The 60948-nt window shown below is 43.2% G+C and overlaps 1 protein-coding gene and 1 pseudogene across 2 annotated transcripts; one reads left to right on the forward strand and one right to left on the reverse strand.

The window, feature by feature from the left end:
• Nucleotides 1-7390: 7390 nt before the first annotated feature.
• LOC311168795 (class I histocompatibility antigen, Gogo-OKO alpha chain-like) lies at nt 7391-39984 on the reverse strand (annotated as a pseudogene). The gene is made up of 3 exons: nt 39873-39984; nt 34854-35946; nt 7391-7552 (listed from the first exon to the last, which is right to left on the reverse strand). The product of its transcript is annotated as a class I histocompatibility antigen, Gogo-OKO alpha chain-like (transcript).
• Nucleotides 39985-44123: 4139 nt separating this feature from the next.
• NCALD (neurocalcin delta) lies at nt 44124-60270 on the forward strand (the record flags this gene model as incomplete). The annotated part of the gene is made up of 3 exons (XM_084229463.1): nt 44124-44501; nt 57174-57279; nt 60173-60270. 3 exons carry the CDS (start codon nt 44124-44126, stop codon nt 60268-60270), a joined length of 582 nt encoding a protein of 193 aa, XP_084085589.1.
• Between the last annotated feature and the right edge of the window lie 678 nt (nt 60271-60948).

The raw sequence follows: 60948 nt of genomic DNA on the forward strand, positions 1-60948 counted from the left end.
CCCCCAGGGTTACAACTGCAAGAGTGCCATGCTCCTGGGCAGTGGTGTGACAGGAGAATTGGTAGGCCCTGATATTAGGGAGAAAAATCCAGGGAGGCTTATTGGTTCAGTTGCATGCACTCTGAAATCAAACTGCTGGATTCAGATCTATCACTTCAACTCCCTCAAATAATCAATTTCCTAATTTGGATGACAGGTAAAAATTGTAACACTTCATCATTTGTTGGGACAATAAAATGAGATAATACATGATATAATACATCAGTCCCTCTTCTACCCCCTTTATAGGATCCTCTGGATCATTATTAAGTTTTCTTGATTAACATGGGGATGGCTCATGACTCTCTCCTTCAAGATAACTAATTCTTACAAGGAAATACAAGGTTAGATTTAAGGAATGGAGCCAAATGTTGACTCCAGAGTAAGACTGGACAGACAGACCTCAAGAGGAAGCCCGGAACCTTAGAGTTGTAGGATAAAGCTGTGGGACCCAGAGTCGGGCTATGTCCTTGGACCAAGGAACGAGGACAGCACCAGGAAATCAATGGGGTGGTGACAAGACTTGGGTCAAAGAGCATGGAGAGCTACCCACATCAGAGGCTGTGGAGACCAGTCTCTCCAGAAGATCCAGAACCCAGAGAAGGTACCCCAGGCTGAAGAAAGTGGTTTCTAGATTTTACCTTCTAGAGCTTATTGGAGGACTGCAGGGCTTTCTTGTTCTCTGCCTCCTTTGAGAGTTGCTTAAACATAAGAGATCCTAGAAGTGAGAATCTCAGCAGGCCATCCAAAAAATGTAGGTGCTGCTAGGATGATGCAGTTTCTCAATCAGAGTCCTTGGATTCTGCTGTGAGACTAAGGTGCTCTCAGCATTTCCCACAGAGGGTCTTGCACAGGCTGTTTCTATGGCATGTCCCATGGTGAACACATTTGCCCGGGGGACTGAAATTTAGCATGTTTCCTGATTGAGGATTTTTTGGTGCTTTTAACTTGCTGGTAAATCTCTAAGAGGGGGGCATGATAAAATGTGTCCCACAAATGAATTTGACCAATGAGCCCTTTCTTCTTGGCAGGAATCCCCCCTCTTGTGGCTTGTTTGCCATCTTAACTTCTGGAACTTCTGCCTTAAGGCATCTGCCTCATTTCTCAGGGACCCTGGGTGGAATATGGCCTCATTCTCAGGTCTCTGCCCCTTAAGTAGAACTACAAAATGGAACTGAGCTGTGTGAGGGCAGGGCCAGGCCTGTCCTGTTCATCTTCTCTCTGGCATATAGTTGGGACTCAAATCGTGCCTCTGTGGAAGGACTGACTAAATGAAATAATTTAGTTCGTACAAAATTCCAATTACTGCCAGAGATAGTGCTTTGGAGATTTAGAGTTAAATACTCAATTAACCTGCTCTTGTTGGGGGGAAGTGTTTTCTGAGGCTATTGTGTATAAGATTAAGAATCACGAGATGTGAGTAACAGTCCTTTCTTTTAAAAAATTATTTTTTCCTGGGCTTCCCCTGGTGGCGCAGTGGTTGAGCGCTGAGCTGTGATGCTGCCCTTAGCCTCTGCAGCGCCGGTTCCATCCCTGGTCGCCGGCGAGGGTCCCACATGGTGCGCAGGCCTCTCCTGCCGCCCGCTGCTCCCCTCAGCAGTGTATTTTGTCAGTCTGCCTGTTCTGTTCCCCGCTCTGGCTCTGGTGAATTCTCTCACCCTCCCGCGCTTCTGACTGTACCCAGTACTTGTATAAATAAATAAATAAAATCTTTAAAAAAAATTTATTTTTTCCTTTTCTATCTTTATCTTTCTTCTTTTCTAGCCAAATGATTTCATAATAATCCTGTTCATCTCACTTCAAAATGGCCGTGGAAAAAGTTTGTCAAAATTAAATCCCTCTACTATAAAATATCATCTAAGTGATTCCCTTGGGAATGGGCCCAACTACTGATGTTCTGCTGGGCCCTTTAGTATTTAGACTGATCCTTTTAAAAAATCTAGGCAACCCCCAAGTGTGATTTGTGACCACAGGCTTTGCCAAGTTTAGAAGAAGAGAGATGAAGCTAGAATGGACGCTTTTGTTGACTACATTATAGTGGGTAGTGTTTATTTTAAGCAGTTTCCCAAATAAGTACAGCTTTTCTTCTATGCTACTGCATCCTAGGAATGATGCATTTTTATGGGAGTTTTTCTACCCCACCCCTCCCCTGAACCTGCTGACATGGGCGCACAGCAAGGCCAGAGTGGTTCCCACTAAACTCAACAGCTGGTCACATCGTCCACCGCTTAACCACAGCACTGCCTTTCACGAGAGTCAGTGCTTGTGGGTTTCATCCATCTGCATCTAGCCCAAGGAGTTCACTTTTAAACTTTACTTATGTGGATTTGGGTAGATGGAGGAGCAAACAACTTTGATTGGGAAGAATTGGGCCTAATTTCAGATCCACAACTGCAATATCTAGAAAACAGAACTCATTTGTATAAAGTCAGTGCAAGTTACATTTGGGGCTTTAAGTTGAAATCTTATTAGTACACTTGATAATGTATAAAAATATCTAACTGTATTTTCTTAGCCCTTGATCATAACACAGTCTAAAGATTTTAGCTATTTTTTTTAAACATTTATATGAACTCTCTTCAGCCAGCATAGGATTAGCCCACATTTAGTTTTAGATTAAACAAATCACTGTGTTGAAAATAAAATTATTTGAAATCTGACTTTTGGGAAATTTGGGCTGGGAGTTCCTCTGCCCTATGTCCTGGGGGAGAGAAAGAGACTTGGAAGTTCATGCTATTTGCCAAGTGGGTCAAGAGTCCCTGTTGTCCCAGATGACAGCTGGCACACACTCACAGGCCACTTGCTCTTACTTTATTTTTTCCCAGTAAAGAAATAGCAACTACTTGCTAACCTACTTCTTCTTTGTAGGAAGATAATAAGGCGTTTGCATAGTGAACCTGGCATTTTATATCATTCCTTCAATGTAAATTGTTATTATCAGAAAGCAAGAAGGAACCTATTTATAAGAAGTTCGGTAATGAGGAAAACATCATTACAATCATTCTGGCTAATGAGCATTACATCATCTCTAGATGGGATGTTTTTGAGGGAGGCAGTTCCAGAGGCCAGGTACACTCAGCTACTGGAGCTCTCAGTTGGAGAGATGAGTGATACAAGAGAACCAGCTCCTGTTCCTTTGCGTGTCCAGAGCAGTCAGGTGTCAGCACAGCACAGTGTGCAGTAGATTAGAGGGACATGTGGAAGGTTTTCCAAAGACAAAGCCTTCTCCCTGAAATATGTGCCCACAAAGGATCCATTTCTGGGACCCGGTGTTTCCTGGATCATTCAAATGACAATGATATCATCAGGGACCTTTTAGGGTTCCAGGACTCTTCATGTTCAATGATAAGAACAGCAAAAGCCCCATTAATCTGGTAGGATCTTCTCTCCTGGTGCTGGAAATCCTGCCCCCGGGTTACTTACGTCCTCCTGCCCTGCCTGTCTGCCCTCCCCAGTCTGACTGGCCAGCATTTTCCAGCATCCTGTGAATGTCAGTGGCTCAGCCTTGGTTAATTAGGTTATCTGAATTTTTCCCCTCCCTGGTGGCTAATTTTGTTTGAGATTTCACAGTGCTTCTAAATTTATATATGTAAACAAAGAGGACACACTTTTTTTCAAGTCATTTATTAGAATCAAAATTAGGAAGAGATTTTTAACCTCTGTACAATTGAGCTGAAGAAAGTTGCTATTGTAGGTGGGTGTTGAAATGTTCACAAGTGCCTCAGCAAAAAAAAAAAAAGGGAGTTTGCATTTGCTTTCAGCCACGGCTGCCTGTGTTAGATGCATAAAGCTGTGGGTCAGTGAGTCAAGGTGTGTCTATTTGAGCAAAGCCTGTTGAGCTGATTTTCCAAGGAAAAGGAAAATGACCTTCCACTCTTGTGGGTTGTGAACATTTCTAGAGCATTCAGTGAAATGTCTACCTACAAGCTCAAAGATAGTACATTGTGTTCATCTTTTTATGAAGACAGAGAACCAGATCAATCACTAATGGGTTCTTTGAAATAACAGGAAGCAACAGCCTTTGGGATTTAAGTATGTTTGATATAAGACTTCAAGTTTAATACTGGACAAAATTGTGAAAATGGAAAATGGATCTTATGTTAATTTCTTATGGCTGCTCTAACAAAGCACCACAAGTTTAGTGCCTAAAATGACATTTTTTTTTTTTTTTTACAGTTCTGGAGTTCAGCAGCCTAAAATGGGTCAGCTGGACAGAGTTCCCTTCCAGAGACTCTATAGAGGAGAATCTGTTCCCTTGCCTTTTCTAGCTTCTAGACATTGCCACTGTCACTCTGACCTCTGCTTCTGTTGTCTCATCTCTTCTCAACACTTCTGTCTCCCCCTTACAAGCACCTGTGATCACATGGGGTGCCCCTGGATTCCCGCCACACCTCAAGAATCTTAACTTACTCATATTTGCAAAGTCCCTTTTGCCGTCTAAGGTAACATGGTCCTGTTTCAGAGGTTAGGGTGTGCATATCTGTGGTAGGGGGCATTATCCCACCTATCACCCTTTCTGATCAGTTTCCTCATTGGTGTTCCTGCAAAACAGAAGGAGTTATAATATGCAGCTATGATCTGCTGGTGTGGATTGTGAATTTGAACTTGCTCCTGTGACAAGACTTCCTGTGAGAAGAAGGGCTGCTGTGAAATCTGCTCTATCCATAGGAAACTCCTAGCAGACACCAAACTGATGTTTTTTCTTTTTCCAATAGAATCTTGCACTTGTAACATGTAGCTCATGCCGTAGAATTAAAAGCTGTTGGGATGGCAATCATATGTTCCAGGGCTCTAGAATAAAGCAGTTCAAATACCAAGCCTGTCCTTTATTAGGTGTCCATTATCACATAGGTTCCTTGTTTTAATTAAACCTCAATTTCTGAATCTGAAAAACAGATACGATAACTAACTTCCAGAAATCCTGTGTGATTACAAAAATAAAATGTGCAAAGTGCTTAGCACATGCCTGGCATGTAATTGTTGCCAGTACATGGTAGTCATGCTAGGGCTACACCAGGTCTGCCCTTGTTCAGTCTGCCAAGTGCAGCAGAGTCAGAGTGGATACAAGCAAGGACAGGGCATCGGGAAAGGAGAGAGCTGGGAGTTGACCCTGACCAATGCTATTCCAGTGTTACAGATGAGGCAGCATCATGCAAAGGAAATGGAATTCCGCACTTTCATGGAGCTTGCATTTGCAGCTGCTTCATTGGAGAACTTAAATATGACCCAGAAAAGGAAAACCCTGACATAGAATGCAATGATTTGACCTTCTTAACATCATAGATCGTGAAGGCAGAGATTCAGACAACAAGAGTCCTAATCAACTCAGTCCATACAGTTTCCTTAGCCTTGCTGGCTAGGGCTGATATCTGATCCTTTCTAACATTTACAACTGTGTAAATCATCATTTGCTTGCTGGCTTACTTCTAAGTAATAGATAATACCATCTTATCCCAGAGTGTGGCTTCAGCTTTGTTCTCAATAATCCACTTTACTGTCATCCTAAATCCTGATTTTAAAATCCCTGATGTTATGTATATGCATTTGAACCAAATGCATTCTACCTACTAAAACCAGTAATGCCTGTTGGATATTTATTCATGTCAGTCATCACAAACATTCACTGCCTAAAAAACATTTTATCATTTATCCATTGCAGTGATTCTGTTACAATTCTAATTGATTTAAATGATGATGGAACTGAGCCTTCTGAAGGCTGAGTAACTTGCCAAAGGAACAGAACTTGAAGTGGTAGAGTAAGAAGTCCAGATCTTTCTGTCTCCAAACCTGAGGTTCTAGTACTTAGAGAGAGAAAAACCAAGTAATTATAAAATACTGCTAAAATGGAAAAATGTCTATACATGGGAGAAATGAGTTACAGATCTACAGATTATGATTAGATTTTTGTAAACTAAACAGTACTGTGTATGTGAATGTGAGCATGGATGAAGGAAAGTTATGGTCTCTTTTCCTTAAAAATGCATCTACATACATGCACGCACAATTTCACACACAACTTCAGGAAGTTCAGGTTAGGAACCTCTAATATACACATATTGCAGGTAAAGAAAAATCTAGAAGGATATATGCCAAATTGTCAAGTATGATCATTGAGGATGGGACTCTGATATTTTTATACTCTTTTTCTCTCTTTCTTTCTTTCTTTCTTTCTTTCTTTCTTTCTTTCTTTCTTTCTTTCTTTCTTTCTTCCTTCCTTCCTTCCTTCCTTCCTTCCTTCCTTCCTTCCTTCCTTCCTTCCTTCCTTCCTTCCTTCCTTCCTTCCTTCCTTCCTTCCTTCCTTTCTGTCTTCCTTTCTGTCTTTCTTTCTGTCTTTCTTGGTTGAACTAGTTTTTCAATGTGCATGCCTTATTTCTCTAACCAAGAAAAGAAATTTAAGATTGTGAGTGAAGTCCAGTTGTTTCCAATTTCAAATGAAATTTATAGCTTATTTTTCTCCTGATGACCAAGCTTCTAGCACTTTCCTGTGACATGGATAAACCTCTGAAAAAACTCAAAGAATGCCTTTGTGAATGTATAAATATGAGCTATTCTGTCCAAAGAGAAACTTTCCCTAAAAGTTAAGACTAACTGAAAACAAGGAGGTGGGGTATTTGTGGGGTGTGTGTGTGTGTGTGTGTGTGTGTGTGTGTGTGTATTGGGGAGGGTGATCTAAAGATACCGTGAAAGCCTTGTCAGAGTTCCCCACTATGAGTGACATGTGTGTGAGAGACTTCAGTGCAGCTCTTTCTGTGAGGAGCGAAGGCACCATTGTGCCTAAAGATGTGTGTTCTCTAAGAACTGAACGGTAAATGAAGCTAATGCCCCCTCACAGAGGGAACAACCACAGTACACTGTAGTGGAACTGTGTGTGCTAATCCAGCTACCCTCGGGCTGTCATTCACAATGACCTACTCATTCTCCTGTCAAGTCAGCCTGGCACTAATTGAAATGGCTGTTTCCAGAATATCCTGTCTTTCTTTCTTTCTTTCTTTCTTTCTTTCTTTCTTTCTTTCTTTCTTTCTTTCTTTCTTTCTTTCTTTCTTTCTTTCTTTCTTTCTTTCTTTCTTTCTTTCTTTCTTTCTTTCTTTCTTTCTTCATAAAACTGCATTGTCTTTATTTTGCACACTTTAATTTCAGAACAAAATAAAAAAAAATTCACAACATCCAAACCTGTTGTCAACATGGGAGGGGACAGGGTTTGAGACCCTCCTATCCTGTCTTACGTAAGACAGCAAAGAAAAAAACACTAGTTTTATCAGCAGAAGGAACCAGGTGGGCAGAGCCACTCAGGCTGCTGGGGGAAGAGATGGGGACACTATACAGAGGGCCCAGGGTCTGTAGGTTCAAACTCCTAGTCTAATTCTTCCATGCGAGATGCATCCTCATCACCCTCAAGGGGAGGGATCTCATCAGGAACAGCAGCACTGGGCTCCTCTGCTGTCACTTCATCTTCATCGATGCTCAAACCTAGTTTGATCATGCGGTAGATACGGTTTGAGTGGGTCTGGGGATCCTCAAGTGAGAAGCCAGAAGACAGCAGGGCAGTTTCAAACAGCAGCACCACCAGGTCTTTGACAGCCTTATCATTCTTGTCTACCTCAGTGTCTCCACAATAGGGTGGTCAGGGTTGATCTCCAGGTGCTTCTTGGCCATCATGTAGCCCATTGTAGAGTTGCAGGACACCCTGTTTTTCATCGAAGGTGTGTCTTAGGCTCTTCACCTGCTTGGACTGGCTGCCAGCAGAGATGTCAGGCTCACCATTTATTTAGTAACACTGGGTTTGGAAGACACTCTCTCTCCTCATTCCTCCCCTGCCCCACATGCACACCCCATGTCTGTTCAGTGCAAGTAGGTCTACATACAGCATTGCGGTCACATCTTGTTCTGAGCATGAATAAAGAATTCAAGAGTGTCTTACTTTACCCTGGAAATAAAAATGTGACACTCTATTTCTTAGAAGGAAATCTATAATATTATAACCTGATTTAGTCTTAGTGTGTTGGATTTTTGTATATGTTGGGGTTGGACAATAGCCAGAGACCCCAGGAGTTCCCAGTGTGATGGGCAGTAGTGAACCTCTTCCCACAGCACCCCATCTTCAGAACAATGTCCCCCTCAACTTAATGTTGCAATTGTGGGAACAGCAAATATTAATGAAGCTCTTTGGATCCATACCAGTGTGCTAGATAAGAAGGCGCGAGCTGTCTTTCCACTGCCCCATCCAATCTGAAAGCTGAATTTGCACACTATCTCCACTCTTCTTGGATGAAATTGAAAAGCTGTTTGGGTGGAGTGGAGTCTGTAGAATTCCTTGTAAGGATATCATATTATACCCCTCCTTCTTACAGGCTGGAACCAGAGATGGATACAAATCTCTGCACACTACGCTGCATGATCAGGAGCTTCCTACACACCCTGATGAGAATCCTGAGTTAACATTTGCCTGCTGCCTTGCAGGCCTGATCTCCCTGTGGGAGGCAGCGTCTATCAACTGTAGGCTCTCTGCGGAGGCAATAATTACACTGTAGTAGTAAAGAGTCCCTGCTTTCCAGTTAGAGCAACCTGGGTTTATGTCCTGACACAGACATTTACTAGCTGTGGTTTTTGTAAAGTTTCTCACTTTATTTTAACATGTTTTCTTGCATGTCCATTAGGAGGGTTATATGGAGTGTCATAAGTTAAGTACTTATCACCACAGTGAAGTGCCTCCTAAATGAAGGCTAATGATATTATTAGCATGCTATTAGTCCTCCCATGGGGGAAAAAATCCTTCCTTTTGACCGACCACTCTCCCTGCCAGTACCAGCACCTTTTCTTGCACTCCTTTGGAGTGGAGTGAAACAAAGCTATTCCATAAAGAGCCCACACTCACTGTCCCCAACATCTGTCCTCACATTTCCTCCTAAACCCACCCTAGTGGACTTTGGCTCCATCTTTCTTGTCAAGGTCACTGCATTGCTAAATGCATTGGGCCTCCCTGGTGACGTGGGGGTTAAGTCTCAGAGCTATCGCACTGTTGCCACTGCCACAGGAGTTGGGCCCCTAGCCAGGGAGTAACCCACATGGTGCAGCAGACCTCTCCTGTGTCGCCCGCTGCTCCCCTCAGCAGTGTATATCAGTAGATCTGCCTGTTCTGTTCTCCACTCTGTCTCTGGTGAATCCTCTTAACCCCTATACCTCTGGCCTGCACCCCAGTTCTTGTATGCATAAATAAAAATAAACCTTTAAAAAGATAGTAAATAAATGCAATGGCATATAGCAATGGCCGCACTGGTTAGCAGCATTTGGTAGAGGAGATCACTCCTTTTCCTGATATGATTTCCCTCTGCGGCTTCAGGATAAGATAATTCCTCCTATCTCAAGAGCTGTTCCTCTCAGTCTCCAGGGCTGAGGAAACCGCTCTGAAGACATTGTAGAGACCCAGGATTTGGTGACTGTTCCTCTTTTCTATCAACATTTATTCCTGCAATGATCCCACATGGCCTTCTGGCGTTAATTACCATCTTTGTGCTAGTGATTCCCAAATACATCTTACCAACCCTAAACTCAGTCCCAAAATCCAGACTCATATCTCATAGGCCACAGCACTCTCCATTTGATATCTACTAGGCATTGAAAGCCTAGGAGGGGTTAACCGGAGAAACAGAACTAATGAGATATAAGTGTGAATGAATGTATTACAAGGTTTGTGAGTACAAAGTCCTAAGATCCTCAGGTTGAGGAAGGTGGATACCCAAGAAAGCTAATGATTTAGTTCTAGTCTGAGGCCAAAGCCCTGAGAACCGTAAGAGTTGATAGTTTAGATCTTGTCTAAAGGTCAGCAAGCTCAAGGCCAAGGAGAGCTGATGTTTCAGTTTGAATTTAGTTAAGAAAAAGTCAATTCCCAGTTCCCAGCCAGTCAAGCAGGAAGAATTTTCTTCCACTTGGGGGAAGAGATAGTCATTTTGTTCTATCCAGGTCTTTAATTATCTGGTGAGGCCCATACACATTTGAGTGAGCAATATGCTTGACTTGGTCTACCAATTCAAATGTTTATTTTATCCAAAAGCACGCTCATAGACATGATTAGAGCAAGATTCGACCAAATATCTGGGATCCCTTGGCCTAGTCAATCTGATGAGTAAAATTAACTATCACACATAACATATCTAAAAATGGACATCTGACCCTTTGGACTTAAGGAATTAAGTGACTTGCCAAGATGACACAGTAGTAATAGGAAAGTTATTTTAAAACAGTACTTGGAATCACAGGCAAGAAGTGCTGATGTAAGGTCAGTTCTTGCAGCAATGCTGTTTTCCATTTTTTATTAAAAGTAGAGCTCTGCTTAAGGAGCAGTATCTGTTGACCAGTGCCAATGTACATCGTGCTTGACCATAGGAAAAGATTTATTCTCTTATGCTTATCACTATGTCTTTGGGTTATCTGATAAAATCCCCTTATTTGGAAATATTTCTACCTTTCAGAAACTAATAGATTAATGTTTTGGTTTTTTTTTTTAGCTCCTACAAAGCCAAGCCAGATAGCACTTTATGGCTTTCCTTATAAGTTAATTCTCCTTTCTTCTTAATAATATATATAATGGTATTAAATCATTTCACAAGGGCAAAATGAAATTGTTTTTGTTGTCATTATCCACAAATATGAAACAGGCTCCCCTGATGAGGTTGGGGAAATAAGCATATAGAACCTCCTGGTCTATTACGATAAATGTGTGTACATATTGGTTGGGATATTGATTCAACAGGAAGTACATAACAGTGGCTAAAACATAGAATGTCTCTCTCTTTGACAACCAGTCAAGAGAGGAGATTGTCTCCAAGTCCATCTGGTGCCTTCCATGTTGTGTTCCCCTGTCTTCTACTGTGTTATTTTCATCTAAATAGTAGAATTTGGGCCACACTCTGAAAAACACATTCTACAGAGGAAAGTAGGGAAAGTGAGCATCATTAAGAATATGACCTAGAAATCATATATCTTACTCTTACTCTTATCCCATTGAACAGAATTTAGTCACATGACCATACTTAAGACAAGTTAAGAAACATGGCCTGTAGGGTAGCCACATGCTCAACCTGGGGTTCTACTACCAAAAGGAAGACGAAATTGACTATTGGGAGATAACTAAGAGTCACTACTCAGCCATATCTGTATGTATTTCTGTCACCTCCAACTAAATAATAAGCCTTCAAGGGCAGGATTATATCTTACACTCTTAGCACCTTGCATATTGTGATTGCTCAATAAATATTTGTTGACTGGGCACTTCGGCAATTGCACTTTCATCCAAAAGAATTTCTGTACAGTTTTTATTATAATGCTCAAAACAAACACTATTCAACCCCAGAGTAATGACTCTGGGAAATCAAAGGGTAATGTGGTCATAGATAGCTTCTCCGTACACTGACACACAGTTTCATGTTCAGCTAGAGAGGCTGCCTGCAGTAAACAGAGGCAAAAGACAGATTCCGACTAAATGGGTTCATGTTCCAGCTGATTGGCTGCTTCATTAATGCACCCAGAGATTAAGCTACTGCTCCAGCAAATTTGCTGACCTAATTTTGGTAAATGTGGTTTCATGGCATACTGCATTCCTTTCTTAATTCATCAGACTTCATGGGAACCAGAGCCAAGACTTCCCCTCCCCCAGGTAGCAGTAAGCTGGTGGAATTGTTCTCTCTTGTCCATAAGGAAATGAAAACGGATCCTGCTGGAGGAAGTAAATAGAGCAGCAGTAAAGCGTCCCTCCCCCTGAATCTGAACATCTGTTCAGACTTTTCACAGCTCCCACGAGGAAGGGGACAGAACACAAGACTGAGCTAAAAGGAAAAACCTCCTCCACTTGCCCTCTGCTAACTTGTAATTTATGATCATTTGACCTGAACTGGCCCTGGGTTTATCTCCATCATGTCTTTGAAGGAAATCCAAACTGGGCAAATGAGTATGATAAATCAGAGTATACGGGGTGATGTTTATCATATCCATGAAAGCAAACAGATTCAGGGCTTAATTTCACAAACTATTGAAACAAATGCTGCTTATGCCAGAGGAGATACAGATTCAATCACAGAGGGTACTGCACACCTCCATTTGAAACTTGTGTTTAAGATAAAATTGAGTTGCTCTATGGACTTGAAAGAAACATTCTATCTTCTACAGTTCTGGAATTTCACCATTGCACACTGACTTTTTTTTTTTAATTTTTATTTTATATATTTTTTTACATCATTTTTCATTTTTGCACAATGTATGCATTTTCATCTTGGTTATATTCCCCATACAATTCCCACCCCCCTTATTTTCACCCTAATCCCTCCGCCCCTCTCTTCCCCCATAGTGCATCTCTGGTTTATAGTTGCTTGTTGATTTTGATTTTTACTTTATTATAATTAGTCTTTTTCCTGGTCCCTTATAAACAACCCAAAAGCCCAAAAATAGATGACTGGATCAAGAAGATGTGGTACATATACACAATGGAATATTACTCAGCAATCAAAAAAGATAAACTCATGCAATTTGCAGCAACATGGATGGAGCTGGAAGGGATCATGCTCAGCAAAATAAGCCAGAAAGAAAAAGAAAAATACCGGATGGTCTCACTCATAGCAGGAATTTAGAAAACACTGACCTTTCTTCATCTATCTGAATTAGCAAGGGCTTTGGCAAATCTGTGAAGACAGCCAGATGCTCTCTGGGAACCTTAGCTGCCCCTGATCCAGATGTCAGTTTGCATTTATTTTAGGATGAATGGAGATCCCTTCCCCCTCAAGTTGTCATCTGTCCTTCCCAGAATATTTAGCAGTATGGCCTTTGGCCAATCGTTTTCTTCTCCTAATGTGGAAGGCTCTGAGTGTCTGGCTGCTCAGCTGGAGCCCACAACTGACACTTGTCTCCAGCTGCTTCAGAACCCACTGTCCTGGAGGTAAAGCTGCAGGGATAAGCATTGTGAAAATAAAATCTGTTGCTAGCCAAGCCAGCCAAACAGTGTGGGAGGAGTGCACAGGCCAGGCTGTGTGTTCTGGCATGACAAAGTGTTAGTATCTGAGGTGTTCCACTGGGAGAAATGCAATGATGTTCTCTGCCCAGGCCTAATCTGTGTATTATCAGTCAACAGCTCTTAGACAGTCTTGTCTGAACCAGGCTAAGAAACTGGGGTCAGCACATTTGCTGGCTACCATCTTGACTTGACTGACCTATGGGGTCTGGAAAGGCCTTTTAGAAGCTCAGCTTCAGAAGGCAGAAGTGGCTGCCCTTTATTGAATGACTAAGAGAGAGTAAGCATTGACCATTGTTTAAGCAGAGACCAGGCCAGCCTCTCCTCAGATGTGCCCTACTAAAGATACATTTTTAGCTAACACATTCTGAGCATCAGATAAAACCACCCAAGTCATATTTTGAGGTGCACATACATTTTTCACATAAGAAAGGAAATCTTAGTACTGTAGTCCCCAGAAATTCCTGGTAACCTGAAACTTCGTTCATTTTTTTCCTGGTCTTCTTTGAGGGTGCATGTCACCCATGGCTCACAGCAACTTGCTCTCCAGATCTATGTGTTGTCTGATTGCACAGGAATCAAAACAGAAGAGAAAACATTATATTCCTGGCCTTTCCAGTAGGCAGGTCCCTAGAATATTCTTAAGACCTACCAGGAATTCAAATGAGAGCCCCTCAGAGAGCAAAAAAACAGGGGGGGGGCATGTTTTCTTAAATATTCTGCTTACAATGTCCCCTATCACTTTATATACCAGGCCAATCTCAAACTAACTCTCTCTCTGTCTCTCTCCCCCCTCCCTCTACCCCAACCTTCATCTCCTCTGTTTGTCCCACCCTCCCGTCTCCCTCAGTTTCCTTGTCTTTAAAGACACTGACAATCTTTTTTGGCAAGTTGCCTAGAATTCAGAGAATTTTTGTAAAAATTTCTTCTAACCATTGGCATGGAAAGCACTGCATAAATCAGTAAGACATTTTGTTGTAAAACTTTCTCATTATCAACATTCACTACTGTTTCCTTTTATGAATGCTTCTTTGTCTTCCTAAAAGCATTTCAGATGAAGCAATGTTGTTACTGAAAATGTGGGAGCTTTCTGCTGTACGCTTAGCTGGTGGAATTGTAGATGGTTGCCTTGAATATGACAATGCCAAATTCCTGTAGGTGAGCTCAAAATATTAACTTACAGAGCAGGTTGGAGGTGGATGGAGATTCAGCTTCCTTATTATCCGATGGAGTCACTGGATTTATATTTTCGAGGTAAAAGGGATTTGAAGGTGTCTTAACTACTCAATTCAGGTTGGGATCTGAATTTTCCTGTCACTCTATACTTACATTCACACTCAATTACGAAAAACAAAGGTGTTTTGCACACGCTGTGTGCCAGCACTAAGCTGAACACTAAAGATACCCAGATTTATAAAAAACGGCCAGCGCTGGAGTTGTTCATAACCCAGAGAACATTCATTTGTCAACAGCAACTCTTTATTAGAAAAATTGTATTACATTTTTATTGAGGTAATGTTGGTTTATAAAATGATATATGATTTACAGGTATAGCTTCAGGTGTATGTTGCCATAGCACATCCACCACCAAAACACCCATAGTTCTCCACCATAGTCCTTTGCACACTTTTTCTCTTGGGCACCCCACTTCTCACTCTACCCTTCTTGTAGTCTCAATTCTGCAATCAGATTTCTAGGATTTGTTTTACCTATTCCTTTGTTTTATCTTTTTCTAGTTCACAGGAGTGAAATTATCATCCATTTGTCTTTCTCCTTACAATGTGATTGGTGCTATAGTCGAGCGAGAGCACAGGGATAGAGATACATGGGTGGAACACATGGCAGTGGGTGGGACACATGGAAGTGGTGGGTGGGACACATGGCGGTGCGCACTGGGTCTTCTATGGCAGATGTATGGGCTTACATCCTTGATCTACTATTGTTTATATATTTTTAAAGATATATTTATTTATGCATACAAGAGCTGTGGTGCAGGACAGAGGTGCAGGGGGTGAGAGAATTCACTAGAGACAGAGTGGGGAACAGAACAGGCAGACTGAAATACACTGCTGAAATGCACTGCTGAGGGGAGCAGTGGGCGAGACAGGAAAGATCTGCTGTGCCATGTGGGTTGCTCCCTGGCCAGGGATCGAACTTGCACTGCGGTGGCTACAGATTGCTACATCATGCTGAGACTTAACCCCTTGCGCCACCAGGGAGACCCCTTAATCTACTATTATTAACTAAGTGAGCAGGTTAGTTAATCAACTAATACCTAGCTTTTGTTGTTAGGATTAAAATAAATATCACAATGATACAGAATGTGCTCAAGAAAGTGTTGGCAGCTAGAACATGCACAGTGAATGCTCTTTTGTAATTGGGCAGTAAACAATTGATCCTGATTTTATTTGGTGGGAATCTGGGCAGTGTGAAGGGTAGTGGAAACTGAGAGCTCAGCAGAAGACAGCCAGTGGGAGGGAAGGACTCGTGCTTGCTCAAGAAGAGTCTGCTTCTCCCAGTGGCTGGTCACTGGAGAGAAGACCAAGAGATTTAGAAAAGGCAGATTGAGGCCAGATTGGGAAATGATTTGTAATGAAGTATTGTAATTAAAGTATAAAACTTGACATTGAAGACAGTATGTTGCTATTGGTGTTTGTGAGGAAGAAAGTGGCATGGAGAGAATTGAGTTTAAAAAAATAGTCTTTTTTATAACTGTCTGAAGAATAGTGTGCAGGGGAGAATAATTTGGAAATGAGTACACGAGTGCAAGCAAGAACTCATATTCAATTGTACTCTGCTGGGATGAGTTAAAGATCTTATATCTAGACACCTTGCTAGGAGCAGCAAAGGTGTGAACAGTGTGAAAAGTGGAAGCAGAGTGTCCGACAAAAGGCAACAGTAATACAGGGGAACCAATACAATCATTTTTTAATAAGATAGAATTAATCAAAACTGTGACTGTCTGGACATGGAGGTGATGAAAAATAATTTCGTGGGGAAATGAGGATTTTTGGACCTTTGGAATTCAAAATACTTCTTCAGAGCTGGAAAAGAAAGATTGTGACTTTTCTTCTGCCCTGCCTTTCCTCCTTATTCTTTGGGGAAAGAAGACACAGGGGCCAGTGACAGCAAGTTCTCTTAGAACATGTGGTCTAGCAGTGTTTTAAGGTCAGTATTTGAAAATTGAGTGAACAGTGCAAAAATAATGAACAACTTTGGCCAATATTCTCAGGGCTTCCCTTGGTACCTTGAATATTCAACTAATAATCTTTTTAAAAGAGAGACTAACACTTGACTTTGGAAAGTTTTTTTCCTGTCAAAGTGGAAATGTTATGAAAGGCAATATTAAATAATGGAAAATGTGAGATTATTTGATGAAAGGTGGAGAACAGGATCTGAAGGTCATCTTAGGTAAACAGTAGGAGTGAGTGGTGATGTGTAAATATTGACATGAAACCAGGAGGAAACAAGGAGAGGAAAAAGGATTACAACATGAGCTGGGTTTTGCTTGTTGGAAAGATGTTGTTCATGAAGGAATAATAAAATCTTAAAGAGAAGACAAAGACATGAGCCTGAGAAGACATCCACTAGTCTCTTTCTGTTAATGCCTCCAGAAGTTACCAGAACATACTATTGGAAAAATTGGCATGGGAACTATAGCATAATTTATTGCCAGAGGCAAATAAGAGTCAATTACTTGAGTATTGCATGAAATAAACTGTACTATGTAAAGTGTGTATTTGAGCCAGATTCACAGCACCCGGCCAGATCCTCTTATGAGATGCACTTGCAACTGGTGAGAACTAGTCACAAAGTGGAGACAAGTGAAGTTGCATTTCTGTTATTTTTTGGTTAAATTTTTAGAACTTCCATATACCTGTGAGCAGCAAAGGCAATATCTCTCTCTTGATCTAATCCTTCCCTTTAATTATTCATCAATCTCCAGGGCTTATTGCATTCAAAAATGGCCTTGACTTTTCACATATCTAGCCTGGATTGCTGGTATCTTACTGGTTTACCTTGTGCTTCCTTTTCACTGTCCAGAGTGGTTATGTGGAATGCTTAGTCTTGCAGTCTGACTGTCATGGATTGTTCACTACTGTAGGGAATCCTGGCTGCCAGACGCTAACGGGGTTCACCTCCAGAGCCACTTCTCAGGACAAAGGTCTGCTGCAGTGTGCTGAGTCAAAATCTCTTAAGCATCTGCCTCTTCATGGAATCATTTTCCAAGTTCTTTCCCCCAAGCAGTGGACCAGTTTTTCTATTAAATTCTAGGAATAAAATCTCTTGAAACACTTCTCTCTGTGCATAGTACGGTCACTTGGTCTACATTTATACTCATAAATGAGGCTACTTTCATCTTAAAAAAAACAACAACAACAGCAACAAACATGGCATTGTAGAGGATACAGAATACCTGAACAAGGGAAAGTTTCTGTTAACAGGGAAGGAAAGAAATGCTTGCTTGGTAATCACCTACAATGTCTTATATTCTCTCTGTCCATTGCTGGTCAGTCACTGCTTCTCCTAATTCCACTTCCAAAATGTCTGTTAAATCCACCCTGGCCTTTTTCCAGTTGCCCAACATCTCCTGCCTGGCTCTTGATTCTTTTTCTGCCCTTGTCCCGACCACCTGCTCTTCCCTTTAGCTGCCAGTCTCAAGTCTGATTATACCAATTCCTAATTTATTATCCCCTACGTCTCTCCCAACCCCTCCTCAAGGTCCATTAGATTTGGATCTTCATCATAACTCTTTACTTGTTTAAAATAAAATATAGAAAATTCCATTTGGAGGTGAAAGAGCGCAGGATGATTTCATGTTGTTTGACAATTGATATTGCTTCTGCATTTCTGACAAATGGGTTTCTTTTTGGTGTTCTAACAAGTCTGAAGTCTTGTTAAATTTGTCAGGCTTGGAAATAACTCTTTGTTGTAGTTATTTCTGGGTACAAAATTGTTATGAAATCATCCAATTTAAAAAAAGGAGAAACTATAAAGATATCAATTAGGTTTGTTTGTTCGTTTTCATTGTCTTATTAGACATTCCTTAAATTATATTTTACACTTTAGAGGTAGTAATATCTCCATGACTACAACCTTCAGAATATTCTAGTTATTTTTATGATCATTATTAGGAATAAAGAAGCTGATGTAAATTATGTTCTATTTAACTCTGCTGAATTACAGCTGGCAGTTACATTTTTAATGGATAAAATAATTATGCATGATTTTTATCATTTGCTATGTTCTTAGCAAGGATTATTTAGATCAAGAAATGTACTATAGAAAACATATAGGAGGAAATCTGTCTTTAATGAAGCAATGAAATCAGAAACTTTTAATATATAATGAGCAAAAATAAGGGAATTGGGTTTTATAGTTACAGCAGTCAAAAAGCATCATTGTTTGGGGGAAGTGACTTTATTCAGAAATGTCTGGAAACTTTATAGTTCTCCTTTGGAACTAAATAATATCCATGATAGGGCCTCCCCAGTGGCGCAGCGGTTGAGCGCTGGGTTGCGAAGCTGCCTGCAGCCTCTGCAGCGCCGGTTCGATCCCCGGCTGCTCCCCCGCCACCGGAGGAGGGTCCCACATGGCACGCAGACCTCTCCTGCCGCCCGCTGCTCCCCTCAGCAGTGTACTTCGGTCCTTCTGCCTGCTCTGCTCCCCGCTCTGGCTCTGGTGAATTCTCTCACCCTCCCGCGCTCCTGACTGTACCCAGTGCTTGTATAAATAAATCTTAAAAAAAAAAAAAAACTTAAAAAAAAAATAATATCCATGATCATAGATCATGTGCTGGAGACTACAACAGACTGATTTGGTTACTATCTGGTCTAAGGGCCCCTGGGCAGCCTTTGAAAGCAGAGTTGCTGCCTCTGGGGTGTTGCTGTTCTCTTGAATGAACAGAAACAATCAGGAGTAGATTATTTCATCAGTAAGGCTGCCTTAATACGCGCTCTGTGCCAGGTCTGGTGAACACCATTGTGTCTTTGGCTTTGATCTTTTCTCAGTCACTCAGAAAAGCTGTCCCGATGACATGTGACTGCTAGGGAGCCAGGGTGGAATTCTCTCCTTCTGAGGAACTGCACGTTTTTTCTTTCTTTCCTTCCCTTGATCCCTCCCTCCCTTCCTTTATAGTGTGGTAATATACACCTAACAGCAAATTTGACATTTTAACCATTTTTAAGTACACAATTCAGTAGCATTCATTGCCTTCCCAATGCTGTGTAGCCATCACCACTGTCCAGCTCAGGCATGTTTTCATCATCCCAAACTGGAACGTTCTACTAAGCCCTAGTTTCTCGTTCAGCCCCTGGCTCCTGGCCCTGGTCCCCTCTAATCTGCTTCCTGTCTCTGTGAATTGCCTATTGCAGCCACGATCTATCAGTGAACTCATCCAGTATTTGTCCTTCTTTGTGCCCACTGCTTCACTTAGCACAATGGTTTACGTTTTCAGGGTTCATCGTGGCATAGTATATATACACACTTTATTCCTTTTTGAAGACTGAGTGATAATCACCATATGTGTATGCCGTATTTTGTTTACCCACTTGTGGATGGATATGTGCCCTGTTGCCACCTTTTGGTTATATGTGTTATTATTATTATCATTTTTTTTCAATAGTGCCTGAAAGCATGTAGTGACATTCTGGCCTTTTCTGTATTTGGATTTATTTCTGACAAAAAAAAAAAAAGAAAAAGAAACTCAGATGTTATCACCTTTAAAAAGTGTTCTTCCTTGCTGAAAAGTGTTCATCCTTCCTGAGCGGAAGGATGTCAACAAATGGAGACCTCTTCATAGTTTACATATCCCAGGGCCAAGTGCAAACACCTCCCAGGAAAGGCAGCCTTCTCTTCTCTCCTTGGAAAAGATGAGCTGTGGTGCTGCTCTCTTCCTCACTATCCATTCTGAGGCAGGAAGGGCTTCTGAGGTCTGACAGAAAATTCCACCCCAAGTTCTCTGTTACTGTTGCAGAAAAGGGAATTTTGTACAGAGCATGGAAGTGTCCCTCTCTCTCCAGGTGAAGTTACTCAGATGAGGACTGTGTGTGGCCTTCCTTTACCAAGGGAGGCTTCATCTTGCTGTGTGCTGGCTGCCATTTCACTCCATGAGGTAGTCTTAGCTGGAGCCCTGGAAATACCCTGTTTTCCCAATCCCTTCTTGTCTCCTTAGGGTTTCTTGTTCTCCTTAGGGTTGCTAAAAATATACAGGCCTTGGGAAATCAAAGTGCCTCTTTTCCTCAGTGGGACAACCAAGGCAGGGCTCTCTGGGGACCAGGTTGGAGTGGATACTTCAGACTCAATGCCCAGTGAGGCCTCTTGCATTCTCTCACCTAGAATCTCAGTGTTACCTCCATTCAGTTGCCAAGCGAGGTGGGTTGGAGATCACTGGTTTGTGTGTATGTCGGGAGAGAGTTCCAGAGGTTTCTCCTCTCTAGAGACAGGTAAAAGCAAGAAACAGAGGGAACATATTGGACTGTAGCAAACTATGACCATTACCTCTGAAAATAACAGCCTGAGCTCACCCAGTGACATCAGTGCTTCTTGGGAATGATCTGAATAGAGGTAGAGGGAAAGGCAAAAGTGCACTCTGCTTTGTATATGCACAGATGTTTTATGTACATTTCTTTATAACAACCATATATACCACACACCCATTATTTATTACTCTGGCCGGTGACAATACCGAGCTACCAAGAGGGCACATAAACAACTTGCATAGCATGAGTGGCAGAGCAAGATCTGAACCCAGTTCTGTTGAACACAATTATCATTCCATACTATTCCTTGGTCATACTTGGGCCCAGAAAGAGTTCCACCGCTTGGTCGTCATTCTAATCCTGTCCAGCGGGTAGGATGGGAATTCTGCCATGGGTCAGCTCCAGTAATAAATTTCAGTTCCCTTGGAAGCTTTTCTTATTATTACTTACATCCATTCTGCCAAGCCAGTTATGAGGCTTAATTTAGAAACAATTGAAGTAATTAGAACATGAAAATTGTTTTAAAAGAATAAGACAAATGGCCTTATTTCAGTATAATATAATTATTCTAAGGACTTCTTTCTAATCAATGGTCAAAGCTTGGCTCTAAGTAAGCATTAGAGAACAGAATGGCTATTTTGAAAGTTTTACTGAGGGGATTATGCAGGTACACAGAGTTAAACCCACATAGCTGATAAGATGCTGCTGCACCATTATGCTGACACCTAGCACACAGAAAACACACACATGCACATGCATGCACATATGCCAGGGTGAGAGAAACTAAAGAGACCACACTCCCATTACACAGTGCTTGTACTTTGGCACCAGCAGCTCTCACATGCTTCCTGGACTTGAGAGAACCTAACCCAGTTCTGTCTCCAGGTCCACTTCTCTTAATCACATGGTTTTATATATGACTGAATCAGCACAGAGATTGCGTAACGTGCTGGTTAAGAACATGAGTGCTGGAGTAATGGCCTCACTTTTAATCCTGGCTTTACCACTTATAAGCTGTGTGACCTTGGATAATTCACTTAAATGCTCCATGTTTCAATTTCTTCTTCTGTAAAATGAGGATGTAAAATAAGACAGGAGGGCCTCCCTGGTGGTGTAGCAGGTTGACACAGTGCTGTGAAGCTGTCAGCAGCCTCTGCAGTGTGGGTTTGATTCCCGGCCCGCCAGGGAAAAACCCACATGGCACAGCAGACCTCTCCTGTCTCGCCTGCTGCTCAGCAGTGTACTTCGGTGCTACTGCCTGTTCTGCTCCCTGCTCTGTCTCTGGTGAATCCTCTCACCCTCCCACGCCTCTGGCCTGTACCTCTGTGCTTGTATAAATAAATCTTAAAAAAAAAAAAAGTCAGGAAACCCTTTACACGGTTTTTATGAGTATTACATGACTTAGCATATGTAGCCCACTGGTCCATAAGGAGCGTTGTAGAGGAATGTGGTAACAAAAAATCACAGCAAGTGACTTTTGAAGTATGCAAATTTAAAATCATGATTCTCTGGAAATGGAGTTGTTTAAAATGCTCTAGTTCCAAGAAGCTAAGATTTTTTTTGCTTTGGGATGAGGTGAAGATAATAGATATTCTGCTAACAAGGGAGATTTGGGTTCCCAGTCTGGTCTATCCAAATGACTGAGTTCTCAAGCACATGCTACACAGCCTGTGTGAACAGGTGAACGCTGGTGGAATGAGGTCATCAGGAAGAAGTTCGGATGGAGGATTGTGGTTTGGGCTGGAGTTTTTGGGAGGATCTTGAAGAATCTAGGGATAGATGGTGGGAGTTGGGAAAAGGAAAAGAGGAAATACAGGGATGGAAATACAGGGATGGCCCAGCACTGATCCTTGATCTCTCTTTGGTTCTTCAAACAAATTGTGTTTTCCCTGGAGTCACATGGGGGTACTTCCTCCACATCAGCGCCATGTACTCTTTGTATTTTATTCTTTATCCACGTTCTCTCCTGGGGTTAAGAGAGGACACGCACTCTAAACACCTCTGTAATTTCCCATCCTTACCTCTGCCCAATGGATCTTTTCCCACTTGTTGTTACATCCAGTGTTGGGTGGGACCTTTCTGCTCTCCATTGGCAGTTCCCACCCAAGGAAAGAGGAGCTGGTTTCACAGAAACTTGATCATGACATACTATATTCAGAATTTTACTGTCAGCTTCATCCTTGGGGCATTTTTATAATTTGAAACTGATGTGATGGCCTCATAAATCCAGGAAGAGATTGATTTATTGTAATCCTACTTTTTCTTCATATTTCTGAAAACAGCTTCAGAATTTATAGTGTCACTCACAGGAGTCTGGGGAATGAAAAACAGGGGTGGTTCAAGAGAAAAGTACCCCCTTATTTTTGTTCTCAGCTACCAACTTAGTGGTGCACACTACTTTACTCCCATGTGGCCAGTAGGCCACCTTTGCCTTTTATTAATAAATTGGCTATTGGCCAATCATTCTTACTATGCCTTAACCCATTTCATTGTGAAAGGAATTCCTATCCTTATTTTTTAATGTAAGGTGTTACTGCCTTACCTAGATGATGCTCCTTTAGAATAGAGACTCTGTCATTTATGTGAAACAGTAGTCTAACTGGTAATCCATCCTACATAATTTTTCAAATCCACTATAATATCTTGCACAGTCCTAGGCACACATTGAACTCTCAGGAAAATGTTGTGAAATAATTCAAAAGGAAATAGAATCTCCTTGAATGAAGGCATTTCTCAAAGCTTCTCCCATATGCTATAACATAGAGCTCATGGTTTTATTCTAGGAAGAGTGCTCATGGTAACTTTTCAATTGCATCCTTTGCTCTATTGTTGATAAATTTAAATATTTAAAACATCTTTTATTTCATTTTTTATTTAAATTTTATTTTTATATTCCCCATACAATTACAACCCCCTTATTTTGACACCAATCCCTCCTTTCCCCGCCCCCCACCCCCCATAGAGTGTCTCTGGTTCATAGTTGTTTGTCGATTTTGATATTTTCTTTCTTACAGTTATTCTTTTTCCTGGTCCCTTATTTAAGTTTTCTAGATTCCTGCTATGAGTGAGACCATCCAGTATTTTTCTTTTTCTTTCTGGCTTATTTCGCTGAGCATGATCCCTTCCAGCGCCATCCATGTTGCTGTAAATGGCATGTGTTTATCTTTTTTGAATGCTGAGTAATATTCCATGGTGTATATGTACCACATCTTCTTGATCCAGTCATCTATTTTGGGGCATTTGGGTTGTTTCCAAAGCTTAGCTATTGTAAACAGTGCTGCTCTAAACATAAGGGTGCAGGTGCTCTTTGGAATTGATGTTTCTGTGTCCTTTGGGTAAATACCTAGGAGTGGAATTGCTGGATCATATGGAAGCTCTATGTTTAGTAGGTTGAGGAATCTCCACACAGCTCTCCAGAGTGGTTGGACCAGTTTGCACTCCCACCAACAGTGCAGGAGAGTTCCTTTTTCTCCACAACCTCCCCGACATTTGTTGTTGCTAGTTGTTTTGATATGTGCCATTCTCACTGGTGTAAGATGGTACCTCATTGTAGTTTTGATTTGCATTTCCCTGATTACAAGTGATGTTGAACATTTTTTCATATGCCTGTTGGCCATTTGCATTTCCTCTTCAGAGAAGTTTCTTTTTAGCTCTTCTGTCCATTTTTTGACTGGATTATTTTCTTTGTTTTTGTTGAGTGTCATCAGCTCTTTGTAGATTTTTGTGATCAGTCCTTTATCATTAGTGTTGTGTGCAAAAATGTTCTCCCAGTCGGTGGGGTTTCTCTTTGTTTTGGTTATTGTCTCCTTTGCTGTGCAGAAGCTCTTTAATTTGATGTAGTCCCAGCTGTTTATCTTTGCCTTCACTATCACTGCTTTGGGTGATGTGTCTGTAAAGATGTCTTTGATGTAAAACACATCTTTTAAAGCACATTTAAAGTCTCTATAATCTAAATGACAAAAATGATTTAAACTATATGCATATCTCCGTTAAGTTCAGATTTTTAAAACTTTTTGGTTCTTCTATAAAATGGATCCAATTCAGTTTTGATCACTGAAGCATGTTTTACTCTTCTTGTATTATCACTTTCTATGTGAGTATAATCAAATTCTATTTTTTGTGTAATTTTCATATAATGGAAATGCTGCTTTTAAAGAAATAAGTCATCAATTCCGAGGATTGGAGTAATATTCTATGTTGTTTTATACACTGTTGCACATCATGATTCATTAATTTAGAGAAAAAGAAGTACTGCAAATTTATTTTCACCAATATTCAAACAGAATAGTCACACATCACATCCTTCTCTTATTGCATTCTCCTTCAATTAAATTATTTGGATAAATTTCAGATTTGCATTATTCTTTTTACTGTAATCATTTTTGTTCCAACCCCATCCATAAAGTATACATTTTACTGTAGGTATAAGTATATTTAAATATTTGAATCTATCATCAATGAAAAATTTCGGTTCTCATTTCCTGGCATTTGTAAATGATTATATTGGTACTTTTGAGTACACACTCTATGCCTGTTTCAAAAATTGAAGGTGTTGCTCGTTACACATGATAAATGCACCGCCTAGTGTTCCCTCTCCTTAGCTCATCTCATAAGCTCCAAACTGGGGCTGTGTTTGCTAACAAATACATGTGTGCTAATAAGTTATTTAGTGCTGCAAATACAGATTATTCACGAAAAGGCAGAATGTAATTTTTTTTCCAATTTCTTCCAGTGAGGTTGGTGCATTCTGTGGTTCAGTAGTATGGGTACCTGTGGGTGTGGGTGGCTGGGGGGTGTGCAGGAACACACAGTGCAAGATGCTGTCCTTGCCACATTAGCAGGAGGTGAGGGCTACCTATTACTGCTTCAGCTGACTCTAGCCCAGGTAGTGACTTTCCAGGGAAACCCTACAAACCTTTAAAAACAATTTTAGAATATTCTGGAAACATTTCCTTTGTGTGTTGCCAAGCTCTGTTGCATCATCACACTTGTTCTTCAGAAAACCCCCAATTTGTAATTGAAGAGATCAATGCCCAGAGAAACATATATTCCTACCACTAATAGGTCTCAGGATGAGGATTACCTCCAGGGGCTTCTGATTCCAACATTGTGGCTTTAACCAGTATGCTTGTCACCTCTCACCTCTCCTGTGTAAACAGGTCAGTCCCAAATTGTGTTTGCTGTTGTGTTCCAAGGGACTTTTCTTCTTTAGCCAGTGTCTATAGTACCCTCCCCACACATACCCCCCAAAATCCCCTGAGACTATAGTTTCCTTTGAGAAAGAAAATGTAAGAAGAAAACCAATAACAACATCATTCTTGATAAAATTTGACTCTAGACAAAGAAAACCTCAGTTCCCCCATTTTTTCATAGAGGATGGAAGGCTTAGTGAGAAGTCCATGAACAGTTGGTTACTTCCAACAGAACAATTGTTGAGACTGGAAAAGAATTTCTGCCATCTACTTTATTATTTACCTAACACCAGTATTATAAAAATTCCTCTTGCCGCTGCTTCATAGACTCTTTGAGGTGACACAGGCAATGGAACACCCTTCTGGTCAGTGCAAATGGGTTCAGTGGAATGGAGCCCTCACTCTTTGAGCCTATACCACATGATGGCGTCTTCCTAAAGATGCAGAGAAGCTCCATCCCTCTGCGTCATGCTCACTTAGAAAAGGAAGGAAGAAGAAGAGGAAGGAAAGCCAAGTGGAGGAAACAATAACCTCTACCTAAGCGTCAAGTAAGATGTCAGCAGGTAGAGAAAGAGAGAGTCATAGTTATGATGTTGGTTCACCACTTTGGTATTTACAAACACTTCAGTGTTTACAAAAGACTTTGTTTATTTTCTCATGAGCTCTAGTTACTGGATCAGGAGAGGCTTGGAATGACAGTACAAGTGCTTGCTAACTTCAGGGAAGGGTGGAGAATGTGGTGATTTCAGGGAGGTTGGGGTACAACCTTTAAGCGTCCTGAGTACCAGGCTACTGGGTGTAGTCTCTGATCTGTCATCAGTAGGGAACTGGAAGACATTTAAAAAAAAAAAAAAGATTAGATAGAGAATCTTCGAGAATGAGAACAAGTAACATTTCTAAGTTTAGGTGGAAGATCATGAAGGTCTGGTTAAGAAAGGGCTGTGGTAATTGAAAATAAATTTGAGAGAACAATAATTTCCCTATGGCTGTTTGTTTTGTTTCCCAAATGATGAACTTTTTTTTTTTAACCAGTTTATTGCTCTTCTTCACCTCTCCAAACGTCTTATGAAAAACAGATTTCAAAAACTATAAGAGAATTGATTCAGTCAATCCCTGAGATCCTATTTTTGTTAGTGGTATAGCCCATTAATATCCAGTGTGTGCTGAAAATACCACTCTGTCCAGCCGGACCCTGGGAACAGTTACAGCCTCCTCCAGCACTCCCTGGAGCAATTGGTTTGCATGGGCTTTTCTGGCCTTGCTCGGGTTCTGCCCAGACCCCACTTGGTTTGGTCTGCTTTGTGGGTCTCAAAGATCCCACAGGTCTTCACTAGGGTCTCCTTTCCTTCCCCAACTCTGGGTCACAACCGCTGAGTTGCTGAGCCTGGGAAGTGTTTGCTTTTTGTCGGACATGCCTTATTTGACTGTGCCTTTAGGACATATTTCTGGTGATGCAGCATCCAATGTGGTGCCATAAGGCACCCCCAGTGCATAAGAACCCAGGCTGGTGGTTGTTATAGAGTGAACCCTGACTATGTGACTTGAGTAAAATGTGTGCAGCCTTATGGTTCAGCTGGAGTTTTATTTCACACCTCTCAGAGGCTCAAGTTTCCTCCATCTTTTATAAACGGGAATATTAGTTGTCCTAATAGGTTTTGTGATGGTTATTTGTAAAGATGGACAGAAGATACATAGATAGTAGATACCTAGCTAGCTAAGTAGATAGATAGAGACATACATACGTAGATACATAGATAGATAGTTACCTTCCAGCACTGTCACTGACATGTGGTAGAAACACAAAAGAGGAGTTCCCTTCTTTTCCTGCCCCTGCCATTTGCTGAGAGGTGAAAAACAAGAGCAAGGACCTTGAGAGTGTATGCCCACCCTTCAGAAAGAGGAGGGACCCACATCTAAAATTTGGCTCAAATATCAAGCCTGTTAATGCACACACATGCCGGGACTCATGTTCCTACTGGTCTGGAGTGATGTGAGAGCAGGGGAAAGAAAGCTGGTTTGGGATTTTTGTGGTGGTTAAAGGTGCCTCCAGAGTGAGGTCTTGCCTAGTTTGAATTTCCAACTGGTACCACAGAGGGAGCCCCTTCCCTTCAGCTAGCTCAGCTGTGGAGTGCATGGGGAAGAAAGTTGTGAGGCATCAAAGCTCTCAGAGGTCAAACATCAAAAAACTGAGTCAGAGTATTTAGTGCAAGAGGCATTGGAACTTGCTTCCATGCGTATGATGATCAAGGCGTGAGCTGGAAAGAGCAAGTGGACTCACTCCTAACCCTGACTGCAATCTGCCTCCATGGCCGCAGTGGAGATAAATATAATCTGGACACAAATGGAATCCTTGGGCTGCAGAGATATCACGGCATGGCCTTCTTTTCAGCCGCGAACACAAGGGCATGTGAAGGAGGGAGTGATATAGTGAGCTGTGTGAGCTGCTGCAGTTAGCACATAGAAATACAAAGTGCTTCGGTTAAATTTCAGTTTTGGATAAACAACAAATAATGCCTTAAATAAATATGCCCATCCATATTTGAGACATAATTATGCTAAAAGAGTGTTGTTTATTTGAAATTCAAATGTAGCTGGGCATCCTGTATATCATCTGGCAACTCAAATGCGTGTTTAAGAATCCTGCAGACTAGGGCCCTCCTGGTGGTATAATCTACCACCTCCCTGGTGGATTGCACTATGAAGCAATCCACAGCCTCTGCAGCACGAGTTCGATCCCTGGCCAGGGAGCAACCCACATGGCGAAGCAGACCTCTCCTGTCTCACCCGCTGCTCCCCTCAGAAGTGTATTTCAATCAGTCTTCCTGTTCTGTTCCCCACCCTGTCTCTGGTGAATCCTCTCACCCCCCTACCCCCACATCTCTGGCCTGTACCCCAGCTCTTGTATGCATAAATAAATAAATCTTTTTTTTTTTTTTCAAAGTTATCAATTTTATTCTTTTTTTTTTGGTTCCTGAAATTTTGTGACATTATTTAGAAAGGGAACAATATTTTTTTTTTTAATTTTTTTTTTATTGTTATATTCCCCATACAATTGCAGCCCCCCATTCTGACCCCAATCCCTCCCTCCCGCCCCCGCCCCCCTAAAAGTGTCTCTGGTTCATAGTTTTTTGTTGATTTTGATTTTCACTTTCTTATAGTTATTCATTTTCCTGGTCCCTTATTTAAATTTTCTAGATTCCTGCTATGAGTGAGACCATCCAGTATTTTTCTTTTTCTTTTTGGCTTATTTCGCTGAGCATGATCCCTTCCAGCGCCATCCATGTTGCAGCAAATTGCATGTGTTTATCTTTTTTGAATGCTGAGTAATATTCCATGGTATATATGTACCACATCTTCTTGATCCAGTCATCTATTTTTGGGCATTTGGGTTGTTTCCAAAGCTTAGCTATTGTAAACAGTGCTGCTATAAACATAGGGGTGCAGGTGTTCTTTGGAATTGATGTTTCTGTGTCCTTTGGGTAAGTACCTAGGAGTGGAATTGCTGGATCATATGGAAGCTCTATGTTTAGTAGGTCCAGAAATCTCCACACAGCTTTCCACAGTGGTTGGACCAGTTTGCACTCCCACCAACAGTGCAGAAGAGTTCCTTTTTCTCCACACCCTCGCCAACATTTGTTGTTGCTACTTTTTTTAATATGTGCCATTCTCACTGGTGTAAGATGGTATCTCATGGTAGTTTTGATTTGCATTTCCCTGATGACAAGTGATGTTGAACATTTTTTCATATGCCTGTTGGCCATTTGCATTTCCTCTTCAGAGAAGTTTCTTTTAAGCTCTTCTGCCCATTTTTTGACTGGATTATTTTCTTTGTTGTTGTTGAGTCTCATCAGCTCTTTGCAGATTTTTGTGATCAGTCCTTTATCATTAGTGTTGGGTGCAAAAATGTTCTCCCAGTTGGTGGGGTTTCTCTTTGTTTTTGTTATTGTCTCTTTTGCTGTGCAAAAGCTCTTTAATTTGATGTAGTCCCAGCTGTTTATCTTTGCCTTCACTATCACTGCTTTGGGTGATGTGTCTGTAAAGATGTCTTTGATGTGCAAATCACGTAGTGTTTCGCCTATATTTCCTTCTATATATTTTATGGTTTCAGGTCTTATGTCTATTTCTTTAATCCATTTTGAGTTGATTTTTGTGTATGGTGTGAGGTGGTGGTCAAGCTTCATTCTTTTGCATGTAGCGACCCAGTTTTCCCAGCACCATTTATTGAACAAACTTTCTTTGCTCCAATGCATATTCTTTGCTCCTTTGTCAAAGATTAGTTGACCATAAATCTGTGGGTTTATTTCTGGATTTTCTATTCGATTCCATTGGTCTGTATGTCTGTTCTTGTTCCAATACCATGCAGTTTTGATGATTATGGCTTTGTAGTATAGTTTGAAGTCTGGGAGTCTGATGCCTCCATTCCCTTCTTTTTTTTTCAGGAGAGCTTTGGATATTCGGGGTTTTTTGTGATTCCATATGAATTTCATCAATAATTGTTCTATTTCTTTGAAGAATGACATTGAAATTTTGATTGGAATAGCATTGAATCTGTATATTGCTTTTGGAAGGATGGCCATTTTAATAATGTTTATTCTTCCAATCCATGAGCAGGGGATGTCTCTCCAATTCTTTGTGTCTTCTTCTATAAATAAATAAATCTTTAAAAAAAAATCCTGCAGACTAGAGAGGGTAGGAGGGGAAGAGAATATAATATTAGAACATGTTTCTGTAGGTGGCATAGAGCACATTTCTGCCACCCTCTCAGGACTCACTGGGGTGCCCATCCTCTGCCCAAGGATGCTAATGGGCCTTGCCTTTCAGATCTGGTAAGGCTGCAGAAACAAAGCTTCAATTAATAAACATTCTTGTTTGGCAGGTAAGTATAGTGTGGCCTATAGCCTTCCATGCTTTTTTCTCTCTCCAGCTTCATGGGCCACTATCTATGTGGGTTACTCCAGACATGACTAATTTATTTAGTGTCTTGCTTCCTTTTTACCTTCTTCAATCTGTCATTTCATCTTCTTTCTACCCTCATCTCCATCTTCTAGTCTCCCCCCTCCCTCCTTCCCTCTCTCCCTTCCCAACCCTTCCCTCCTCTTCACTTCCTTCGACTTTTTTTTTGGCACCTCCTACTTTATGGTAGTTATTTCACCTTCTCTTTTATCTACAGTTAGTTTTTTTTTCCTAAAGATTTATTTATTCATTCATTCATTCATTCATTCATTCATTCATTTATTTATACAAGCACTGGGTACAGTCAGAAGCATGGGAGGGTGAGAGAATTCACCAGAGCCAGAGCAGGGAACAGAACAGGCAGACCGACGAAGTACACTGCTGAGGGGAGCAGCGGGTGGCAGGAGAGATCTGTCGCGCCTTGTGAGACCCTCGCCCAGTGGCCGGGGATTGAACCAGCGCTGCAGAGGCTGCAGGCAGCTTCGCAACCCGGTGTTCAACCACTGCACCACCAGGGAGGCCCTAAAGTTAGTTTTATTCTAGCTGCTTTGGGCATAAAATGTGAAAACTTAAAATGCTAGTAACTAATCAAAGTAGGTTCTGCTTAGGTGAAACATCGTGGTTAGGACACAGGTTTCTGTATTAAGATACAGAAAGGGGCAAGAAAACACAGGGTTGTTTTTTTTTTTTTTTCTTTCTCCTTATTTGTTAGCAGAGTACCAGAAGAAATGGGGTGGGCTTGGCATGAATAGTGTTGGTTCTTGCAACAGAGTTCCTTGAGTGCATGACGTGGGTCCTTCAGGGACAGAGCATGTCCCTATTGCCACACTTGTGCCCACAATCTAATGATAGTGGGGTCATCATGCCTGTTATCTTATAAAGGAATGAGACAGAGGGTGGCACAAAGGGTTAAGTCTCAGCACTATGAAGCTATCAGCAGCCACTGCAGCATGAGTTCGATCCCCGGCCAGGGAGCTGACCCACATGGCACAGCAGACCTCTCCTGTCTCATCCACTGCTCCTCTTAGCAGTGTATTTCAGTCGATCCACCTGTTCTGCTCCCCACTCTGTCTCTGGTGAATCCTCTCCCCCTCCCCCATACCTCTGGCCTGCACCCCAATTCTTGTATGCATAAATAAATCTTTAAAAAAATGAGACTGAGAGTAGTCAAACGACTTTCACAAAGTCACATAGATTTCAATTTAGTTCCTTTGCCACCAAGTCTAATTTTCTTCCCATGCATCTTGCTGGGGGACATCAAAAGTGCAAGAAGTTAAAAGCAGTTACATTACAGTCTCTTCTTGTTAGCCAAATATGAGCGTCTTGCTTGTGCATATGTTGGATGCACAGACATTAATATTTCAGCCCTGTTGGCCACGTTAGGGAATGACTGATTGCTATTTTCCCACAGAAGCAGCCATTCAGTTGCCAAGTGACCCAACCAAAGATGTGCAGGCAGGGTGAGAGGGGCAGGGTACTTGCCATTCACCCCTGGGATGACGAGCAAAATGAATTTGTCATGACAGTTAGCTTCTCTAAGTCCCTTGTCTTCGAGTAAAGCCATAATATAATATCACTTTCACCAGCGCCACAGTGAATTTAATATGGTGCATATAAAATATTAATGAAATGCTCCTAGCCACATCCAGAGTCCCTTGATTCCATATAGGATACTATTTTTCTAAGAATACTCACTCTAAACTCAGAAGCAGTAGATGTTAAACACATGTTTGCTGAATAAATAGAAAAGAATGATGAGCTATTTTTAGACCCTACAGAGGGGCTTGCAGCCATTAGCTAGATGCACTGGTGGCCCCTGGAGGATGTCTAAAAACGGGGACGTGAGCATCTCTATGCCTCTGGTTGCTAGTTAAGGGGTGAGGCCTGGAACTGTTAGCTCGTCAATGCCTTCCTCTGCCCATGATGGCTCACTGTTCTTCTTTATAGTTTCTTGAAAACCCAAGTAGTAGTTCCTGTCTTTCAAATAAGCAAATATTAATACTTTTAGCTATGCAGACATTTATTGCAGTTGGGATTCTACAGAAGTTGGCCAACGTAGGGTCTCAGCCTGTGGCAGCCCTAAAGAACTGTTGAGGGCCCTCAGAACTCCCCCTTCTTTTGTCCCCAGCAGCTGGCACAGCCCTGGCATCTGTCCCACAGGTGTCTGTGGTGCAGTGGTCTGCTGGCCAGGTGGTCTGAGGGTGAGGGGACACGCGCACTTCATCTGAAACCCTGACTGTAAGCAACTCCAACGATATCTTTCTTTAGGACAGCTTTATGATTTCTGCAGGCTGGAAGGTAACCTTGGAGTGTGGCCCCTGCCTACTTACTTAAGGCCACTTTAAGCATGTAATGGAGGTGAGCTTTCACCTCCAGTTGCTTGTGTTATTGGAGGGGCGGGGTTCAGCCATTTGCTAGACTTGAAGTAGCTGAAAAAGAATGGACATGAAAAGTCAGGAATTGAGTATCAGGTAATAGAGGATTTAGGATGCTGTCTGGGAACAAAGCAAGAGGAGGCATTTACATGCTTACATTGTACACTCTTTAAAGAGCAGGGTGGGTGTGTACTCCTGGGCGCTTGACGTAGCAAATGCCAAACCTGTGCACCTGTGCCTGTTATGCAGGCAGAACAGAGGAGGAGGTGAAATTCCAAGTTCCATTCTGATTCTAATTACCTGGCTGGTGTATAAATGCTGGTGAAATATAGGGCTAGGATGAAAGAACTCTAGAGCAAAATAGCTTGTTGGAGAACATGTAATGGAGAATATTGGTAATTACTCAATATGTAAAGAACGTCTTTGTAATAAATTTGTTACCCCAGGGACCATAACTAAAGTAAATAAATGAAGGAAATAAAAAAAGTAGACCGTCCATCAAGGGGGACTGATTAAATACTTTTCATGCAACAAAATACCATAGGGCTCTAAGTCTATCAGTGTTTGACACAAGGTCACTGTTGAGTCAATCAGTGAAAATTCAGTATTCAAAAGATGGGCTACATCTACAATGTATAACCTGGAGTAAATTACTCCAGTAATCTGGAGTAATTTCAAGTGAAAATGAAATTTCAAGTAATTTCAAGTGAAAATGAAGATTTCATATATATTCACTTAAATGTCTAAGGGGGTATGTACAACTGAAGCTAAGTAGTGGTTGTCTCCTATGGAGTGCTATTGGGTCAGAGCAAAGTTGTTCACGCTCTTATTTCTTTATCCTTTTATAACTCATATGTTTTATAATAATGGTGTATTATGTTGGTGAGCAGCAAAACCGAAAATGATACTTCCATTTTGCAGGGAGAGGGTAGTGATTAATAATGTACTGTTCATAGTCTATCAAAAATTCATATTTTATTGGCCATAATGTGGTTATCATTTATTTTATGGAAAATAAAGCTTGGAGAAAAAGCCCAAGACCAGGTCTTCTTCAGTCTGAAAATGCAGACACTAGAGCAAGGACCCCCGTAGTTCAGAGGCCACAATCCCTGCTGGAAAGGCGAGGTGGCCTTCCTGGGCTTTACCTTCCAGCTTCTTCACTACACAGGTCCAATTATGTTATACCATGAGATTCAAATTTAGTCCTAAATTTAGCATGGAGGAAACTCATTAATTTGTTTTCATCCCCTAAAGTAAACTTACTCTCTGTGTGAATCACATTAATAGTGATTTTTTAGTAACTAAAAACATCAACAAATATTTATTGGGAACAAGGACTTTATGGGTTTTATCTCCTAGCATGGGGAGGCATGAGGAAGACAGATCTGTTTCTATGAGCCTCCTGCTCACTGTCCATGTTGTACTAGTTTGGTTCTCATCTCAACCGCAGGGGGAGAGTGCCAGGCCAGTAATGTGGATCCCACGCCATCCTCCTGGGAAAACCTCCCTGTAAGCAGCCACACTGTCATGTACTTCAGGCAATTCCAATAAGCCATCTTGGGAGCAAGATAAGAAGGATGGAAAAAAGATTTCTTTTAATTCAGCTGATCTTACCAGAGGCCAGAGGAGATAACAGACTCTGATCAAGCTGAAATTAAGTTAGGGAGACTTTATCTGACTTTAGTCCTCCCTCTTTAATATTTTTTTATTATATTTTATTTATTATTATTTATAGACATAGCAACTGATGTAGACATAGAAAAATAAAAATATAAACAAATGCTCAATATCACAGTTAACAAAAACAGTGACAAATCACCCTGGTGCCCAGGGTGTGCACAACAGGAGCCTCATCAGGTTCATTGTAAAAGATCCTTAGGGGCTGAGAGCCCTGGGCACTGTTGCTGCCTGCAGCCTGAGTGTAGCTTCCTCCTTGTCCTCCTAAGTGTTTCTTCCTCCACATCACAGCTGCAGCACCGCAGCTCCAGTGAGTATAGCTCCAAGGAGAACCAGGGCATCAATGGTGCTCGTGGTGGGGATGGAGGACTGAGCAGGGGGCACCCATCTTAGGACTTGGAGCTCCAGCAGTCCCTCATGCTGCACGTGGCACGTGTATCTCTGCTCCTCTCCAGAAGGCACCACCACAGCCACCCACTTCTGGAAGGTTCCATCTCCCCCAGGCCTGGTCTCCACCAGCTCCATCTCCTGGGTCAGGTTCTCCCCATCTCGCTGCCAGGTCAGGGTGATGTCCGCAGGGTAGAAGCCCAGGGCCCAGCACCTCAGGGTGACCTCATGCTCAGAGGTGGGGTGGTGGGTCACGTGTGTCCTTGGGGGATCCGTGTGCTGCAGAGTCTCCTTCCCGTACTCCAGGCATGTGCGCAGCCACCTCAAGCACCTGCCCTCCGCATAGTTCCTGAATTTCTCTGCCTCACCCCGGGCCTCCCACTTGCGCCGGGTGATCTGAGCCGCCTGTCCGCAGTGGTCCAGGAGCGCAGGTCCTCGTTCAGGGCCAGGTAATCAGCGCCGTCGTAGGCGAACTGATCATACCCGCAGAGGAGGCGCCCGTCGGGCCCCACGTCGCAGCCAAACATGTTCTGGAAGGTCTGAGACCCTCAGTGTGCTGTCCCTTAGGATCCGCGTCCTCCCGTCCCACTCCTTCTGCTCCTCCAGCTCCACCCGCCCCGCCCAGGGCGCCCGCGGCTCCGCACTCTGGCCCGGAGAGTCGCTGTCGAACCGCCCGAACTGCGTGTCGTCCACGTAGCCCACGGCCATGAAGCGGGGCTCCCCGGGGCCGGGCCGGGACATCGTGGTGTAGAAAGTCCTCATGGAGTGGGGGCCCGCCCGGGTCTCCCTCGGGGCCGCGGCCCCCGCGAGCAGGAGCTGGAGGGCGGCGCCCCCATCCCCCAGCCTCCCTCTTTAATATTTAAATATGTTCCTCTATATGACCTTCTGCATTATTTCCTAATTTGTCCTTTATGTATAAATATGTCAGTTTATATAGTTTATGGTCTCCTTTCAAATCTCCCAAGAGGCAAGTCCCATTGAAGCTAGATACCTGAAGCAATGTGGTCTTCAGGATCTTGGTCTTTTTATTCCCCTCTCAATGAGAAAGAAGGAGAATTAAGAATCAAGAAATGCATTTGCTGGATTTTAGCCACCTGAAAAATTCAGATGTCCAAGTCGTGGCAAAAAGGATACTTGCTCCCGCCCAGCTAAACCTTTGCCATTGTCTTCCTTATATTGGAGGAATCTTTTCTAGTTGTGTTTTCATAATTTAGACATTCTGTTGGTTGAAAATTCAAAGAGATTCTTAGAGGACAAGTTGACAGATGCCAAACCAGCCAGTGTTTAAATTAACCTGGTCTCTCGCGGAAATTGCTGTAGGTTCTGTGTTCCTTATTGCAGCCAAATGTGACGTGAGCTGCTAGCCTCTTATCAGTTCTATTTTAGTGCAGTTTGCATTGAGACTTTAAAGTTAACCATGCTGTCCAGGGTAAATTATAGACATTTCCTTGGAAAATCTAACTGGGCTCTGAGGAATTAACGCACAGAGTTTTGAGAACCTTGTGAGGAATTGCAGAAATGAAATGCTGCAGCCCTGTCACCCCACAGATACAAAAAAATAAAGGCGGGAGCACATGCATTCCCAGAGAGGAATCACTAGTGCCATTTCCTTTCCCTGTGGCATCATTTTTAGTAGCTATTCCATTTTAGATTCATATTTTAGATTCCTGGTCATGATTCTTGTCAGTGATTTGATGTCTTCTTGTATATTTTTCCTTTTTCATCTGAGGTCAGTATTAACCCAGACTTCTTTTTGGACTTTGGGAGACTGGATATGACCCAAAATAAGTTGGGAAATTCCATACTGCCTTCTCAGCGTACACTACTGAACAGAATGTTGATGTTTACTGGAGTATGTTTCCCTTAATGAAATGTAGTTGATTCAGCAAAAGTGAAGATATATGTATGTATATGATAAGTGTTATGTATCTTATAATTTATATATATATATATGTCATCTATATGACATATATCTCTGCAAAGGTCTATAAATGAAAAAATTCAGAACTTATTTGCTGCTCAAAAATATTCAAGACCTTGAAGCAAAGGCCCTGTAGAGGTAAAGGATGAAGCATGCAAGAGGGCCAGGTGTCTGGCGCGTCGAGGGACTAAGAGATCCATCAGGGATGGCACAGGCCAGTCATGTCTGGAAGGGGAGGTTTGGACTGTGAGTGTATTAGGAAGCCCATGTGGAGCCTTAAGCAGAGGAGGAACGTCATCTGCGTGGTGGTTTTAAAAATCACCCTGGAGAGCTGAGTGGAGAAAAGATTGAGGATAGAGGTGGAAGGACGATCAAAGTAAAGCGTGAGGGGGATGTCGTAAAGTGTGAGGGGGATCATTTCTAGGAAGGAAATGATGATAGTCTGGACTGATGTGGTGATGATGGTGAAAAGTGATTTGAGGCAAATTTTGGAGACAGAGTCAACAGCACGTGCTGATGGAACAAAAGCAAGAGGCATCAGGGGCTTTGGAGTGAGCACCTGGGTGAATGCTGTTGCCTTTCCCTGAGAGAGGGCACCTTAGGGTGGGGAGGAGAGAACCCAACATCCACAGAGGAAACCCAGAGCTCCAATTTGAGTTTTTCTGCTCTATTGAGCAGTCTTGATGTATATCTTGACCTGGGCTTGAAGGACATAAGGATAAAGAAGACACAGTTTTGGTCCATAAACCCTGCTCTTTTCTGTCCACATTCACTGCATTGGTGTTCTCACCCAGCTCCGGCTGTAAGAGTCTTTATCTACTGCAGACTTCCCAATTTACATTGCCTCCCTGGACCTCTTCTTCTAACTTTAGACTCACACATCTAACTACCTGCTTGACAGCTCCAGTTGGGTGCAAATAAGCCTCTGAAACTGCCACACCTACTGAGCAACTAACCAGCCTTCTGCTCCTCCAGAGCCCCCTTCTCCTGCATCCCCCCATTTCAATAAATGGTACCTTCATCCTTACCATTTGCTCTGTCCACAACCTCCCTCTGATCTTTTCACCAATCCAGTTATTTCTACCTTCAAGCCATGTCCAAAATTTAAACAATTCTCTCCTCTCTGCTAACACCCTGACTCTAGTCCCCATTATCTCTTGCTCGGATCATTGCAGCGTCCTCCTGTCTCCCCACCTCTGCCCCTACCCTTCCTTCGCTTACTCTCAACACAGTAGCCAGGGACCCAGTTAGACTGTAAAGCCCTCCTGTTGCTTCTCTGCTGAAGATACTGCAGTGACGCCACGTCATTCCGAGAGAAAGACAAAGCCTTTACAGTCACCTCCAGGTCCCGTCACCTGGCCTCATTACTATTCTGAACTCCCTCCTCCACTTCCTCACGCCCTCCACTCCAGCCACATCCTTGAGCACGCTCTCTGCCTACGACCTTCTTGTTTATTGTTTGCACTGCCTGGAGTACCCTCTTCTGGTTATCTCCATGGCTACATCTTTCACTTCCTCTCGTCTTTTTTCAAGTGTGACTTCCTAATGGGGACTTCTGTGTCCTCTTATTTAAAATTTCAAAACCCATGGACCTCCCTAGTGGCACAAGGGAATAAGCGCAGCCTCTGCAGCATGAGTTCGACCCCCAGCCGGCCAGGGAGCTACCCACATGGTGCGGCAGACCTCTCCTGTCTCACCCGTTGCTCCCCTCATCAGTGTGTTTCTGTCAATCTGTCTGTTCTGCTCTCCACTCTGTCCCTGGTGAATCCTCTCACCCTCCGCATCTCTGCTCTGGCCTGTACCCTAGTTCTTGTATGCATAAATAAATAAATCTTAAAAAAATAAAATTTCAACACACACCCACCCACTCACCCCTGGCATTCCTCGAGCCTCTTCCTTCTTTACTTTTCTTGATGGCACCTCTCAACCTACATTTCACTATTTACCTTACTTATTGCCTGTCTGATCCCATTAGACCGTAAATGCCATGAGAATAGGGTTTGTCTGTCTGTTCCGGCTGAATCCCTAGTGCCCAGCAGTGCCTCCCTCTAGCAGATGCTGAGCACGTATTTGTAGGGTAATGACTTCTGATGGGAAGTTGTCTCCTCTCTCTTCACTACTTCTTTCTGACATTTCGTGGGACTGTTGTCTTAATCTTGTGCATGCTTTGTCCATGGAACTAGTAAGTAGCGGTGGATGCAGAGGGCGCTCAGCTCCACACGAGGTGACCATTCTGTGTCCAATCACAAACTGTGTGACATGGGACTGGTTACCCAGCCACTCTGGATTTTCATTTCTTTGCTTATAAAATGGAAAAAGTCACCCTTTCTGTTTGTTTAACTTCCCGGTGCACCTTAGTTTTCACATCTGTAAAATCAGTTCAGTAGCACAATTTGCTCTCCCGTTGATCCGAGGTGAGAAGTGCGTGAGACAGACACACATGTGAGCTCCAGCACGAGCTGTGGGCTATGGAAAATGAAAACTTTTTTTTTAAAAGATTTATTTATTCATTTATTTATACAAGCACTGGGTACAGTCAGAAGCACGGGAGGAAGAGGGAATTCACCAGGGCCAGAGCGGGGAGCAGAGCAGGCAGAAGGACCGAAGTACACTGCTGAGGGGAGCAGCGGGCAGCAGGAGAGGTCTGCGCGCCATGTGGGACCCTCACCCGGTCGCCATGCGGGACCTTCCTCCGGTGGCCGGGGAGCATCCGGGGATCGAACCGGCGCCGCAGCAGCTGCGGGCAGCTTTGCAACCCAGCGCTCAACCGCTGCGCACCGTGGAGGCTCTAAATGAAAACATTTTATGACCTGACTGGTCTCACCACTCTGTCCTTGCCTTTCCTTAGCCTACTCTCGGCACAGTAGCCAGGGATCGGGTTAGGCTGTAACTCCTGCTGAAACTTCTGCAATGGCTCCAGGTCCACCATAGAGCCAGGCTTTGAACGCTGGCATTTTCCTTCCATGGCCTGAGCGTTTCCCCCATTATGTCTTACTGGTCCAAAGTAAATGACTACATAGAGTCATGAAAAGGGTTTGACCTGAGGTACAGTTTTCGTCTCCAGATCATTTTTTTTCTTGATTGCTCATTAATGTAGCATTTCCCAGATGCTGCTTGTTTTCCTCTCATCTGCTCAAACAAGCACAACATTGTCTTCCGAAAGAAAAAGGTATTATCGGGCATTCCTCTGGCTTCCCTCTTCCTCCCCCAAGGAAAGGAACACTATCGTATGTCCCCTGAGATTTTCGTTGTATAGTCTAAGCAAGTCCAGATGGTTTTCTCAAATTCAGTCATCGTACTTAGTAAAGTATTTGTAGTTATCTGCTGAAATAAATTCTGGACTCAATTACAAACACCCGCTTCCCAAATAACTTATTCCATGCTCTTCTCCCTTGTTTGTGTTATGGTCTTTCTGTGCTAGTGAATTTGTAAATGTGGTTTAATTACTGTTTATCAAAAAATAGCTATACACAGATCAGTCTCAGTGGGAGACATAGCCAAAATGTTGAGGCAATTTGTTTCTAGTGCAAAAAACAGCTAATAAATGGGAAGCACTTGAAGAAACAGCACTTTATAGGTCCAGGTAAAGAAATCATTCTGTAAGTGAGTAGATTTAAATATCAAAATAGCATTTTTTTCCCTCAAGGCCAGGCACAAGGTGACTTGTACAGAACTGAAGCATGATAATGGTGATTTGATCAAATACCACACCAAAGAACTATGCTCTGAGGAGCTGCCCAAAAGGAAAACTCAAAATTACTTGCCAATTCCATAAAATGTTTCAGAGCTCTGTAAATGCATGTATAATATATTACCTCATCTTTCTGAATTCTCACCTCAGGCATATTGCCAACTAGCAACTGAGTGACAGTTTTAAAATTCTAACACAAACCAGCCTCTCTAACTTTGCTTTATTTTTCCCTGGAGGAAAAAAAGTGGTGCACGAGGGAAGTGAAAGTTAATGGAATGTTCAATTTATGAATTCTTTCTGTGCTCTGCTTGGAGTTGTAGTTTAATTTTGCTCCTGCAGAAAGGAGTGTGTGCCTGGTTGCACATGAAGGGAGACCTCTGAAAGGAAGCGCCTTCCTGATGGGGGGCCAGCTGCAAGGGACTGAGTGCCTCCTCCCATCTTTTAAGGGGGTGCCTGCATGGGGTGAGAAGCGAGAGCACAGCTGGCTTCTGCCTCCAGTGCAGAACTCAGAAAAGAAAATTAATCAACTTGGCAAGTCACAGGGATTGCTGTTCATTTCCTGAACTGTGGATATTATGGACGAAGTGTGGGCAGTGTGAGATGCAAATGCTCCCCTCCGAGGAATTTATTCCTATTGGGCACAACGGACAGGTGTGTAGGCAATTCCATAGAACAGATCCCAAAGGGTGGGGTGGGGGTAAGGTGGGGAACTTGGGGGGAAAGAATAAAAACTTCCAATTTTAAGTATTTAGTTCTGGGGCTGTGCTGTACAGCATGGTGACTTCAACAGTGTGTGTTTGAAAGTTGCCAAGATTTTTTTGAAGATTTGTTTTTTTTTATTTATTTAGGCATACAAGAACTGGGCATAGGCCAGAGGTGTGGGGGGTGAGAGGATTCACCAGAGACAGAGTGGGGAGCAGAACAGGAAGATTGACTGAAATATACTGCTGAGGGGAGCAGTGGGCAAGACAGGAGAGGTCTGCTGCGCCATGTGGGTTAGCTCCCTGGCCAGGGATCAAACTCATACCACAGCGGCTGGTGATAGCTTGATAGTACTGAGATTTTAATCTTTGCACCACCAGGGAGGCCCAGGAGAGTAGGTCTTAAACATTCTCATTATAAGAAAAAAAGTTAATTATATGAAATGAGGTTAACTAAACTTACTGTGGTAATGATTTCACATCGATGCCTATACTGGCCATTAGGATGTACGCCTCAAACATTTATCATATCATCTGTCTATTATATTGTAATAAAACTGGAATAGAAACAGAGAGACCTTCCAAGACCAAGTCTTAAATAGCATTCTGAAAGCCAGGGCCTCATCTTTGTAGGAGAAAGCCTCCTTTTCCAAGTTTAGTTCATATTTACATATTGTAATTACTTAACTATCAGTCATTCCTTCATTCAGTAACTCACCAAATGTTATTTGTCTATCTAGATCTAGAAAGACAAAGTAACCACAATGGTATCTCTGTGCCAAAGGGCTGACCATGTAGTAGGAGGGAGACAAACAGAAACAAACACACACTACAAAATGTGAAACCTCAGAGGAAATTAGAAAACATGATTTAAATGGAGATGTGGTATCTCTTATATTCTATCATTTTCCAAGCCTAAGAATTTTTTTCTAATATAGGAAAAATACAAAATATAAGTGCAGAATCCCTTTATGAGGTGTTTCTCTTCATCATATGTAAATCATAAAACTTTGGAAATAGGAATTAAGGTCAGATACCACCTCTCCAGGAAGGCTTCCCTGATAACCTCCATGCTCCCATTTGACTTGGATGTCTTTCTGTGTACTCTTATGATAACAGATCTAGCCCTACTCTTATTGTATTATCCCCTCACTGCCACAACCACCCCTGTGGGTTCTCAACTCATTAAGAAAAAGGGCCAAACCTTACTCTTTGCATCTTCAGTGCCAGAAACATGTCTGATGTATGGCTATTGATGAATATTGAATGGCTGTATGAATGGGAAAAGGTTAATTGCAAGTATGTCTTCATCTGGTAAAAGTTGCCTTTGTTCCCCACAATGTATTAAGTTTTAAAATAAGTAACAAAAGAGTATATGTTATTTTTAATGTAAATATTTTAAAATAGATTATTAGCATATTTAGATAAATATGCATGCAAGAAATTTGGAAGGACATATATCAAAATACTAGCAGTGGTTAATATTGCCACATGTTAAGATTTGAAAAGATGTTGACTTTTTTCTTTTGCCTCACTGTGTTGTTTTGCCATTTACTATAGATGTGTGCTACTGTTATGCTAAGAAAATATGAAGTAAATTATATTTTAAAAAGGAAAGTTTGTCCTATTTCATAATAAATAATTGTAAGACATAAAATAACTTTAAAATGCATTGTCTTTATCATATAAACCCACTGTTGTCAGTGACTTCACTTTGGGAACTTAAATAACTGACTTAGCTTGGTAGCATGTAATGACATCAAATTTCTGTTTTCCTAACTCTTGTCTATACTTATATATATAAGGTACCCAGACAGCACTTTGCTTGAAATATTCTGGCCATAAAACATGCTAAATCATCTCTTTTGATCTCTTACTTCCTCTTTCTCTCCTTTAATTCTTTTTTTTAAAAAAGATTTATTTATTTATGCATACAAGAACTGGGGTACAGGCCAGAGGTGTGGGGGGGCTGTGAGAGGATTCACCAGAGACAGAACAGGCAGATTGACTAAAACACACTGCTGAGGGGAGCAGTGGGCGAGACAGGAAAGGTTTGCTGTGCCATGTGGGTAGTTCCCTGGCTGGGGATTGAACTCATGCTTCAGTGGCTGGGAAAGCTTCATAGGTTGCATCTTAACCCCTTGTGCCACCAAGGAGGCCCTTTCCTGTTCATACTAGGATTGGGTGTCAGCAGCTCAGTCTCCTTAAATCCAAGCTCTTGCAAATAGGTAAGGCAGAATTAAAGAATTCATTTTTTTTCTCTCTCATTTTGAATCTTCTGTTTTCAGGTTAGTTCAGTATAAGAAACATCTGTTTTCTGGTCGGTGGTACTTCTGCTCTACGTCTTCTGCCTGTCATTTTTCTGGCTGATCGCTATTGCTGTAAACCCGGACAATTACTGAACTAGAAGAGAGCTTCTTCCTTTTTTCCCAAAGGAACAATTGCAATTTATAAATGGTGTCCCCAGAGAATAGGTCTAAAAATTTTATGTAGAGGGTGAGGGTGAGAGCAAAAGGAAACAGGGCCCAATAGTTTGTGGTAAAGGACTAAGGGTCCTTGGGTGGTGGTATGGTAACATACATCTGCGGTGTGAACCTGTAGTCCTAAACCACATATAGTGTTGCAAACCATGTTATCTCCATGAAAATATTAATTAATTAATTTAAATTGTCTATCTTCTTTTCTATCTGTAGCTAAATTCTTGCTGCCAGAATGGGGAAACAGAATAGCAAGCTGCGCCCGGAGGTCATGCAAGACTTGCTGGAAAGCACAGACTTTACAGAGCATGAGATCCAGGAATGGTATAAAGGCTTCTTGAGAGACTGCCCCAGTGGACATTTGTCAATGGAAGAGTTTAAGAAAATTTACGGGAACTTTTTCCCTTATGGGGATGCTTCCAAATTTGCAGAGCATGTCTTCCGCACCTTCGATGCCAATGGAGATGGGACAATAGACTTTAGAGAATTCATCATCGCCCTGAGTGTCACTTCAAGGGGGAAGCTGGAGCAGAAGCTGAAGTGGGCCTTCAGCATGTATGACCTGGATGGAAATGGCTACATCAGCAAGGCAGAGATGCTAGAAATTGTGCAGGTATGTAGCGTTCACCCTTTAAAAAAAGAAAAGCATGAGTCACAGTAAGAATTGGGAAGTGAATAACTATAAGAAAGAAAAAAATCAAAATCAACAAACAACTATGAACCAGAGACACACTTTGGGGGGGAGGGGCGGGGAAAGGAGGGATTGGAGTCAAAATTAGGGGGTTGCAATTGTATGGGGAATATAAAAATAAAATTAAAAAAGAAAAGAAAAGCCAAGATTGCAACACAAAAAAAAAAAAAATTGGGATGTATCCCATATAATAATATAGCACATTGAAGAGGTTGCAAGCTGGTGGCCCACCTGGACATCGATTATTTCTCCCCCATGTCCTTGAAAATGATGAGCCCATAGTATAAAACAGGAAGATTGGAGATTGGTTGGCTTCTCTTGAAAACTCAGGAGCTCCGGCCCACATTCTTTCCTGAAATAAGTCACCGGGTGTTGGGGTGACACTCACCCTACAATGGGCACACATGCTTCAGTTGGTCGTATTCACCGTAGCCACCCCATACGCTCATTGCTGTGATCTGCCTGGACCTGGAGCCTTGGCAGTTATATCCCCTGAAGCATGATGTTTAATGATAAAACTCTGACCTGGGTTCAAATCCTGCCTCTTCCAGTCACTACCTCTGTGACTTTAACCAAGGGTACCTAAGTGAGCCTCAGTGTTCTTCATCTGTAAAATGGAACTACCAGTGGTACCAAACCACGTGATGGGGTTATCTTAAGATTAGACTTATTCTTCATGTTCAACACTGAGCAAAATCCCAGCCCTATAGAAGAGCTCATCATCATCACCAGAGTTAATGTACAAGTTTATTAGACTCTCTGTTCTAGGTTCTATCTCATCAAAGATACAAACACTGTAGAATCAAGGCCTCCATCATTTTAATAAGAGGCACCCCATTTAGTTCCCCAAGTCATTCACCCAGAATAAATTTCCTGCAAAGAACAGGAGGAGCCCTAATGTTGGCCACATCTTCTTTGTGAGACTCTAGCAAAACTTTGGGGCATCATGGAAGGGGCATAAGGATCTATCATCACTGCAATGACAGCTTGTTAGCCAGTGAGTGGAACCCAGAGGAGACAAGGCAAGGCTCAAGAGAGGATGAGAAGAGCATCAGCTGAAGCACCATGAAGGATTAGCTGGGCAGGCAGAACCAGGAGGGGTCACTCACAGTCTTGGCAGGTGAGTAGAGCACAAGAGAGAAGTATCTGGAAGCAGACAGCAGGCACGAGAGAGTAGACATTGTCTTCATGAGGTGCTCATCTAAGAAACTCATCCTAGGTCATCTGGGTTCAGTGCTGTCCCTGAGGGATTTTGGGGGGTGCAGGAAGGGTATGTGGGGGTGTGTGTCACAACAGGAGACAAGGAGTCAGGATGAGGTGGAGGTGTAGCAGCATTTGCTTTCAAGGAACCGCGGGAATCCTATTTCCACATACTGAGCCCGAAAGTGTCCCCAAGGCTGAACTGTCATCAAGCCCTTGAGCTGAGGTCTGGCTCTGCTTGTGGACAGGGGGACTGGACCCACATGGGCAGTTAGAGTGACAGCTACACATGGCAGGGGTACAGGAGCAGGAATCCAGGCGACCCTCCAGTGCAGGAAACTCCAACATCTGCCAACTACTTTTTCCAGGTGAAACTATCACTGGCTTTTCCTTCACCCAGAAAAGTAACCATCTGAGTAAGCTGCATGAAATTCGTCCATCACAGATATAAATTGTAAACAAAAATAGAGGATTTCTCCCCTCCCCTGAAGATAAATGTATGAAAATTATAATGTCTATTGTAAAAATTTGGGCAGCATAGCAAAGTATAAAGAGAAAGAGAAAAATTCTCCATAATCATACCCTGTCCACAAAGAGAATCACTGCTAGTAATTTTCCAATATATCCTCCTGGTTCTATTTCCATGCTGTTAAAAATAGTTGATTGATTTCATAATATCTATGAAGATTTTGTGTCTTGCCATTTTCACTTCACATAATAACACAAGCATTTCTTATAAAAACTTTCACTGAAGTACCTTAATGGCTGCATTATAGTCACGTACTATATTATAATGTATACTTATTTTATCCATATTGTTGGATATGTTGGTTAGTTCCAGTTTTCATTATTATACAAACTTTGTGACTTTTAAGAGTAAAATAACAAATAATTCCTATGCATGAAGTTTTTTCTATATTTAGGATTATTCTCTTAGAATGGATTCCCAGAAGTGCAATCACTGGGCCAAAGGGAATGAGCATTTCTAAAGCTCTTGATGCCCGCTGCCAAATTATTTCCCAGATGAAACCCCAAGTGAGTGAAGGCTGCCCCATCTCATTACACTGTCCAATTTTTCTTAATCTTTGCTAATTAAGCAAAAATTTAAATTTAAGATGAATTCATTTTCATTAGCCTTATTTTGGCTCTCCTTTTTCTGTGGGAGAGATGTACTCCAGTCCTCGCTCTGTCTCACTGCAGTGAAAGAGATGAGAACATTTTCCTTTTGGAGAGAATTGCTTCCTGATTGAGATCGAAGGGGAAAAGTAATTCTCCATCAGCCACCATGTGATCCCCTGTTAGCAGGGTTCTCCCAGCTGCCTCTCATCAAGTTTTGGTCACAATATTGATGGAGATGTAGCCCATCAGTGGGGAAAAACTGTCCAGATCACACAGGCTTATGGAGAGTAAGGACCATTCACAGATTCATCCCATACCTGTGGTTTAGCATCTACTAGGGAATAAATAGTCTAGGGAGGAAAATCGACACCCTGTGCTATTGTATCCAGTTTGCAAAAGCGAGTGAGAAAATTGCAGGGTGCAGAAGGTGCTACTTGGAAGCCCTGGCTGAGCCTTGGCTGACTTACTCATGTTCAGTTCCAAATGTAAAAATGGTTCATAAAAATGAAGAATCTTTTAACTTAACAAGGCATTTTCTTCTCTGTAAAATATCTCAGTCCACTAACAGGCCCACAGAAACCTTCTGGTCTTACTTGGAAGGACAAAGATTCCCTAATGAAAGTCTCTATATGCCAGATTTTCAAGAAGCCAGCAAATGGAAGGTTCAGATCTCCCAAATTTTTTCTCTACGGTGCCAGGTCCTAATGGTGAATATTCATGACCCGGACAGAAAATACTGCACTAGCCTGAGGCAACTTCCAAATCACCAATGAGATTAAGTTAAATTTAGAGCCATTTTCATGTTAAGGGCTGTGCCATTCTATTCTGCTACTCCGCAAACTGAAGTTTGCCGTATGCTGTCCCATTCTAATGCTAAACCCCGGTTTTTAAAAATTGGGAATGAATTGGAATTTGCTGTAGGAACTGACTGAATTTCCCATTCTGTTCCCTTCCCTCTTCCTCCTTTAAAAGTTCATGTTCCAGGTCTGTCCCAAGTGTCCCAAGAAGCTGTGTGCTTTGTGGGAGCCTCTGTTCTTGGTTTGGTGCTGTTTAGTAGATTACACACAGCGGATGCTGCTTCTGCCTCAGAGGCGTCACTGCCGCTTCAAAGGGGCCACTGTCCCGTAGCTTTCTGCTCTGTGCCTGTTAGAAGGCGAGGAAATGAAGGCAGGCTGTGGGTCAGCAGAACCATACCCAAGTTTAGAGTCTGTTAGTTAAGTAAGGACAGCCTACAACTTGATTACAAGTGTCAACACATTAATTCTTGACAGAACTTGTTTCCATCCAAGACTAGAAATTCAAGCAATTTAATGAAAACTGCAAATTCATGGTGTGACCTGCAAACATTAATAAGTAGTCAGGGTCAAAACTGGGACCCAAGCAAGTTTGTAATTACCCTTGACAATGAATAGAATTCCATAAACTTTCTAGTTTTTCTTCCTTGATGTTGCTTCTTGTGGTTTCGTTTTGGTATCCACAGAGTATGGTCTGTGGTGACAGGTGAATTCTGTTTGTATTTCTTAATATCAGTAGGAAGGACTCTTATTGTGGGTTCTGTGTAAGACTGAAATACACCTATTAGTTTGCTCTTGCTGCTGTAACAAATTGCCATAAACTTCATTGCTGAAAATTCTGGAGGTCAGAGATCTGATATCAGTTTTGCTGGATTGAAATCAAAGTGTCTACAGGTATTCATCCTTGGAGATTTTAGGGGAAAAACTCTGCTCCTTGATTTTCCCATCTTCTAAAACATTCCTTGGCTTGTGACCCTTTTTATCTATCTTCAAAGCCAGCAACAGTGAATCAAGTCCTTCTTGAGCTATGTATACCTTTGGGTATTTCGCTCTGCCTCTCTCTTCCCTTCATAAAGACCCTTGTGACTACACTGGAATAATCCAAGTCAAACCCTCCCCTCCCCATAGCAAGATCCTTGACTAAACCACATTTTTAAAGTCCCATTGTTATAGGACAGGGAGAGGGGCAGCCCAAACCCCGCAAACCTGCCTATTCTAAATGGGTTCTGCCATCCGCCGCATCAACACAAAACACATGAGACTTTAATGGGAAGGAACTTTAATAAAACTAGGAAACAATACAGGTAAGGCAAAGAGTCTAGTTTCTAAATGAAGCACCCAAAGTTACCCGTCCCCTCGTGGGTAAAACTCCATCCATATGGGATCGGCCCAGAACAAGGCCCCAAAGCCTGCTACAAGTCTAAAGCATCTTCCAGTGGGGACCCACAGAAAAGGGTCACAAACAACCGGACAAGCCCGGAAGGAAAAGAGCAAAATCAACATCAAGATAAAAGCTGCCATTGTCACCTCCCCACGGGTCTCACCCACATCTGTGTCACCCAGTCCACGACCAAAAGACAAGCACAGTTTCTTTACGTGTCTCTAGGCTCCATGCGCCTCCTCCAGGTCTCCTTCTGGCTCCATCCTGCTCCTTCCTTCCTCAGTCTCTTCTTCAGCTTCTCTTCTTCCTGCTCAGCTCCACCCTCCCTTGGGTGGGGCAGGGAACCTCCCCCTTTCCTGGGGACCACCCTGTTACACCATTACTGGGTAAGGTGACTTATTCATAGTTTCCAGAGGTTAGGACATGCACATCTCTGGGGAGCCACTATTCAGTCTACCACACATGCCAAATGCAGTCAGGTTCCTTTCTTAAAAAAATAATATTGTGCTATATCAACATCTGGATGAACAAAGAACACCATATGCAGATTTATTTTTAGAGACTTGAACATTTTCACATTCATGTATTTGTTTTTTATTTAAGTGACAAATTTAGGAACATGATTTAGGCCTAATCTTTTATCATCACATCATAACCTTCCCTCACAAGTCTAAAACCAAATCATAACTGATTTCCCAGGTGCTGATCCTCTCCTGGGGTGAGGGTAGAGAGAGGAAGGGGAATCCCTCCCACCCTGCACAGTCCCTTGTCCCTCAGCCTAGTTGGAAGCAGGTTTGAGAACACACACTCTCTCACACACACACATACACACACACGCACACCCCATACTGGTCGTCATAACTCAGGTTGTGTCTAAGGAAGGATTTGAGTGAGCAAGTAAGTGGCATTGTTTATTGGGCCCTGAATGAGTGTTCTCTGGGATCTTGTGGTGAGGGAACACCACAAGACTGCAGCATTTCCAGGCAAAGAATATAGAAAGAAAGTGGAGTTAAACCAGCCTTGCTTCTCTTCTCAAAAATCAAATAGGACCTTGGAAAGAATAAGTCTTTAACTACAGGATCCTTGTTGGCTGGGTGTATATAGGATGCATGGTATCATCTTATCATTGAATGAAAAATCACAGGCTTGGACGAAATTTGATCACCTTTATCCAGAGCAAAGAGGAAGCAGGAGCCAAGGGAAGTCAGAGAGGGGTCTTGGACAAAGCAAGTCAATATTACCTTGATTTCTCCTTTTCAATCACCCTTTCCCTTCTTGTGCCTCACTTTCTGACACAATTTGCTATTCCCCCAACTCATCTTCCCTTTATTAAACACAGCTGTGTGTTCTTACAAAGTGAAGCAGGTAGACCCGAGTGCACAGTGCCTGGGTTTTAGGCTTGATTCTGCCACTTAGTAGCTACGTGTCCGGGGGGGGGGGGGGGGGGAATACTTTTGTGGTTTATGAGCTAGAGCTAATGAGTGCTCATGAGGGCTAAACAATTATTACAAGTAGAGCGCCTAGAACAGTGCCTTTCATGGGGTATCTATCATGCAGTAAAGTTGGCTGCTATTATTCTATTGAAGTTTCCAGAGCTCAGACAGGAAGTTTCTCTGCTAAATAAAGAGAAGTCATTTCCCAACCAAAGAATAACATAACAGGTAGGACTTTCCATTAAGTTTTAGGTGAATTTATCTAGTTGTAAAATTTATGTTCATAAAGAAAAGGGAGTAACCCACCTACACCCCCAGTGGTGGAACTCACAGAAGAGATGCTTGGATGTGCGACCAAAGGAGTTCCTGATCTTCAGCTGCTCTTTCTTACCAAAGGCCCGCCCCAGAAAATTAGTTCAAGCTTCAGGGCTTCTCTGCTGCTCACATATCTGAGAGAAAAGAAAGATCACCTCTCCAGGACAGAAGCTGGTTGACACCAGGAATTCCCTCACCTGAGCTGTGGACCTGAGTCCACTTCCGGCATCGGGATTATATGGAGGTGGCCTGTTGGGATTTGCTGTCAAGTTCAACTTGCAGACTTTCCAAAAGGAATGCTTAGACTGAAATAATGCTTCCCTAGCCGTCCTCAGGGAGCTTACGTAAAGACCAGGTTGGAAGCATTTCTAATTAGTCATTGCTTGAAAGTTAAAATATTGCTTCCAAAAAAAAAAAAAATTGCTTCCAAAGTACTTGCTGTTCAACTAACAGCTGCTCAGAATCAGACTCACCATCTTAGTTGTGATTCTGGGTTAATTGGCAGCTTTGGTGAAGGTCACCCTTCAGAACACCCTTAGTCTGCATTCTCATGCCTTTAAAGTGAATGAAACCTGAAAAAAATGATGTTGGGGGTGTATGGGTAAGTCCAGTAGAGATTCTATTTTTGTTTCTCTTAGCAATATGGAAAAAGTCTATTTTTTTTTTATTTGCTCATGTGATATTTAAAGCATACGTATCTGCACAGCAAGCGAATGAGTAGCAATGGAGGTAAAAGTCAAAGATTTAACCCCATAAAAACCAAGAAAACAGGTAATGTCGCCTGGTTGCAAGAGCACCGATTGTGACCAATTCAGTCAACCAGTTTGTGGCTCTTGGTGCCACTGGGATCAAAATAAGAGCCAGGGAGGCTGCCTTCCACTTTTTTTAGAACCACTTGCTGAGTGGCATTTGCATTTTTTTCTTCCATAGACACTTTGTAAACTGGTTTCATAGACACTGTCACATTTAATTTATTCCTTGGAGACCTGCAACACTGTGCTCTTCTATTTCTGAAAAAAGAAAAAAAAAGTAGCAGTAAGAGCTTCTAGTGCATCTTGATATGGCCCCTGGGAATTCTGCTCCAAACTCTTGCCTAATTCTCTTCCTCTTGCCATAATTCTCAATTATGAGTGTGGACCACAGATGTTACTGTGGAATGCAACTTAGATTACTTTCCTAGAGAAAACTCTTGAAAACAGTTGCTTAGGCTAGTGGCATTCTCTAAGCTCTAAGCTCAGTGTTTTCGTATCAGTTGTGTTGGGTTTATCCCTTTCTTATTAGAGGATTACTCTTACTCTGGCAAGCTGCTCTCTAGTTTAAGAGTTTGTGTAAATGCTTAGCATCAAATATGCCATCTGGTGACACCAGCGAGTGCCTGCTACCCAGTGGACACCCTTCTCTGGCTGCACCTTCCAGTCCCCTTTGTGGGCTCCTCTTCCTCCTCCTGCTCCATAAACATGGAGATTCCAGACACGGCCCAGTTGTCCTTTCATCTCCTCCAGGAGATCTCACCTTCTCAGTGCTTGTTGGGGGCGAGGCATCGTGGTCAGTGCTTTCAAGCTGAAATCATTTCTTAGGGCTGTAGTAACAAATAATCAGAAACTGGGTGACTTACAATAACAGAATTTTAATCTGTCCTCACTCTAGAGGCCAGGAAGTTCAAAACCCAAGTGTGCACAAGGTTGGTCCCTTCTAGAGGCTGAGGGGGAAGCCCAGCATATCCCGGGCAGCTGCAGAGCCTGGCTCTGCCTCCATCATCACCTGAGCTTCTCTCCATGTGCCTGTGTCTAATTTCCTTCTTATAAGACCACCAGGCACTGGATTAGGGCCTGCCCTGACCCAGTATGTTCTCATTTTTAGCTTGATTATATCTGCAAAGCCCCTGTGTCCAAGGCAGGTCACATCCACAGGTTCTGGGTGGACAGGAATGTTTGCAGGACACTTGTCAACCTAGTATATGTGTGTAAAGTGTCAGGAACAGACACAGTGCAGGCTTTCTGATCCCATGCAGACCGGGTAAAGGAGGAGTCAGAGTCCTCAGTGGCTTTAGCAGGTCTTTTATTGGGATTCACCAGGCATACGGCAGGCAGGGGTGCTGGGGGGCCGGGAGGCTGGCAGGCCTCCCAGCCCCCAGCAAGTCTTCACTCTATCTGGGCTCTCCGGCATTCTCTGCTTCTCTCTAGGCTTCTGCTACTTCTTTTCTCGGCTTCTCTTTTGGCTTCTATTAGCGTCCCTATGACGCCGCCCTTAAAAAGCAGTCTTAGCGCAGGTGTACCCACTTCAGGTGCCCGCCATCAGGCATGCATTCAGGATCACAGTTTCCTTCATCTATCCTGATGGCAGGAGGGCAGAAAAGCCTGATATTTTTCCTTACCCTACAATGTGCATTATCTCATTTAATCTGCACAACCTCAGCCCTGTTGTATGGATGGAGAAACAGACTTCTTTCAGATCTTCACCTCTGCTGTGTCCAACTGTTTATGGATATTTCCACTAAGATGTTGCGCTGGTGCCTCACAATTCCAAAAGCAAACTCATCGTTGCTCCCTTTCCCCTCCCCACCCGCAATATGTGGAAGCCCTAAACCATAGCAGCTCCAGAATGTCTATTTTGAAGAGACAATGGATTCTTTGGAAGAGGTTATTTAAAGTGGCCTCTACATAGCACCATTACTAAAAAAATGTATTAACTGCCCTTATCTGAAAATGACAGGTACCACTGTGGAGTTGCAATGAGGTGGTAGCAAGGGGAATGGGCAGGAATGAAAGATTTAGGAAAATATTAAGGAGACAGATTTAACAGGTGACTGCCTGCCTAAGGTGGGTGGAGAGGTGCCGAAGTGTCTTTGATTGGATTATAGGATGAAAAGTAGGGCTACTTATGGTCTGTTTTTTAAAAAAGATATGGGGGGGGCGGGGAAGCCATGATAAATTTCTTTCATTCAAATAAAATCTTACATAAAGCCTAATAAAAGAACAGGGCTGCTTTAGCTGAACAAGGGTTTGTGCCCTTACTCCCAGCTCAACCTCCCCCTCTGTGAAAGGGCCTAGGGCACTTGAGCAGAACATTACAAAAGTCACTGATTTAATGGATTCGTCTAGCTGTAAACCAGAAGGTGCTTAATGCCGTTGCAGATACGTCAATATTGATCCTATTTTAAAAGTGTTTCCAAGAAAGGTTCTCATGGTCTCTCTCCACCCTTCTTTCCTGGCATGGAATACCCTCCAAAGCAGCGTGCTGTTCACAACACTTCTGATTAACTTCTTTTGCCCTTTAGTTGGTCGTTTTGAGGCCCTGCATCTCCTGTTCGAAGACCCTGTGTCTTCTGATAAAAGAGTCAGCCTGTTTCTTTCAGGAAGAAGAGTGAGATTTAACTCTAGGAATTAAGCCCACCCTCAGTTCAGCCCACATTCTTTATTGGTTCAGATTTGAGTCCTTCATGTTCAACATTGTGAGAGGTGGTTCATTCCAAGGGAAGAGAAAAGATACAGGCCATGTGGAAGCTGGTCAGACTCCGGGCCCCAGATCGGGCCCTGTAAGGCCAGAGGCAGAGCGGGCTCCTGGGTGTCCCATAGATCTGCATTCACCCAGAGATGAGAGTAGGACTCTTGCAGTTTAATTAAAAACAGGATGTTCCTGCTGGGCCTCTCATTGACATGGCTAAAAATAAAGTAGCCCAGCCTCTTCATGGTTTAATCCCATTAAATTTGGGGGGGAAAGCTGGAGCTAATATAAGGCATGATTTGTTTCAGATTGCTGTCTGGGGTTACGTCTTTTCTCTCTCTGAGCTGTGGAATCCTAGATATTGAAGTTCTGTTACCATCAGCAATGGTAGTCACTGCCATGGGAAGGGAGCATAGAGACACAATTCCCCAAATGTGGTTTTGCATACACTTATTCACTGTCAGAACCTCTGGGACTCGTCACCCCAGCTCTGTCCTCACTAGTTTAGTACCACCCACGTCAGAGACTTGGCTTTGTGACTAATTCACTGAGCTCTTATCTCTGAGTTGATGCACATTTAAAAAAAATTCTTCTCTGAGTGCTATGAAAGTGCCATCTGGAAAGGCGCACCTCTTAGGTGAGCCCTCAGGCCTACCAGCCCCACAACATCCCCGGACATTATACCTGTCGCCAGTGGCACACACAAAGTAGGTGGCACCTGGAATTGTCAAATGCAAGGGTTTTACAGAGAGCAGACTAGACTCAGGGATGGAAAAACCTATCTATCCCCAAAGAACAGTGAAGGTGTGTAATTACTTACCCAGCATCCTTTAGATTTCCAGCAAAGGGTAAACTTTCCATTGCCCATAAATGCCCCTCCATGCTACCTCTGCTACACCAAAAACATGGCATCTCTTGCTTCTTCGTAGAGGTTGTACGGATGAGTCTAGTGGGTGCTGAATTCCACATTCTCTGTCACTGTTTTTGTTTGAAGATCGCTTGACTTATGAATTCAAAAAATATTTAGATTGTGTAATTTCAAATCTGTGTGCAGGGTGTATATGTGTTCATTGGTTGGTGCCACTGATTCCCCTTTGACTGGGTCCAGAGCTACAGAAAAGCGTCCATGTAGGAGTAAGAAACGCCCAGGAGAGGGCGCTAGTCCCAGGACATCACTAGTGTGGAAAGCCTCCAACTGTTAACCATTCACCTGGCCCTGGGAAGTCTCAGGGGCTCTGTGTCTCCATCTGCATCAAGGACTCTATCTCCATGGTCTCTTCTCACTCCCCTGAGGAGTCAGGTTTCTCCTACAGCTTGATTCATTGGCATTACAACTCCAGCACAGAAGGAGGTGTAGACTTGCAGGTGTAGACCTTGCTGACTATAGAGGGGACAGAAGTAGGGGTTCAGGAAGAAGTCAGAGTGTGACTGGCCTCCCGCCTCAGAGCATGTTTCAGTGAGCATTTCTTGGGGAAGCTGACTGTGACCGAGCTTACCCTCCTGACAGCCGCAGTCCCAAACAGGGCCATGCTCTGAGCTTGACCTTCTTCCCAGAGGGAGTTGGCGTAGAAGCAGGGCTGTGGGTGGGTTCCAGATGGACTCAGAGAGCCTGATCTGACAGGTCTGTGTGTGGGAGTAGGAGGGGTGGGAGGGGGGAGATCAGCCCAAAGGATGAGTCCATTATTCCAATTTCATCTACTGAGATTAGAACATCTACCCCTTTTCTCTAGAATTCATTAGGCACTTGAGGGGTTGGTCCTAAACAAGACTGTCAGGCAGATAAATTTAGCCTTTAGTGTTGATTTTTGCTCCCACATTTCCCATTTGGAGGTTACTTCCCCTCAGCTGTCTTCCTTTCTTTCCTCTTTCCAGCTATCCCACCACATCCGGAGCTCCAAAAGTTGTCAGATTTTTCCTGCCCACCGTCTGGCAGAAATTACTTTTTCTAAAACTCCTTCCCAGGATTAGAGTTCCCCGAATGAATCTGATTCACACTGTCATGGTCTGGGGATTAAAAACAAAGACTTCACTTTATTCTTCTCAAAATAAAACATTTGGGAACTGAGGACTTTCAGGTGCTCTCGGGATACCTCAGGGAGTTCACAGGTGGTGAGGAAGTTGATTTCAGTACTGCTTGCAAAACCCTTTCAGTAGAACCTGCTTTTGGCCATCAGATTTCAGATGTTCCCAGTTTATCTCAAACCTGAGATGCATAATCAACCCAAAACTCAGAAGGCAGGTTGTTTCCATTTTGGGGATTCCTAGGTACTTGCTGAGAAGGATATGAGACAGTTGCCATACTCACAGAGGAAAGGCTTGGGGATGGGTTGGTCATGTCTGCCTGTGAGAAGCTCAGAGCACACCTTCCTGAAGGTCAGGCTCTTCTCTCCTTGAGGGGTCCGGGAGGAATCCACAGTAGATACCCACCTGTCTCTCTAGCCTGAGAATCATCATCTACACCCTTGCTCCTAGAAGTGGGGTCCTCAGAACAGCAGCATCAGCACTAGTGTCACACCAGAGCTTGGTAGAAATACAGAATCTCAGACAACTCCCTCGACCCTAAACTATCCCAACAAGCAGATTCCTTGTTTTCAAAAGATTCGTGAGGGATTCATGTACATGTTAAGGTTTAAGATAAGGAGGTCTAGAGACAGAGGTCCAGTGGGTCTTCCTGCCAGTTGTCAAGTTGTAACCCTTGAAGATACTCACAGCTCTCTCACCTGTCCCTCCCTCCAGTGATTGTACATCTGTTTTCTACAACAAAATGTCAGCAGGAACAGGACCAGCCCCCTATGTGAATGGGGGACAGTCCTTTTACCCCTATATTTGGGGAGCTTAATTAAAAGGCCATGGTGTACCAAACCAGACAACGGTCCCTGTCTTACTGCCATGTGGCTTCTGTCCCCAGGCAATCTATAAGATGGTTTCCTCTGTCATGAAAATGCCTGAAGATGAGTCAACCCCGGAGAAAAGGACAGAGAAGATCTTCCGTCAGATGGACACCAATAGAGATGGTAGGAGGCTGTGGCTGCTTTGCTTTGCTCAGAGTGGGGGGCTGCTGGAGGGACTGGGGGTGTGCAGGCTGAGATAGGCCACTCAACGACAAACCATGAGCTGCAAGAGCCTAGCTGCAAGGCCTTTTGTGACAATGGCTCATCCTGCTGGGCAGGACAGAGGACAGAGTGGTTCCCAGGACGCTGGATCCTGGATCCATACAGGCCAGTAATCAGAAAATCCTGAGTCATCTGTAGCTCTGCTGTTGTTATCAACTCACCTGTTCTGCATCCCCAGGGGTACTGGAAACTTTCCCCCTCCCTCCCCAGGGGGGATTTTTTTGAAGTCTTCTGCACATGCTCCAAGCTGTTGGGTCTCCTGGAGCCAAGAGGGTCCCTTAGTCATTGGCGGAGAGGAGCGAGGTGGCCAGTAGGCCATATCTACCCTGACAGTGCCACCCACAACTCAAACCTGACGAAGGAGTACTAGACAACCCAAAGCAAAAAGGATTGCAAACTCCAGAACAATGGATTTTAGATGTTGGACTGCCAGAGAGAATACAGGAGGCCCAGTAAACTTTGAATTTTGGATATGCAAAAAATGATTCTTTTGTGTAAAAACATATACCCTTTGCAATCTTTAGGACATATAAGAAAAGAAAAATGTTACTTGAAATTCACAATCAACTGGGCATCCTGTATTTAACTTGCCAAAAGGCAACCCTATTTAGATATAAGACTGTGTCTGAAGTGCTAAGCGCAGTCTGGCCCATAATAAGTCCAAGTCACCTGTAGCTCAGCTGTTACTGACTCACCTGTTCTGCTGGCATCCCCAGCACTTCTTGTAGAGACGTACTAATGCACTCATGTAGCCCGCCTGGCACTGGTGGCCAGAGTGACGGGAACCTTTGTCATGGAGCAAGCCTCTATCTCTATCCCATGCCCTCTGGGACTGGCCGCCTGAGAATCTGGGTTTGCAGGGTGCAGGCCAATCTGTTTGCTTTGTTTCCTCCACAAAGTTACCCTTACATCCTGCTATATCCTATTTCCCTTCATGCACCTCATTTTACAGCAAATGTCTCATTTTGCAAAGACTAGCAAACTAGGGATTATTTTAATAGTGAATGACCTCAATGATGTTAAACTGGGGGTTTTGCTGGTGTTCCTGGGGAGCACAGGTGGCTGTGTCCTGCCTCCGTAGCTGGGGGAGAGACTGGGAGAAGATCAAGGCACCACAGGATAAAACTCTACTGCATGCTGATCATAGGCAAGAAATGAGGCTCTCTCTTGGCTCCACTACAGTGGACCGTGAGCCCTGCCTGGGTGAGTGTTCCCAGCACCAGCCCTGGGCTCTCCTAAGGGAAGGCCTTGAGTATAAAAAGACCGGGCGTGGGCTGTGTGGAAACTGTACAGGAAGGGAGTTGGGGGGGTTCACATCTAAGAACAGTGAGAGGAATCTTAGCCGAACCAGACTTAGTGCTTCAGCTCGGCACTTTGCTTCTGGACCCCCAAACCCAATTTGGCGCCCCCTCCTGGAATAAAGGCCTTACATCAATCATGTTCCATTAGATTTCTCTTGATACAAGCTCTGCCTCTAACCCCTGGCCCCTGGCTTGGAGAGTAAAGTCGGGGCCACAGGCAAGTTAGCCAGAGAGCCAACTCCTCCGAAACACACAGGGAGTTAACAGAGAGACCCGGATGTATGAGTTGAAGGCAGGGTTTTGCTAGCTGCGTCTGGTTCCCTGAGGCAACATTTCAGAGACCTGGAAGGGTGCAAACCGAGGCTCATTTCGTCTCTGAGAAGCCTGTGGAAGTTGCCTGCTCTAGCCACAGGGGCACAGCGCCTGAGAGCAAAGGGGCCTGCTCCACAGCCTCAAAGCAAGTAGAAAAATTAATTGCTGCCCTTCTCCTTCATGAAGATAAAGTGGATTTGGTTAAACAACAACAGGTTCTGCTGGAGCAGCTTGGCTAAGCGTAGCACGTACTGGGTGTCTCTGGGGTGGGGGTGAGAGCACTGGTAGGTACAGCCTCCTGTCAGGAGTAAGCTGAGAAGTAGAATAGCAGTGACTGAAGCCAGAGGATGGAGTTTCACTCCGTGAAAGAGGAAGGGTGTGTGGCAATGCTCAGCAGAGGGGAGCAGACATGTCCTGTAGTCTCCAGGGCCTCTCTGTCAAGAGGAAGAAGGGGCTGAGAGAGATGCCCAGAAGCTCCTCCCCAGGACAAGCTCTTCTGGAAGCTCCAGGAAGGGGGGAGAAGCTTTTTCTCCACCCCCCACACCCCTCCCCAACAAAATGACAGAGGGTTCTACTGAAAGGAAATTCAATACATACAGCAACTTAGATGGGAAGGACAGGGACATGGGGGAGGTGTGGGGTTCAAAGTGGCAGCCAAGTCTCTCTCCTGCAGCCTGTCAGGTTAGGAGGAAAGTGTACTGATTGGTAAGGGGCAGAGTGTCTCAACCCCCCTGCCTCATGCATATACCCCTTTGTTCTCTTGATTCTTCTCACGTTGGATGAAGGGGTAGTCATTCTCACAGACTGTTCAAAAGAAGGGGTGCTCCCCTCAGCTAGCTGTGCAGGCCCCTAAGTAGCCTGAGTGACCCGAGAGGGCCCAGGGAATGGCCCAGATGCGTTCAGTTCCTCATCTCAAATGCACAGGGGACATTCGTTCCACAGATACAAGGGCAGCTGGAAGAACCACAGGGCAGGGGTCACCCATGGGCCACCCAGCACCCCCTCACCCACTCCACCCAGCAGTGGGTCTTCCAGCACAGAGCAGGCCCTCAGGAAGCCGGGTGCTGTACCTGGGCGCTGGCTTGCAAAGGTGACCAAGACCCACGCCCCAGAGAGGCAGAGAAGAGTGTGAGTCGATGCAGTTGCCACCAGCCACGCTCACCTGTCCTCTTGCCTTGCAGGAAAGCTGTCCCTGGAGGAGTTCATCCGAGGGGCCAAGAGCGACCCGTCCATAGTGCGCCTCCTGCAGTGCGACCCCAGCAGCGCCGGCCAGTTCTGAGCTCGGCACCCCACGAATCGTAGAGCTGCTTGTGTTCCCTTTCAGTTTTTCTTTTTAACAAAAAAAAATATTTGTTGCCAAACAATATTGACAGTGATGCTGCCCCCGTGCGGTCAGATGCACCTTCCTCCGTGACGCCTTCGCTGCTTTTGTCGTGGACGCTTCGTGGGAATGCCGTGGCCCAGCGCTTGTGGAGAGCATGGACAGTGCTGTCGCGTACAGACTCTGTGGTTTCCATTGTTTTGATGATTTTTAATTGTTGATGTTGTTTTTCTTTTGATTCTAATGTCTCTGTTCTAAAACCGAAGACTCGGGGAGGCAAGAGAAGGAAAGCCAATCCAGTCCAGTGATTCTACGGCAAGCTTCGAGGGGCTTGTTTGAACAACAAAAGCCCCTGCCTGGGTTCGGTGTCACTCGCACCCTGGGATGGCACCAGATGCTGGACTCCCTAAGGACACGTGACTCTCTGGGGCTAGGCTATTCAAGGGACCTGGGGGAATTCCCCAGGGAGGCCCGCCACCCTCTTCCCCAGCAGGTTGTAGTTTCTAAGCTGTGAACATTTCCAGGTAAATTCATAGAAAAGAGGAAAAAGATGGCTCAGCTATTTTTTCACAGGTTTACACTAGTTGAGCAAATTCAAGTTTCTTTGGAAATTGAACACAAATTGTAACTTATATT

The sequence above is a fragment of the Talpa europaea genome, assembly GCF_964194135.1.
Source record: "Talpa europaea genome assembly, chromosome: 3".
NCBI lineage: Eukaryota > Metazoa > Chordata > Mammalia > Eulipotyphla > Talpidae > Talpa > Talpa europaea.